This window comes from Lissotriton helveticus, chromosome 5_1 (genome assembly GCF_964261635.1).
Source record: "Lissotriton helveticus chromosome 5_1, aLisHel1.1, whole genome shotgun sequence".
Taxonomy (NCBI): Eukaryota; Metazoa; Chordata; class Amphibia; order Caudata; family Salamandridae; genus Lissotriton; species Lissotriton helveticus.
The window spans coordinates 315,070,771-315,142,859 of NC_136065.1; positions in this window are offsets into that span (position 1 = coordinate 315,070,771).

Here is a 72,089-nt window from a genome sequence, read left to right on the forward strand (position 1 = left end):
TATCATTTTTTGTTGTTGTAAATGTTAGCGCTGCTTTTTGGTTTCTTCCAGCTACCTGCACCCAGTGATGCAGTCAAGAAGCTGGATCAGACAATTGAGAATAAATCCGATGAAGAGGTTAGTGTATTAAGTCTGTTAATATACATTTGTGAAACGCTGAAGAATATCCATTTTTGGCACTGCGTTGGTAATACTTATCAAGCTAAGAGAGAACACTAGAGACACAATTTGACTGTTATACAGAAAAGATCAGGACCTGCTCCTGAGCTTAGGTTCTCCACTCTCTGGAACACCTTGGTTTTACTGATGTACATATTTCAGAACCTATTGAGGCTGTAGTCTTGGGCATTGACATAGCAGAAACTGTTCCAGGCTATTCTCTTCATGCTATTCACACATCTGTTCTCTGATTATTAGTGCTTCATTTGAGTAGGTGGGGTCTACTGACACTCATTTTTGGAGACCAGCACTTATTTTTCTTTATCAGACATTCATTAAGAAAAAGAAAGGAAAAAACTAACAGCAGAAACTCGGAGGAAGAGAATAATGGAAAAAACATCACTAAGAGAGAGAGCAGGAACCAGCAAGTGTAAGAAAGGTTCATGGAGTACCCGGTAGTGAATTAAAAGGCATGAAGTGGATTCAGAACTGTGCAGCCTTGATATTCTTCATGGCAACCTTTAATTTGCAAAAAAAACAGTTGATGGACAGAATGCAGAACAATGTCATACAGCCACCCCAGTACAAAGATCTGGGCCTAAATCCATCGTTTTGGTGCTCACCATGCCATTCCAGTTTGAACCCAGCCGTATGCAAATCAGTCAAGACCCTGTGCCCCATGGGGACAGTCCAGCCTGAACTGCTAAGCCAGGTCCTGCCTGGACTAGAAACAAGCTTCCTTTGACCAGTTTCGGGATTTCAGCCCTCATCAGCCAGGATAGCTTGATTCCAGTGGCAGCGAGAGCACGGGACTCACGTCTGAGCATACCCGTCCCACTCGGGGTGACAAATCCAAAAACAACAGTTGATGGACTGAATGCAGAACAATGTCATACATTCACCCCAGTACAGGGATCTGGGCCTAAATCCATCGTTTTTTTGCTCACCATGCCATTCCAATCTGAACCCAGCCATATACAAATCAGTCTTGACCCTGTGCCCCATGGGAAGAGTCCAGCCCGAACCTCCAAGCCAGGACCTGCCTGGACTGGAAACAAGATTCCTAGAACCGGTTTCAGGCTTTCAGCCCTCATCAGCCAGGATAGCTTGATTCGAGTGGCATGGACAGCACTGGACTCACGTCTGAGAATACACGTCCCATTTGGGGTGGCAAATGCCAAAACAACAGTTGATGGACAGAATGCAGAACAATGTCATGCATTCACCCCAGTACAGGGATCTGGGCCTAAATCCATTGTTTTTTGCTCACCATGCCACTCCAGTTTGAACCCAGCCAAATGCAAATCAGTCTTGACCATGCGCCCCATTGGAACAGACCAGCCGGAATTTCCACGCCAGGTCCTGCCTGGACTGGAAACAAGTATCCTAGTACCGGTTTCGGGCTTTCAGCCTTCATCAGCCAGGATAGCTTGATTCCAGTGGCATGGAGAGCACAGGACTCACATCTGAGCATACCCGTCCTACTCGGGGTGACAAATGCAAAAACAACAGTTGATGGACAGAATGCAGAACAATGTCATACATATACCCCAATACAGAGAGCTGGGCCTAAGTCCATAATTTTTTTGCTCACCATGCCATTCCAGTTTGAACCTAGCCATATGCAAATCAGTCTTGACCCTGTCCCTCTCTCACTTTGCCACTGGATTCCAGATAACCTGGCTGATGAGGGTATGAACCCGAAACTGGTTCCAGGATGCTTGTTTCCGGTCTAGGGAAGACATGGTTTGGCAGCTCGGGCTGGACTGTTCACATGAGGTTCAGGGTCATGATTGATTTGCAAATGGCCATGTCTGAACTAGGGTAGTGGAGTGAGCTAAAGAATGATGATGGATTAAACCCAGATCAGTTGACTGGGGGTGAGTGTTTGATTTGCTCAAGCGCTCTGTCCATCATTCCCTTTGGTATCGCTTTGTATGCCCTTTGTTGGCAGGGTATGCCCAGATGTGGGTACCTTGCTCACTTTGCCACTGGATTCAAGATAGCCTGGCTGATGAGGGTTATGTACCTGAAACCGGTCCCAGGATGCTTGTTTCCGGTCCAGGGAAGACATGGCTTGGCAGTACGGGCTGGACTGTTCCCATGAGGCACATGGTCAGACTGATTTGCATATGGCCATGTATGAACTGGGGTGTTGGGGTGAGCTAAAGAATGATGATGAATTAAACTCAGATCAGTGGACTGGGTGAGTGTTTGATTTGCTCAAGCTCTCCGTCCATCACCCCCTTTGGTATCCCCTTTAATTTACCGTCAGCCAGCTTCTGAGCAGTTTTAGGCACTGGCCCTTATACATTTTTTATTACTCATGCTCCTTTAGTCCAGTCCACTCTTCAGACTCTCACCTCTTTTATTACCACTTCCGCACTCTTTATATAATAGTATTGAATTTTTTTCTCCATATTCTCGTGAACTTTTCTGGAAATCTGTTCTTTTCAACTACTATTTATATATGTGACATTTTGTGGGGATTTTCATGCACCTGCTCATTTCCCATCAGCAAAATTCATTTTTTGGAGATGTAATCGCATACCTCCATTTGTCACATTATTTCTGATTTACACTTATGGCTCCATCACTGATAAAGTGGTCAGGGTTAGAAACAAACCCAGTGCTCACATCAGATGCAATTCTGTGATGTCTGTAAACGAAATGCAAAATGAAGAGCACACATCATTTTTTGTTGTTGTAAATGTTAGCTCTGCTTTTTGGTTTCTTCCAGTCACCTGCAACCAGTGTTGCAGTCAAGAAGCTGGAGCAGACAATTGAGAAAAAATCCGATGAAGAGGTTAGTGTATTAAGTCTGTTAATATACATTTGTGAAACTCTGAAGAATATCCTGTTTGGCACTGAGTTGGTAATGCTTGTCATGCTGAAAGAGACCACTAGCATCATACTTTGACTTTGATACAAAAAAGATCAGGACCTGCTCCCGAGCTTTGGTTCTCCACCCTCTGGAACATCTTGGTTTTGCTGATGCACACATTTCAGAACCTATTGAGGCTGAAGTCTTGGGCATTGGCATAGCAGAAACTGTTCCAGGCTATTCTCTTCACACATCTGTTCTCTGATTATTAGTGCTTCATTTGAGTTAGTGGGGGCCACTGACGCTCATTTTTGGGGACCAGCACTTATTTTTCTTCATCAGACATTTACTGAGTAAAAAGAAGGAAAAAACAAAAGCAGAAACTCAGAGGAAGTGAAAAACAGAAAAACCATCACTAAGGGAAAAAGCAGGAACCAGCAAGTGTAAGAAACTGACAGGGAGGGGCCCGGTAGTGAATTAAAAGGCAAGAAGTGGATTTAAGACTATGCAGCCTCGATATTCTTCATGTCAACCTTTAATTTACCGGCAGCCGGCTTCTGAGCAGCTTTAGGCACTGGCCCTTATCCATTCTTTATTACTCCTGCTCCTTTAGTCCAGTCCACTCCTCAGACACTCGTATCCTTTATCGCCACTTCAGCACTCTTTATATAAAAGTATTGAAAACATTTTCCATATTCTCGTGAACATTCCTGGAAATCTTTTCTTTTCAACTTCTAATTATATACCGTGACATTTTTTAAGATTTTCATGCACCTGCTCATTTCCCATCTGCCAAATACACTTTTTGGAGAGGTAATCATAAACCTCCATTTGGCACATTCTTTTTGATTTACACTTATGTCTCCATCACTGGTAAAGAGGTCAGGGTTAGAAAGAAACCCAGTGATCACATCAGATACAATTCTGTGATGTCTGTAAACGAAATGGAAAATGAAGATCACACATCATTTTTTGTTGTTGTAAATGTTAGCTCTGGTTTTTGGTTTCTTCCAGCTACCTGCACCCAGTGATGCAGTCAAGAAGCTGGATCAGACCATTGAGAATAAATACGATGAAGAGGTTAGTGTATTTAGTCTTTTAATATACATTTGTGAAACGCTGAAGAATATCCTTTTTGGCACTGAGTTGGTAATACTTATCAAACTAAGAGAGAACACTAGAGACACATTTTGACTGTTTTACAGAAAAGATCAGGACCTGCTCCTGAGCTTAGGTTCTCCACTCTCTGGAACACCTTGGTTTTACTGATGTATATATTTCAGAAACTATTGAGGCTGTAGTCTTGGGCATTGAAATAGCAGATACTGTTCCAGGCTATTCTCTTCATGCTATTCACACATCTGTTCTCTGATTATTAGTGCTTCATTTGAGTTGGTGGGGTCCACTGACACTCATTTTTGGAGACCAGCACTTATTTTTCTTTATCAGACATTCACTAAGAAAAAGAAAGGAAAAAACTAACAGCAGAAACTCAGAGGAAGAGAATAATGGAAAAAACATCACTAAGAGAGAGAGAAGGAACCAGCATGTGTAAGAAAGGTTCAGGGAGTACCCGGTAGTGAATTAAAAGGCATGAAGTGGATTCAGAACTGTGCAGCCTTGATATTCTTCATGGCAACCTTTAATTTGCAAAAACAACAGTTGATGGACAGAATGCAGAACAATGTCATACATTCACCCCAGTACAGAGATCTGGGCCTAAATCCATCATTTGTTTTGCTCACCATGCCATTCCGGTTAGAACCCAGCCATATGCAAATCAGTCGAGACCCTCTGCCCCATGGGGACAGTCTAGCCTGAACTGCCAAGCCAGGTCCTGCTTCGACTGCAACCAAGCTTCCTTTGACCAGTTTCAGGATTTCAGCCCTCATCAGCTAGGATAGCTTGATTCCAGTGGCAGCGAGAGCACGAGACTCACGTCTGAGCATACCCGTCCCACTCGTGGTGACAAATGCAAAAACAACAGTTGATAAACAGAATGCAGAACAATGTCATGCATTCACCCCAGTACAGCGATCTGGGCCTAAATCCATCATTTTTTTTGCTCACCATGCCATTACAGTTTGAACCCAGCCATATGCAAATCAGTCTTGACCCTGTGCCCCATGGGAAGAGTCCAGCCCGAACTTCCAAGCCCAGACCTGCCTGGACTGGAAACAACATTCCTAGAAGCGGTTTCAGGCTTTCAGCCCTCATCAGCCAGGATAGCTTGATTCCAGGGGCATGAAGAGCACCGGACTCATGTCTGAGCATACACGTCCCACTCGGGGTGACAAATGAAAAAGAACAGTTGATGGACAGAATGCAGAACAATTTCATACGTTCACCCCAGTACAGAGATCTGGGCCTAAATCCATCGTTTTTTGCTCACCATGCCACTCCAGTTTGAACCCAGCCAAATGCAAATCAGTATTGACCCTGTGCCCCATAGGAACAGACCAGCCGGAACTGCCACGCCAGGTCCTGCCTGGACAGGAAACAGTATCCTAGGACCATTTTCGGGCTTTCAGCCCTCTTCAGCCAAGATAGCTTGATTCCAGTGGCATGGAGAGCACGGGACTCACCTCTGAGCATACCCGTCCCACTCGGGGTGACAAATGCAAAAACAACAGTTGATGGACAGAATGCAGAACAATGTCATACATTCACCCCAATACAGAGAGCTGGGCCTAATTCCATCGTTTTTTTGCTCACCATGCCATTCCAGTTTGAACCCAGCCATATGCAAATCAGTCTTGACCCTGTCCCTTGCTCACTTTGCCACTGGATTCATGATAGTCTGGCTGATGAGGGTTATGAACCCGAAACTGGTCCCAGGATGCTTGTTTCCGGTCCAGGGAAGACATAGCTTGGCAGTTTGGGCTGGACTGTTCACATGAGGCTCAGGGTCATAATTGATTTGCATATGGCCATGTCTGAACTAGGGTGGTGGAGTGAGCTAACGAATGATGATGGATTAAACCCAGATCAGTTGACTGGGGGTGAGTGTTTGATTTGCTCAAGCGCTCCGTAAATCATTCCCTTTGGTATCAATTTGTTCGCCCTAAGTTGGCAGGGTATGCCCAGATGTGGATCCCTTGCTCACTTTGCCACTGGATTCAAAATAGCCTGGCTGATGAGGGTTATGAACCCAAAACCGGTCCCAGGATGCTTGTTTCCGGTCCAGGGAAGACATGGCTTGACAGTACGAGCTGGACTGTTCCCATGAGGCTCAGGGTCATAATTGATTTGCATATGGCCATGTCTGAACTAGGATGGTGGAGTGAGCTAAAGAATGATGATGGATTAAACCCAGATCAGTTGACTGGGGGTGAGTGTTTGATTTGCTCAAGCGCTCCGTCCATCATTCCCTTTGGTATCAATTTGTTCGCGCCAAGTTGGCAGGGTATGCCCAGATGTGGGTCCCTTGCTCACTTTGCCACTGGATTCAAGATAGCCTGGCTGATGAGGATTATGAACCCGAAACCGGTCCCAGGATGCTTGTTTCCGGTCCAAGGAAGACATGGCTTGACAGTACAAGCTGGACTGGTCCCATGAGGCTCAGGGTCATAATTGATTTGCGTATGGCAGTGTCTGAACTAGGATGATGTGGTGAGCTAAAGAATGATGATGGATTAAACCCAGATCAGTTGACTGGGGGTGAGTATTTGATTTGCTCAAGCGCTCTGTCCATTATCCCCTTTGGTATCGCTTTGTTTGCCCTAAGTTGGCAGGGTATGCCCAGATGTGGGTCCCTTGCTCAATTTGCTACTGGATTCAAGATAGCCTGGCTGATGAGGGTTATGAACCCAAAAACGGTCCCAGGATGCTTGTTTCCGGACCAGGGAAGACATGTCTTAGCAGTTCGGGCTGGACTGTTCCCATGAGGCACAGGGTCAGACTGATTTGCATATGGCCATGTCTGTACTGGGGTGGTGGAGTGAGCTAAAGAATGATGATAGATTAAACTCAGATCAGTGCACGGGGTGAGTGTTTGATTTGCTCAAGTTCTCCGTCCATCATCCCCTTTGGTATCTCCTTTAATTTACCGGCAGACAGCTTCTGAGCAGTTTTAGGCTCTGGCCCTTATACATTTTTTATTACTCATGCTCCTTTAGTCCAGTCCACTCTTCAGACTCTCACCTCTTTTATCACCACTTCCGCACTCTTTATATAATAGTATTGAAAACATTTTCCATATTCTCGAGAACTTTTCTGGAAATCTGTTCTTTTCAACTACTATTTATATATGTGACATTTTTTTGGGATTTTCATGCACCTGCTCATTTCCCATCAGCAAAATTCATTTTTTGGAGATGTAATCGCATACCTCCATTTGTCACATTATTTCTGATTTACACTTATGGCTCCATCACTGGTAAAGTGGTCAGGGTTAGAAACAAACCCAGTGCTCACATCAGATGCAATTCTGTGATGTCTGTAAACGAAATGCAAAATGAAGAGCACACATCATTTTTTGTTGTTGCTTTTTGGTTTCTTCCAGTCACCTGCAACCAGTGTTGCAGTCAAGAAGCTGGAGCAGACAATTGAGAAAAAATACGATGAAGAGGTTAGTGTATTAAGTCTGTTAATATACATTTGTGAAACTCTGAAGAATATCCTGTTTGGCACTGAGTTGGTAATGCTTGTCATGCTGAAAAAGATCACTAGCATCATACTTTGACTTTGATACAAAAAAGATCAGGACCTGCTCCCGAGCTTTGGTTCTCCACCCTCTGGAACATCTTGGTTTTGCTGATGCACACATTTCAGAACCTATTGAGGCTGAAGTATTGGGCATTGGCATAGCAGAAACTGTTCCAGGCTATTCTCTTCCCACATCTGTTCTCTGATTATTAGTGCTTCATTTGAGTTGGTGGGGGCCACTGACGCTCATTTTTGGGGACCAGCACTTATTTTTCTTCATCAGACATTTACTGAGTAAAAAGAAGGAAAAAACAAAAGCAGAAACTCAGAGGAAGTGAAAAACAGAAAAACCATCACTAAGGGAAAAAGCAGGAACCAGCAAGTGTAAGAAACTGACAGGGAGGGCCCGGTAGTGAATTAAAAGGCAAGAAGTGGATTTAAGACTATGCAGCCTTGATATTCTTCATGTCAACCTTTAATTTACCGGCAGCCGGCTTCTGAGCAGCTTTAGGCACTGGCCCTTATCCATTCTTTATTAGTCCTGCTCCTTTAGTCCAGTCCACTCCTCAGACACTCGTATCCTTTATCGCCACTTCAGCACTCTTTATATAAAAGTATTGAAAACATTTTCCATATTCTCGTGAACATTCCTGGAAATCTTTTCTTTTCAACTTCTAATTATATACCGTGACATTTTTTAAGATTTTCATGCACCTGCTCATTTCCCATCTGCCAAATTCACTTTTTGGAGAGGTAATCACAAACCTCCATTTGGCACATTCTTTTTGATTTACACTTATGTCTCCATCACTGGTAAAGAGGTCAGGGTTAGAAAGAAACCCAGTGATCACATCAGATACAATTCTGTGATGTCTGTAAACGAAATGGAAAATGATGAGCACACATCATTTTTTGTTGTTGTAAATGTTAGCTCTGGTTTTTGGTTTCTTCCAGCTACCTGCACCCAGTGATGCAGTCAAGAAGCTGGATCAGACCATTGAGAATAAATACGATGAAGAGGTTAGTGTATTTAGTCTTTTAATATACATTTGTGAAACGCTGAAGAATATCCTTTTTGGCACTGAGTTGGTAATACTTATCAAACTAAGAGAGAACACTAGAGACACAATTTGACTGTTTTACAGAAAAGATCAGGACCTGCTCCTGAGCTTAGGTTCTCCACTCTCTGGAACACCTTGGTTTTACTGATGTATATATTTCAGAAACTATTGAGGCTGTAGTCTTGGGCATTGAAATAGCAGATACTGTTCCAGGCTATTCTCTTCATGCTATTCACACATCTGTTCTCTGATTATTAGTGCTTCATTTGAGTTGGTGGGGTCCACTGACACTCATTTTTGGAGACCAGCACTTATTTTTCTTTATCAGACATTCACTAAGAAAAAGAAAGGAAAAAACTAACAGCAGAAACTCAGAGGAAGAGAATAATGGAAAAAACATCACTAAGAGAGAGAGAAGGAACCAGCATGTGTAAGAAAGGTTCAGGGAGTACCCGGTAGTGAATTAAAAGGCATGAAGTGGATTCAGAACTGTGCAGCCTTGATATTCTTCATGGCAACCTTTAATTTGCAAAAACAACAGTTGATGGACAGAATGCAGAACAATGTCATACATTCACCCCAGTACAGAGATCTGGGCCTAAATCCATCATTTGTTTTGCTCACCATGCCATTCCGGTTAGAACCCAGCCATATGCAAATCAGTCGAGACCCTCTGCCCCATGGGGACAGTCCAGCCTGAACTGCCAAGCCAGGTCCTGCTTCGACTGCAACCAAGCTTCCTTTGACCAGTTTCAGGATTTCAGCCCTCATCAGCTAGGATAGCTTGATTCCAGTGGCAGCGAGAGCACGAGACTCACGTCTGAGCATACCCGTCCCACTCGTGGTGACAAATGCAAAAACAACAGTTGATAAACAGAATGCAGAACAATGTCATGCATTCACCCCAGTACAGCGATCTGGGCCTAAATCCATCATTTTTTTTGCTCACCATGCCATTACAGTTTGAACCCAGCCATATGCAAATCAGTCTTGACCCTGTGCCCCATGGGAAGAGTCCAGCCCGAACTTCCAAGCCCAGACCTGCCTGGACTGGAAACAACATTCCTAGAAGCGGTTTCAGGCTTTCAGCCCTCATCAGCCAGGATAGCTTGATTCCAGGGGCATGAAGAGCACCGGACTCATGTCTGAGCATACACTTCCCACTCGGGGTGACAAATGAAAAAGAACAGTTGATGGACAGAATGCAGAACAATTTCATACGTTCACCCCAGTACAGAGATCTGGGCCTAAATCCATCGTTTTTTGCTCACCATGCCACTCCAGTTTGAACCCAGCCAAATGCAAATCAGTATTGACCCTGTGCCCCATAGGAACAGACCAGCCGGAACTGCCACGCCAGGTCCTGCCTGGACAGGAAACAGTATCCTAGGACCATTTTCGGGCTTTCAGCCCTCTTCAGCCAAGATAGCTTGATTCCAGTGGCATGGAGAGCACGGGACTCACCTCTGAGCATATCCGTCCCACTCGGGGTGACAAATGCAAAAACAACAGTTGATGGACAGAATGCAGAACAATGTCATACATTCACCCCAATACAGAGAGCTGGGCCTAATTCCATCGTTTTTTTGCTCACCATGCCATTCCAGTTTGAACCCAGCCATATGCAAATCAGTCTTGACCCTGTCCCTTGCTCACTTTGCCACTGGATTCATGATAGTCTGGCTGATGAGGGTTATGAACCCGAAACTGGTCCCAGGATGCTTGTTTCCGGTCCAGGGAAGACATAGCTTGGCAGTTTGGGCTGGACTGTTCACATGAGGCTCAGGGTCATAATTGATTTGCATATGGCCATGTCTGAACTAGGGTGGTGGAGTGAGCTAACGAATGATGATGGATTAAACCCAGATCAGTTGACTGGGGGTGAGTGTTTGATTTGCTCAAGCGCTCCGTAATTCATTCCCTTTGGTATCAATTTGTTCGCCCTAAGTTGGCAGGGTATGCCCAGATGTGGATCCCTTGCTCACTTTGCCACTGGATTCAAAATAGCCTGGCTGATGAGGGTTATGAACCCAAAACCGGTCCCAGGATGCTTGTTTCCGGTCCAGGGAAGACATGGCTTGACAGTACGAGCTGGACTGTTCCCATGAGGCTCAGGGTCATAATTGATTTGCATATGGCCATGTCTGAACTAGGATGGTGGAGTGAGCTAAAGAATGATGATGGATTAAACCCAGATCAGTTGACTGGGGGTGAGTGTTTGATTTGCTCAAGCGCTCCGTCCATCATTCCCTTTGGTATCAATTTGTTCGCGCCAAGTTGGCAGGGTATGCCCAGATGTGGGTCCCTTGCTCACTTTGCCACTGGATTCAAGATAGCCTGGCTGATGAGGATTATGAACCCGAAACCGGTCCCAGGATGCTTGTTTCCGGTCCAAGGAAGACATGGCTTGACAGTACAAGCTGGACTGGTCCCATGAGGCTCAGGGTCATAATTGATTTGCGTATGGCAGTGTCTGAACTAGGATGATGTAGTGAGCTAAAGAATGATGATGGATTAAACCCAGATCAGTTGACTGGGGGTGAGTATTTGATTTGCTCAAGCGCTCTGTCCATTATCCCCTTTGGTATCGCTTTGTTTGCCCTAAGTTGGCAGGGTATGCCCAGATGTGGGTCCCTTGCTCAATTTGCTACTGGATTCAAGATAGCCTGGCTGATGAGGGTTATGAACCCAAAAACGGTCCCAGGATGCTTGTTTCCGGACCAGGGAAGACATGTCTTAGCAGTTCGGGCTGGACTGTTCCCATGAGGCACAGGGTCAGACTGATTTGCATATGGCCATGTCTGTACTGGGGTGGTGGAGTGAGCTAAAGAATGATGATAGATTAAACTCAGATCAGTGCACGGGGGGAGTGTTTGATTTGCTCAAGTTCTCCGTCCATCATCCCCTTTGGTATCTCCTTTAATTTACCGGCAGACAGCTTCTGAGCAGTTTTAGGCACTGGCCCTTATACATTTTTTATTACTCATGCTCCTTTAGTCCAGTCCACTCTTCAGACTCTCACCTCTTTTATCACCACTTCCGCACTCTTTATATAATAGTATTGAAAACATTTTCCATATTCTCGAGAACTTTTCTGGAAATCTGTTCTTTTCAACTACTATTTATATATGTGACATTTTTTTGGGATTTTCATGCACCTGCTCATTTCCCATCAGCAAAATTCATTTTTTGGAGATGTAATCGCATACCTCCATTTGTCACATTATTTCTGATTTACACTTATGGCTCCATCACTGGTAAAGTGGTCAGGGTTAGAAACAAACCCAGTGCTCACATCAGATGCAATTCTGTGATGTCTGTAAATGAAATGCAAAATGAAGAGCACACATCATTTTTTGTTGTTGCTTTTTGGTTTCTTCCAGTCACCTGCAACCAGTGTTGCAGTCAAGAAGCTGGAGCAGACAATTGAGAAAAAATACGATGAAGAGGTTAGTGTATTAAGTCTGTTAATATACATTTGTGAAACTCTGAAGAATATCCTGTTTGGCACTGAGTTGGTAATGCTTGTCATGCTGAAAAAGACCACTAGCATCATACTTTGACTTTGATACAAAAAAGATCAGGACCTGCTCCCGAGCTTTGGTTCTCCACCCTCTGGAACATCTTGGTTTTGCTGATGCACACATTTCAGAACCTATTGAGGCTGAAGTATTGGGCATTGGCATAGCAGAAACTGTTCCAGGCTATTCTCTTCCCACATCTGTTCTCTGATTATTAGTGCTTCATTTGAGTTGGTGGGGGCCACTGACGCTCATTTTTGGGGACCAGCACTTATTTTTCTTCATCAGACATTTACTGAGTAAAAAGAAGGAAAAAACAAAAGCAGAAACTCAGAGGAAGTGAAAAACAGAAAAACCATCACTAAGGGAAAAAGCAGGAACCAGCAAGTGTAAGAAACTGACAGGGAGGGCCCGGTAGTGAATTAAAAGGCAAGAAGTGGATTTAAGACTATGCAGCCTTGATATTCTTCATGTCAACCTTTAATTTACCGGCAGCCGGCTTCTGAGCAGCTTTAGGCACTGGCCCTTATCCATTCTTTATTAGTCCTGCTCCTTTAGTCCAGTCCACTCCTCAGACACTCGTATCCTTTATCGCCACTTCAGCACTCTTTATATAAAAGTATTGAAAACATTTTCCATATTCTCGTGAACATTCCTGGAAATCTTTTCTTTTCAACTTCTAATTATATACCGTGACATTTTTTAAGATTTTCATGCACCTGCTCATTTCCCATCTGCCAAATTCACTTTTTGGAGAGGTAATCACAAACCTCCATTTGGCACATTCTTTTTGATTTACACTTATGTCTCCATCACTGGTAAAGAGGTCAGGGTTAGAAAGAAACCCAGTGATCACATCAGATACAATTCTGTGATGTCTGTAAACGAAATGGAAAATGATGAGCACACATCATTTTTTGTTGTTGTAAATGTTAGCTCTGGTTTTTGGTTTCTTCCAGCTACCTGCACCCAGTGATGCAATCAAGAAGCTGGATCAGACAATTGAGAATAAATACGATGAAGAGGTTAGTGTATTTAGTCTTTTAATATACATTTGTGAAACGCTGAAGAATATCCTTTTTGGCACTGAGTTGGTAATACTTATCAAACTAAGAGAGAACACTAGAGATACAATTTGACTGTTTTACAGAAAAGATCAGGACCTGCTCCTGAGCTTAGGTTCTCCACTCTCTGGAACACCTTGGTTTTACTGATGTACATATTTCAGAAACTATTGAGGCTGTAGTCTTGGGCATTGACATAGCAGATACTGTTCCAGGCTATTCTCTTCATGCTATTCACACATCTGTTCTATGATTATTAGTGCTTCATTTGAGTTGGTGGGGTCCACTGACACTCATTTTTGGAGACCAGCACTTATTTTTCTTTATCAGACATTCACTAAGAAAAAGAAAGGAAAAAACTAAAAGCAGAAACTCAGAGGAAGAGAATAATGGAAAAAACATCACTAAGAGAGAGAGCAGGAACCAGCAAGTGTAAGAAAGGTTCAGGGAGTACCCGGTAGTGAATTAAAAGGCATGAAGTGGATTCAGAACTGTGCAGCCTTGATATTCTTCATGGCAACCTTTAATTTGCAAAAACAACAGTTGATGGCCAGAATGCAGAACAATGTCATACATTCACCCCAGTACAGAGATCTGGGCCTAAATCCATCGTTTTGTTGCTCACCATGCCATTCCGGTTAGAACCCAGCCATATGCAAATCAGTCGAGACCCTGTGCCCCATGGGGACAGTCCAGCCTGAACTGCCAAGCCAGTTCCTGCTTCGACTGGAAACAAGCTTCCTTTGACCAGTTTCAGGATTTTAGCCCTCATCAGCCGGATAGCTTGATTCCAGTGGCAGCGAGAGCACGGGACTCACGTCTGAGCATATCCATCCCACTCGTGGTGACAAATGCAAAAACAACAGTTGATGCACAGAATGCAGAACAATGTCATGCATACACCCCAGTACTGATATCTGGGCCTAAATCCATCGTTTTTTGCTCACCATGCCACTCCAGTTTGAACCCAGCCAAATGCAAATCAGTCCTGACCCGGTGCCCCATAGGAACAGACCAGCCGGAACTTCCACGCCAGGTCCTGCCTGGACTGGAAACAAGTATCCTAGGACTGGTTTCGGGCTTTCAGCCCTCATCAGCCAGGATAGCTTGAATCCAGTGGCATGGAGAGTACAGGACTCACATCTGAGCATACCCGTACCACTCGGGGTGACAAATGCAAAAACAACAGTTGATGGACAGAATGCAGAACAATGTCATACATATACCCCAATACAGAGAGCTGGGCCTAAGTCCATCGTTTTTTTGCTCACCATGCCATTCCAGTTTGAACCCAGCCATATGCAAATCTGTCTTGACCCTGCCCCTTGCTCACTTTGCCACTGGATTCAAGATAGCCTGGCTGATGAGGGTTATGAACCCGAAACTGGTCCCAGGTTGCTTTTTTCCGGTCTAGGGAAGACATGGCTTGGCAGTTCGGGCTGGACTATTCACATGAGGCTCAGGGTCATGATTGATTTGCGTATGGCAGTGTCTGAACTAGGATGATGTAGTGAGCTAAAGAATGATGATGGATTAAACCCAGATCAGTTGACTGGGGGTGAGTATTTGATTTGCTCAAGCGCTCTGTCCATTATCCCCTTTGGTATCGCTTTGTTTGCCCTAAGTTGGCAGGGTATGCCCAGATGTGGGTCCCTTGCTCAATTTGCTACTGGATTCAAGATAGCCTGGCTGATGAGGGTTATGAACCCAAAAACGGTCCCAGGATGCTTGTTTCCGGACCAGGGAAGACATGTCTTAGCAGTTCGGGCTGGACTGTTCCCATGAGGCACAGGGTCAGACTGATTTGCATATGGCCATGTCTGTACTGGGGTGGTGGAGTGAGCTAAAGAATGATGATAGATTAAACTCAGATCAGTGCACGGGGGGAGTGTTTGATTTGCTCAAGTTCTCCGTCCATCATCCCCTTTGGTATCTCCTTTAATTTACCGGCAGACAGCTTCTGAGCAGTTTTAGGCACTGGCCCTTATACATTTTTTATTACTCATGCTCCTTTAGTCCAGTCCACTCTTCAGACTCTCACCTCTTTTATCACCACTTCCGCACTCTTTATATAATAGTATTGAAAACATTTTCCATATTCTCGAGAACTTTTCTGGAAATCTGTTCTTTTCAACTACTATTTATATATGTGACATTTTTTTGGGATTTTCATGCACCTGCTCATTTCCCATCAGCAAAATTCATTTTTTGGAGATGTAATCGCATACCTCCATTTGTCACATTATTTCTGATTTACACTTATGGCTCCATCACTGGTAAAGTGGTCAGGGTTAGAAACAAACCCAGTGCTCACATCAGATGCAATTCTGTGATGTCTGTAAACGAAATGCAAAATGAAGAGCACACATCATTTTTTGTTGTTGCTTTTTGGTTTCTTCCAGTCACCTGCAACCAGTGTTGCAGTCAAGAAGCTGGAGCAGACAATTGAGAAAAAATACGATGAAGAGGTTAGTGTATTAAGTCTGTTAATATACATTTGTGAAACTCTGAAGAATATCCTGTTTGGCACTGAGTTGGTAATGCTTGTCATGCTGAAAAAGACCACTAGCATCATACTTTGACTTTGATACAAAAAAGATCAGGACCTGCTCCCGAGCTTTGGTTCTCCACCCTCTGGAACATCTTGGTTTTGCTGATGCACACATTTCAGAACCTATTGAGGCTGAAGTATTGGGCATTGGCATAGCAGAAACTGTTCCAGGCTATTCTCTTCCCACATCTGTTCTCTGATTATTAGTGCTTCATTTGAGTTGGTGGGGGCCACTGACGCTCATTTTTGGGGACCAGCACTTATTTTTCTTCATCAGACATTTACTGAGTAAAAAGAAGGAAAAAACAAAAGCAGAAACTCAGAGGAAGTGAAAAACAGAAAAACCTTCACTAAGGGAAAAAGCAGGAACCAGCAAGTGTAAGAAACTGACAGGGAGGGCCCGGTAGTGAATTAAAAGGCAAGAAGTGGATTTAAGACTATGCAGCCTTGATATTCTTCATGTCAACCTTTAATTTACCGGCAGCCGGCTTCTGAGCAGCTTTAGGCACTGGCCCTTATCCATTCTTTATTAGTCCTGCTCCTTTAGTCCAGTCCACTCCTCAGACACTCGTATCCTTTATCGCCACTTCAGCACTCTTTATATAAAAGTATTGAAAACATTTTCCATATTCTCGTGAACATTCCTGGAAATCTTTTCTTTTCAACTTCTAATTATATACCGTGACATTTTTTAAGATTTTCATGCACCTGCTCATTTCCCATCTGCCAAATTCACTTTTTGGAGAGGTAATCACAAACCTCCATTTGGCACATTCTTTTTGATTTACACTTATGTCTCCATCACTGGTAAAGAGGTCAGGGTTAGAAAGAAACCCAGTGATCACATCAGATACAATTCTGTGATGTCTGTAAACGAAATGGAAAATGATGAGCACACATCATTTTTTGTTGTTGTAAATGTTAGCTCTGGTTTTTGGTTTCTTCCAGCTACCTGCACCCAGTGATGCAATCAAGAAGCTGGATCAGACAATTGAGAATAAATACGATGAAGAGGTTAGTGTATTTAGTCTTTTAATATACATTTGTGAAACGCTGAAGAATATCCTTTTTGGCACTGAGTTGGTAATACTTATCAAACTAAGAGAGAACACTAGAGATACAATTTGACTGTTTTACAGAAAAGATCAGGACCTGCTCCTGAGCTTAGGTTCTCCACTCTCTGGAACACCTTGGTTTTACTGATGTACATATTTCAGAAACTATTGAGGCTGTAGTCTTGGGCATTGACATAGCAGATACTGTTCCAGGCTATTCTCTTCATGCTATTCACACATCTGTTCTATGATTATTAGTGCTTCATTTGAGTTGGTGGGGTCCACTGACACTCATTTTTGGAGACCAGCACTTATTTTTCTTTATCAGACATTCACTAAGAAAAAGAAAGGAAAAAACTAACAGCAGAAACTCAGAGGAAGAGAATAATGGAAAAAACCTCACTAAGAGAGAGAGCAGGAACCAGCAAGTGTAAGAAAGGTTCAGGGAGTACCCGGTAGTGAATTAAAAGGCATGAAGTGGATTCAGAACTGTGCAGCCTTGATATTCTTCATGGCAACCTTTAATTTGCAAAAACAACAGTTGATGGCCAGAATGCAGAACAATGTCATACATTCACCCCAGTACAGAGATCTGGGCCTAAATCCATCGTTTTGTTGCTCACCATGCCATTCCGGTTAGAACCCAGCCATATGCAAATCAGTCGAGACCCTGTGCCCCATGGGGACAGTCCAGCCTGAACTGCCAAGCCAGTTCCTGCTTCGACTGGAAACAAGCTTCCTTTGACCAGTTTCAGGATTTTAGCCCTCATCAGCCGGATAGCTTGATTCCAGTGGCAGCGAGAGCACGGGACTCACGTCTGAGCATATCCATCCCACTCGTGGTGACAAATGCAAAAACAACAGTTGATGCACAGAATGCAGAACAATGTCATGCATACACCCCAGTACTGATATCTGGGCCTAAATCCATCGTTTTTTGCTCACCATGCCACTCCAGTTTGAACCCAGCCAAATGCAAATCAGTCCTGACCCGGTGCCCCATAGGAACAGACCAGCCGGAACTTCCACGCCAGGTCCTGCCTGGACTGGAAACAAGTATCCTAGGACTGGTTTCGGGCTTTCAGCCCTCATCAGCCAGGATAGCTTGAATCCAGTGGCATGGAGAGTACAGGACTCACATCTGAGCATACCCGTACCACTCGGGGTGACAAATGCAAAAACAACAGTTGATGGACAGAATGCAGAACAATGTCATACATATACCCCAATACAGAGAGCTGGGCCTAAGTCCATCGTTTTTTTGCTCACCATGCCATTCCAGTTTGAACCCAGCCATATGCAAATCTGTCTTGACCCTGCCCCTTGCTCACTTTGCCACTGGATTCAAGATAGCCTGGCTGATGAGGGTTATGAACCCGAAACTGGTCCCAGGTTGCTTTTTTCCGGTCTAGGGAAGACATGGCTTGGCAGTTCGGGCTGGACTGTTCACATGAGGCTCAGGGTCATGATTGATTTGCATATGGCCATGTCTTTACTGGGGTGGTGGAGTGAGCCAAAGAATGATGATAGATTAAACTCAGATCAGTGGACGGGGTGAGTGTTTGATTTGCTCAAGCGCTCCGTCCATCGTTCCCTTTGGTATCACCTTTAATTTACCGGCAGCCAGCTTCTGAGCAGTTTTAGACACTGGCCCTTATCCATTTTTTGTTACTCATGCTCCTTTAGTCCAGTCCACTCTTCAGACTCTCACCTCTTTTATCACCAATTCCGCACTCTTTATATAATAGTATTGAAAACCTTTTCCATATTCTCGTGAACTTTTCTAGATATCTGTTATTTCCAACTAATATTTTTATATGGTGACTTTTTTTAGGATTTTCATGCACCTGCTCATTTCCCATCAGCAAAATTCATCTTTTTGGAGATGTAATCGCATACCTCCATTTGTCACATTTTTTCTGATTTACACTTATGGCTCCATCACTGGTAAAGTGGTCAGGGTTAGAAACAAACCCAGTGCTCACATCAGATGCAATTCTGTGATGTCTGTAAACGAAATGCAAAATGAAGAGCACACATCATTTTTTGTTGTTGCTTTTTGGTTTCTTCCAGTCACCTGCAACCAGTGTTGCAGTCAAGAAGCTGGAGCAGACAATTGAGAAAAAATCTGATGAAGAGGTTAGTGTATTAAGTCTGTTAATATACATTTGTGAAACTCTGAAGAATATCCTGTTTGGCACTGAGTTGGTAATGCTTGTCATGCTGAGAGAGAACACTAGCATCATACTTTGACTTTGATACAAAAAAGATCAAGACCTGCTCCCGAGCTTTGGTTCTCCACCTTCTGGAACATCTTGGTTTTGCTGATGCACACATTTCAGAACCTATTGAGGCTGTAGTCTTGGGCATTGACATAGCAGAACCTGTTCCAGGCCATTATCTTCACACATCCGTTCTCTGATTTTTAGTGCTTCATTTGAGTTGGTGGGGGCCACTGACGCTCATTTTTGGGGACCAGCACTTATTTTTCTTCATCAGACATTTACTGAGTAAAAAGAAGGAAAAAACAAAAGCAGAAACTCAGAGGAAGTGAAAAACAGAAAAACCATAACTTAGAGAAAAAGCAGGAACCAGCAAGTGTAAGAAACTGACAGGGAGGGCCCGGTAGTGAATTAAAAGGCAAGAAGTGGATTTAAGACTGTGCAGCCTCGATATTCTTCATGTCAACCTTTAATTTACCGGCAGCCAGCTTCTGAGCAGCCTTAGGCACCGGCCCTTATCCATTCTTCATTACTCCTGCTCCTTTAGTCCAGTCCACTCCTCAGACACTCATATCCTTTATCGCCACTTCAGCACTCTTTATATAAAAAGTATTGAAAACATTTTCCATATTCTCGTGAACATTCCTGGAAATCTTTTCTTTTCAACTTCTAATTATATACCGTGACATTTTTTAAGATTTTCATGCACCTGCTCATTTCCTTTTTTTTAATTTTTTTATTTTTTTTATTTTGAGAGTTCGTGAACACATATTACACAACAAAATACGATTCATTCAAGATGGAGAATGCAGGATACAGGATCCAACATACATAAATAACGACCGCGGGTGCATCAGTAGCTGCCAATAAAATATAAAGAAAAAAGGAAAGAAGACAGAGTGAAGAGAGAGGCAAAACTCTAGTTACTTAGAAGGTAACCATTCTTGATTTTCGTATCCCCACACTCATAGTTCTAGATACGGAAGAGCTATAGAAAGTATTGGCCCAGAGGAGGTTTAGCATGCAGTACAAAAAGCTTAAGGCTAAACAGTTGACATCACACTTGTCTGACCCCTCATCCTTGCCGCCCTCCACGCAGCCACTGGTGCCCAGAGCCGAAGCCCCATCTCTCTTGTTTTTAAGCCCTTAAGTTCATATAAGGCTCCCTCAATGTTATGAATACCGAGGAGCCTACATAGCCACATTTGAAATGTTGGGGCCTCTATATCTTTCCAGGCGGCTGAAATTAATATTCGAAGTACGGCTACTGCTATAAAGACTAAAGCTTCCTCCTCGATCCTTAGATTTAATTTAATATCGCAGCCGATAATCAGTAATGTTGGGGATAGATTTATTTTAACATCTAGCAGCCCCTCTAGAAAGGCCACAATCTCGTTTTTGATTAGCTCCAGTTTCTCGCAGCCATAAAACATATGTACGATATCCGCTGGTCCTTTACCACATCTAGGACAATCACTATCCCCCCTCTTCCCCCAATCAAACAATTTAGAGGGCGTGTAATATAAATTGAATAAAGTTTTGAAGTGCTGGGCTCTAAGATTGGAGGAGCGCAGAAATCTTTTATCAAATGAAAGGGCTTTATCCAGGTCAGTCTCTGGGTCCCCCACTTTCATAGCCCAGACTGCCTCAGTCTTAACCATATCATCTGGGGACCCTTCCATAAATATTTTGTAGAGTCCCTTAATTCTACGCCCCCCTCCCTTCAGATAGTCCAGAAGTGCACTCCTTTTTTCCAAAATTATACGAGGTCTTACTGATCTAATTGTATTAACCACCTGAAGATATTTATATTCTTGCCCTTCCTGTAATGAGTATCGCATCCTTAAATCCTCCAATGTCCTACAAACATCCTTCACCATTATTTGCCCAAGTGTAACAATGCCTTGATGCTCCCAATGTCTCCAGAATCCATCCTTACACAAATTTGGAAATAGACCAGAATTCCAGAGAGGAGTATGGTGGTTATACCTGGGAACTCCCATTACTTTCTGCACTGATGCCCATACCCCCACTATGCCTTCGAGCAGTTTATATCGTGTTTTCTTGTAATACCTTTTTTCAGTTCTCCTCAGGAGTACCCCAAATGCTTCATTCCCCAATGCCAGCTGAAATATGGATGGGATATCATCTTGACCCATGCCCTGTCCCGCCCCCCCGATCAAAGAGTATTGCCATTTCTGTAAGGAGACAGGACCAGTGATAATTCTTGATATTTGGCATTCCTAACCCTCCCCTTTCCTGAGGCAGAGACATGAACTTATTTGATCTTCTGATCTTGCCGTATTGCCATAAGAATTTCATAAAAATGGCTTCGATTTCCTTTATTAGTTTGTCTTCTATTTTGAATGGGATGGATCTGAATTTATACAAAATCTTGGGGAACATGGTCATTTTAATGACATTGGCCCTACCTATTATCGATAAATGTAGTGTATCCATCCTTTTTAGATCCTGTTCCATTGATTTCAAAAGCGGTGTAAAATTATCTTTGATTATATTCCCTGGTTGTGAATCAAGTGTTATACCGAGGTACACCACCGAATTAACATACCTAGCATCCAGTTTAGTTATATTCTTGGAGCACAGAACTTGGGTCTTAGCCTCATTTAGTCGATATCCTGAATGTTTCCAAAACATACTTGTGATAGTCACTATTTCCCTCATAGCAGACTCCGGATCGATCGTAATGACGGCTAGGTCATCGGCATATGCGAGCAGTTTTGTTTGGAAGCCTTTTGTGACTACAGGTTTTATCACCGTATTGGTCATTATTTGAGTTATTAATGGGTCAATATACAACGCAAATAGGATAGGGGAGCAAGGGCATACCTGCCGAGTCCCCCTCGTTATGCTAATTTTTTCTGAGCTCCCCCCCATCAACTGAATCCTAGCTGTAGGAGTGGAATACATTGCCTGGATAGCCTGTCGAAACCTTGGACCGAACCCCCTCTCCTCCAGCACCTTCCAAATAAATGACCACCTTACCCGGTCAAAGGCCTTTTCTGCATCGAGGAGGATCATCACGGCCCCCTCCCCCCCGGCAGCACGGATATCAAACACGGTAATCGCTCTCCTGATGTGATCTGTCGTACCTCTCCCCGGGATGAACCCGTGCTGCCAGGGCGAAACTAGGGCCCCGACGATCCTCCCAAAGCGGGTGGCCAAGATCTTAGCATACAGCTTGTTGTTAGCGTTTACTAGGGAAATAAGCCTATAGGAGCCTGGATTTTCTTTAGGTTTACCTTTTTGTGAAACACCACGATGTTGGTGCTCATCCATGACTCCGGTATTTTGCCAGTATTCATGATCCCATTAAACAGATCTAGAAGGAGTGGGGATATTTCCTCCCGTAAGCACTTATATATTTCAAGTGGTAGCCCATCCGGGCCCACCGCCTTTCCTAGAGCCAAACTTTGTAGAGCCCCTATTACCTCATCCATTGTGATGACCTGCTCGAGAACATCCCTCTCTCCCTGGCCCACTCTTACACCCATACTTCCCCAGCTTGTAATTGGGGCATCTGTCACCACCTCCTCCTGGTATAGATCTTGATAGTACCTTCTAAAGACCTCCAGAATCTCGGATGGCTCCTCATATACTCTCCCCTGTTCTTCTATTTGCGTGATTACATTTTTTGACGTAACCTGTCTAATACGCAGCGCTAGTGCCCCCCCGGCCTGTTCCCCTGTTTCGTATAGTCTGGTTCTCTGTGTATGATATTCTGCCACTGATTTTTTGGCCAGTTGGTCCTGTATTCCCGCTTTAATAGTGTTGATCCTCTCAAGGCTTTCCAATCCTTGCCGCCCCTGACATATATCTCTTCGATGTTGCCCTTCTGCCTCAGTCAATTTATTCAGTAATTGCTCCCTTTCCAGAGTAATCCTTTTCCACAACCTGTTAGTATAGCTGATGGTCTCCCCCCTCAACCCTGCCTTATAGCTGTCCCAAACTACATTCCGAGAGGCACTGTATCTATTGGCATCGAAAACGGCCTGTGACCAGTTTTTAATGTGTTCTATATAGACACTGTCGGTTAGTAATTTTCTATCAAAAGTCCAGGGTCTAGGTCCTTTCGTAGGTCGATTGACATCCATTGTCATTACCAGAGGGTTGTGATCGGACATTATCATTGGGAGTTTGGAGATTTTAACCTTGTTCAATTCAGTAGCTGATACGAAAAAGTTGTCTAATTTAGAGTATTTGTTAAAGGGGTGTGAAAAATAGGTGAACCCAGTATCCCCTGCTTCTTTATTACCCCAGACATCTCTCAACCCATGTGACTGCAGCAGCGAGGATATAGCTCTGTATACCCGGGGCTTGCGTCCAGTGTATGGGGTACCATTAGCGAAGTCGGCAGATATATTGAAATCCCCGCAGACTACTATTGGGGCTGGCCAATCTATCAATTCCTTCTCTATAAGATCGAAGGTCTCAGGATCATCCGTATTGGCTCCATATATTGAACAGACAGTAAATCCCAGATTCATTTCACATACAGCCCACCTGCCAAGGGCGTCTGCCTTACAGCGCTTAACACCTCCCAGGCCCGACTTCCCAATGATAGCTACCCCCCTTGTAGTAGACGTTTGAGAAGAGCATGACAGAATCTCAAACCCTTTTAACTTAAGCCAATGCTTTTTCTTCCATGGCAGGTGAGTCTCTTGTACCCCAAGAATGTCTATGCCTGTTGTTTTAAGGTATTCCTCAAATCTACCCCTCTTCTTCCAGTCATTCAACCCACTGATATTTATAGAGCCAATCTTAAGCTTAGGCATACTCCTGGACCAAACAACGCCAACTTCTCAAACGACAGAAAAACATATTAGATACATAATTACAAAACCTCTTTTTTCGCAAGTTTACAAATGTATTTGTATTTGTGTGTGAATTAGTGACACGTACTCTCTTTTCTTTTGAATTTACTCCCCCCGTCCCAACCCTCCCCCCTCCCACTCCCCCTTTCAGCCCCTATCCCCCCCACCCCCCTAGCCCCTCGACCACTCGCCCTCCTCTGTGAGGTGCTCAGACTAGGTCTGTGCGTGTGATGGGTGCAGCGTCGCAGCAAGGACTCAATATATACTGCTTGATGGCCGTAATGGCCTTAATAGCCTAAACCTCAGAGCTCATGTTTACAATAACAAGAAAATAACAAATGGCAAACACTTAGCAATTCCATACATTGCCTTGACCTTAAAGACTCAAACCCATTACCACCGGCTTACACTATGTACAACTACTAGCATCGTGTCCTTTCATCATGTCTTTTCATGTGAATAACACCTAAGTACATCCTGATATCCTGATATCCGCGTACCCGGACCCACCGCAAAAAAAAATATTCAAATTAAAGTTATATGGAGTCCAAGAATTCCTGCGCCTTGATTTCTGACGAGAAATACAATGTCTTCCCATGGTGGATTATTTTGAGCTGGGCCGGGTTTATAAGGTAGACTTGTATTTTCTTGTCCTGGAAGGGCTTAATCAGTTGGCGTAATCTCCAACGCCTTTTAACCGTAACATGACAGAAATCAGGTCTGACAAAAAATGATAGCCCCTCGCTTGTCCTCTTAGCGTCAGGTGTAGCCTTTTCTGCTATGGCCTGGCGCAAAATGAAGTTCCCCAAAAATATCAAAATTGCCCTGGGTTTGTCTCCTTCCCTTGGGTTTCGATTTATCCTGAACGGGGTTCTATGCGCCCGCTGAATTTCTGACTCCCAGCGCCAGCTAGCCAATTCAGGGAATGCTTGTGCGAACAATTTAACAATAAAGGCTCTCACATCCCCTCCCTCCGAACCTTCCGGGATCCCCAAAACCCTTAGGTTATTTCTCCTGAGCCTATTTTCGAAGTCCTCCAGCTTCCACTGTATGTCCTGGGCTTGAGCCCCATACGATTCCACCTTACTGGTGGCAGCAGCAGATTCAGCCTCAGTGGAGACCACTCTCTCTTCAAGGTTCGACACTCTATCATCCACCGTCGCACAGGCCTTTGAAAGTTTCCTCACAACACCCTTTATCTTCCTCATGGCTGCTTGGGACTTACGATTGTCCTGCCTGGTTTCCTCCCGATGCGCAATTATTTCTTGGTGAATTGCCTCTAATATTGACCGTTGGGTGAACTCATGGTCCTGGTCTTGGTTAAGGGATCCTTGAAGCAAAGTAGTAGGTGAATGATCCCAAGCCAACCCCTTCTGATCATTCTTCTTGAAGGAAGTCCCTGGCTTCACAGCCGTTGCGGGAAGACCCTCCTCCGGGTCACTGTCTGACTCTGGGTTACTTCCATCTATGTCTGAGCTGTGCTCCACATCATCTTCGGACCAGTCTGTTTCTTCAGCCACAGAATGGAAGCACTCACTGGGGGTTCTCTCATTCTCGATATTGCTAGTAATCGCTGTCTCCTCGATAGAGATAATGCTGGTGGTTGATTTACTGATTAAAGCAGGATTGACCTTGGTTATATCACAATCTTTAAGATCACTGCCTCCCATACCCTCCAGGCATTCCGTTGATACTACATTTGCTGGGTCAGGGCTAGCAGCATCAATATCTATCTGAATGTCAGTCTCATCTGGGGGTATACTAGAGGCACCCCCGACCGGAGCCGTGGTTGAGTCTATGGCAGTGGGATCAGAGGGATCAGACCCACCGATACCTTTTTGGACTATAGGGCCACCTCCATTGCAACCAAGGTTGTTTTGAGCCTCCAACATGATCGCACCCCCAGGTGTGCCAACCTCTAACTCAGTCTCAGTTTCAGGAGCTTTCCCCCCTTTCTCCTTACCGCCACGGATAAACATCTCTGCTATACTGATATTTGCGGTATTAGCGGTGGTTTGGCGGGTCCTGACCGCTGGTAGCCTGGTTTCCTTCGCAGGGGGTTGGGATTGAGCTGGAGTCAAAGCCTTCATTTTTCCCGCTGGCTCCACAATATGACCGGAGTTGCCCTCAATTGTTGCAGGAGCGCTCACGATTTCGCCCCCATTCTTCTTATTAGCAGCCTTCCCACCGGCATTAGTTTTTGGGGCCATCCTGCACACTCGCTGTATGGCTCGCTGTATTGCCCAGGCCCTGGAACAAAACACTTTGCCCCGCTCGGTCCTCTCGGGTTGGCAGCGCCTCTCTCCACTGCACAGGACGACCGTGAGCACGCCGGGTCCGCTCCGCCCACTGACTCCGCGAACTCCGCGACCTGCTTCCGTGTTGCCTGACTCCGACTCCGACTCCAGGCGAACCGAGACTCCGGCCGTCACGATCCTCTGAAGCAAGGCGGATGGCAGCGTCAACCGGTAGGAAATCATTTATTCATCGCCATTGGTTCTTACAAAATTTGCTGAATATCCGCTCTGAGGCCGAAATAACTACGACTCCATGTCCCCCGCTACGGACCGCTGCCGCTCAGCCGCGCGTTGCGCCAACATTCCTGGAAATCTTTTCTTTTCAACTTCTAATTATATACTGTGACATTTTTTTAAGATTTTCATGCACCTGCTCATTTCCCATCCGCCAAAATTCACTTTTTGGAGAGGTAATCACATACCTCCATTTGGCACATTCTTTTTGATTTACACTTATGTCTTCATCACTGGTAAAGAGGTCAGGGTTAGAAAGAAACCCAGTGATCACATCAGATACAATTCTGTGATGTCTGTAAACGAAATGGAAAATGATGAGCACACATCATTTTTTGTTGTTGTAAATTTTAGCTCTGGTTTTTGGTTTCTTCCAGCTACCTGCACCCAGTGATGCAGTCAAGAAGCTGGATCAGACAATTGAGAATAAATCAGATGAAGAGGTTAGTGTATTTAGTCTGTTAATATACATTTGTGAAACGCTGAAGAATATCCTTTTTGGCACTGAGTTGGTAATACTTATCAAGCTAAGAGAGAACACTAGAGACACAATTTGACTGTTATACAGAAAAGATCAGGACCTGCTCCTGAGCTTAGGTTCTCCACTCTCTGGAACACCTTGGTTTTACTGATGTACATATTTCAGAACCTATTGAGGCTGTAGTCTTGGGCATTGACATAGCAGAAACTGTTCCAGGCTATTCTGTTCACGCTATTCACACATTTGTTCTCTGATTAATAGTGCTTCATTTGAGTTAGTGGGGGCCACTGACACTAATTTTTGGGGACCAGCACTTATTTTTCTTCATCAGAATTCACTGAGAAAAAGAAAGGATAAAACAAAAGGCAGAAACTCAGAGGAAGGGAAAAATGGAAAAACCATCACTAAGAGAGAAAGCATAAACCAGCAAGTGTAAGAAAGGGACAGGGAGTGCCCGTTGTGAATTAAAAGGGATGAAGTGGATTTAGGACTGTGCAGCCTTGATATTCTCCATGCCAACCTTTAATTTAACCCGCTGCCAGCTTCTGAGTAGTTTTAGGCACTGGCCCTTATCCATTCTTTATTACTCCTGCTCCTTTAGTCCAGTCCACTCATCAGACATGATGTACACCATCTATCCAAGATCACATTAATTAATTATTATGAATTAATAGTTGTCTTTAGTATTCATACTATGCACCCTCAGACTTATTTAGAGATTTGTAAAGATTTGTGACGGTACCACACATTATTAAGAGAATTCCCACACAAGATATTCAAGGTATTAACACAACGATAGCTTAAAATGATGGGTTCCATGCAGATGAAGTGTTTCCACAAGTTTTTTTACATTTATGTACGGAATCTCAATGTAAAAAGTGACAGACATTAGTGGATCTCAAAGGAACAGCTTAAGAGTGACATCTGCTGAACGATGTTACAATACATCTAAAAAAAGAAAACAGCTGATGTCATCAGCAAAGAGGTTAGAATGCCTACTGTTGCTGATTGTTATAGATGCCCAAGTGGGCAAAATATATTTCCTTCTTTACCCTGGATGGCTTCTTTAAGGGTGTCGACATGACCAGGGAAACTATTTAAGGATTCCTAATTGATCGAAAAATGATAATAAAAGTGCACCTTCAAATAGTGAGGAATTAGCACTAGATTTGAGCTGGTAATAAAAGTATTAGGTTCCTATTAAGTAATGGTGTATTATTGCGTCACAAATGCAGTTTAATAACCGTACAACATGTTCAACACTGAATATGGATGTGATCTTGCCGAAATGGAGGTACCACTACACTTTATTGGGGAGAAAGCTGTCATCAATTATGAAGGTTTATCTTTCATGGAAGTCTCTTTCTAACTTTCTCTTTTACTATTAGAGTCTTCCTCCCACAGCATTGGCCAGCGAAGAGGCCCAGAGGGAAACAGAAAGTAGTTTTGTTCTCTAATATATATGCTGCTTATATGAGAAAAGCCAGATTTCACAGTTCATTGAAGCATGGTCTTCTTAAAAGCAGAATATATTTATAAAATTGTTCATGTTGTTGCGTATCTCCACTCGAGAAGCAGTTTAATGTAATTTGTACCTATTTTCCTCTTAGAACAATCGAGGACGCTCACTGCTTAAGCTCTTTATTCCAAATCTCTTCCTCTTCACTCATCAATTTTATTATTGCTTCAGCACTTTATCCCCAATCTGTAAATGGAAGTATTGTAAAGGTTTTCCAGAGTTTCATGAACTCTTCTAGAAATCTGTTGTTTTTAATTACCATCTATATACTGAAACAATTTTAGAATGCTCATATACCTTTCGATTTCCCATCAGTCACATTATTTTCTTGAGGAGATAATTAGATACCTCAATTTTTTAACATTATTTGTTAACTAATACTTATGATTCCATCCCAAACCTAGTGATCACATTGCGAAAATTCAAGGATTTGTAAAAAGGTAATGCACAATCACAAGCACACATAATATTTTTTTCTTTAAAAATTTTTTTTTTTTTTGGTTTCTTCCAGTCACCAATACCTAATGTTCCTGACCAGAAGCTGGATCAGACAATTGATGAAAAATCAAGTGAAGAGGTTAGTATATTCAGTGCGTTGATATATATTTGTGAAACACTAATTGTCACTGCGTTACCCATGGTTATCTTGCTAAGAGAGAACTACAGACACACTTTGTTCATTATCTATGAAAGACCAGGCCTGGATCCATTGTTAGAATCTTAATCTTCTGCACCATCTTGGTTTTGTTGATGCACACATTTCAGAGCTTATTCAGGCTAAAGTCGTGTGCATTGACTGGGCACATAGTATGAACTATCTGGGACATTCCCTTCATACTAGTCACCTCTCTGCCCTTTGGTTTAGGCAGCCCTTATCTATTCTTTATAACTCCTGGTCTTTCAGTCCAGCCACCCCTCAGACACAAAGTATTATCTGTCAAAGTTCTTTTTCAATTTCCTTTATGTGATCTTATAAACACATGTACTTTTTTATATATATTTCGGATCTGTCATTGATCAAATATTGTTGGATACATATTTGTTGTTCCATAAATCCACTTTCAAGCTATTTTGCCATAGTGAAACCTGAGCCTAGCATATTTACGAGTACTCATTATAGGGAATGAATTAATAATGGTTTTAACTATTCATACCATGAATTTTCACATTTGTTTGGGGATTCATATAAAATGAGTGACAGTACCACAAATTCCAGTTTATAACATAGTCATAGCTCAGAATGGGGAGTTCCATGCAGAAAGAGAATTCCCACAAGTTTTGCTGACATTTCAAAGTCCAAACTTTCCATGTAAAAATGTACAAAACATGACTGATTTAAGTTTGAGTATCCTAAATGGGCCACCCGGTGAATTACGTCATAATATATTGAAAAAACCTTATCATCCAACATTCTACAATGTCAACTGATGATGACTGTTTGAGATGAAGAAGGGTGCAAATAGAACTTTTTTCTTTGCTCTTGATGGCTTTGGTAAGGGTGTCTACATGAGCGGCAGAACTATACTATGATTTCTGCTTGACCTAAACAAGGTAATAAAAATGAATTTTCAGAAACAATGTGGAATTAGCATTAACTGTAGTTGGTGATAAAATGATTATCTCCATATTACGTGATGCTGTATTATTGGTTCACAAATGCAGTATAATACCCTAACAGCATGCCCAACACTGCTTTTATATGGGTCTGACCTTGTGGACATAAGGACACCACTGCACTTGATTTGGTCATAGAGACTAAAATTGCACCTGAGAAAACTTTCAATAATTACCATAGTTTGTCTTTCATGGAGAACTCTTTCTGACTATCTCTTTTACCATTAGAGTTGGCCTGCAACTGTAGTGGATAGGGAAAAGGCCATGAGGGGCATAGTAAGCAGTTACTTCTCTAATATTTATACTGTTTTTATAATAAAATCTAACAATGTTCCCAGTTCAGTGTAGATTAAGTGGCTCAGAGAGGATTTCTTAAAAACTGAGTACAATTGCATGACTGTTCACCTTGTTACATATTGCCACTCTACAATCAATCAATCAATCAGAATACTTGTAAAGCGCGCTACTTACCCGTGAGAGTCTCAAGGCGCTGAGGGGAGGGGGTGCCGCTTCTGCTCGAAGAGCCAGGTCTTGAGGAGTCTTCTGAAGGCGAGTAGGTCTTGGGTCTTCCGTAGGTGGGTAGGGAGGGTGTTCTAGGTCTTGCCGGCGAGGTAGGTGAAGGATCTGCAGTCGGAGGTTGTTCGTTGGATGCGAGGGACATCGGGGAGGGCGAGGCTGGTGGAGCGGAGCTGGCGGGTCGGGGTGTAGAAGTTGAGTCTGCTGTTCAGGTAGGCTGGTCCAGCATTGTGGAGTGCTTTGTGTGCGTGGGTGAGGAGCTTGAAGGTGTTCCTCATGTCGATGGGGAGCTAGCGTAGGTATCGCAGGTGGGGGTGATGTGGCGGTGGCGGGGGACGTTTACGATCAGTCGGGCGGAGGCGTTTTGGATGCGTTGTAGTCGTCATAGGTGTTTGGCTGGGATTCCGCGTAGAGTGCATTGCTGTAGTCCAGTTTGCTGCTGATGAGGGCCTGTGTCACCGTTCTTCTTGTTTCGGTCGGGATCCACTTGTAGATCCAGCTGAGCATGCTGAGGGTATTGTAGCAGGAGGAGGAGACGGAGTTGACCTGTTTAGACATGGAGAGGGAGGAGTCGAGGATGAATCCTAGGTTGCGTGCATGGTCGGTGGGTGTCGGTGCTGCTCCCAGTGTGGTCAGCCACCAGGAGTCGTCCCAGGCTGAGGGGGTGGGTCCGAGGATGAGTACCTCCGTCTTGTCCGAGTTTAGCTTCAGGCGGCTGTTCTGCATCCAGTCAGCGACAGCCTTCATTCCCTTGTGGAGGTTGGTTTTGGCGGTGTGCGGGTCCTTGGTGAGGGAGAGGATGAGCTGGGTGTCGTCGGCTTAGGAGATGATGTTGAGGTCGTGTTGGTGGGCCACTTGTGCAAGGGGGGCCATGTAGAAGTTGAACAGCGTCCGGCTGAGGGATGAGCCCTGGGGACGCTGCAGATGATGTCGGTGGCCTTGGATCAGAATAGCGGGAGTCGGACGCTCTGGGTTCTGCCGGAGAGGAAGGACGTGGTCCAGTCAAGGGCCTTCTCTTGAATTCCGGCTTCTAGGAGGCGTGTCTTTAAAGTGCGTTGGCAGACCATGTCGAAGGCGGCTGACAGGTCCAGGAGGATGAGGGCTGATGTTTTGCCGTTGTCTAGTTGGTGCCTGATGTCGTCTGTGGTGGCGATGAGGGCTGTCTCGGTGCTGTGGTTTCATCTGAACCCGGACTGGGACGGGTCCAAGATGTTGTTGTCTTCCAGGTGGCGGGCCAGTTGCATGTTGACGATTTTCTCGATGACCTTCGCCGGGAACGGGAGCAGTGATATGGGCCGGAAGTTCCTGAGGTCCTTGGGGTCCGCCATGGGCTTCTTGAGGAGGGCGCTGATTTCGGCATGTTTCCAACTTTCCGGGAATGTCGCTGTTTCAAAGGAGATGTTGATGATCCGTAGTTGGGATACGATGGCAGCATATGCGGTGTGGGCACGGGTCTGACGGAGATCCTGAGTGGATGGAGTTCATGACCTTGTGTGTCTCGTCGTTGACGTTGGACCAGGAAGTCAGGCGGTTCCCGATGATGGTTTTCACAGGGGAGGTGGTGTCTGGCGTAGTCGGGGTAGTCATGGTGTTGAAGCTGTCATGGATGTCAGCGATCTTGCGGTGGAAGAAGATGGCCAGCAAGTTGCACAGTTCTTGTGAGGGCGGTATGTCATTGGCGTTGGCGCTGGGGTTGGAGAGTTCCTTTACGATGCTGAAGAGCTCTTTGCTGTCCTGTGCGTTGTTATCCAGGCGGTCTTTGAAGGAGGATGTCTTGGCTAATCTGATGAGGTGGTGATGTCTGCGGGTGGCGTCCTTGTGGGCTGCGTGGTTGTCCGGAGTGCGATCGTGGAGCCATATCTTCTCCAGTTTCCGGCAGGCGCGTTTGGAGGTCTGCAGCTCGTAGGAGAACCAGGTGGCTCTCTTGCTGGTGTGGTTGTTGGAGGGTTTTTTGATTGGGGCGAGGGTGCTGGCGCAGTCGTATATCCACTGTCTGAGGTTGCGGGCTGCCGCATCTGGGTTGGTGGGGTCGGTGGGTGTGTTCTGGGCGAGGGTGGTGATCAGCTGGTCTTCGGTGACTTTGCTCCAGTAGCGGCGAGGCAGCTGTTGAGTGCGGTGGTGCGTGGTTGGTTTGTTGAAGGTGAAATAGATGTAGCGGTGGTCGGTCCAGTGGAGTTCGGTGGTGTGGTCGAAGGCGACGTGGGTGCCTGTGGAGAAGATGGGGTCTAGTGTGTGGCCAGCAGCGTGGGTGGGTGCGGTGACGAGTTGTCTGAGGTCGAGGTTGTCGATCAGGGTGGCGGAGTTGGCGTTGTTGTTGTTCTCGAGGTGGAAATTCAGGTCCCCGATGACGATGTAGTCCGTGGAGGCGAGGGCCTGGGTGCTGGCGAGGTCGGCGATGGAGTCGCTGAATTGTGCTCGGGGTCCGGGTGGTCTGTAGATGAGTGTTCCTCTGAGGGTGGTGGTGGGGTCGGTGTGGATCCGGAAGTGCAGGTGTTCGGCGGTGTTAAGGGTGTCGTCTGCGTGGGTGGCAACCTTGAGGGTGGACTTGTGGACGATGGCTATTCCTCCTCCGATTCCATTGGCACGATCCCTGCAGGTGATCTTGTAGCCGTCCGGGGTGGCTATGGCGATGTCGGGCGCCGAGGAGTCGTTCCACCAGGTCTCGGTCAGGAAGGCCACGTCTGGGGCGGAGGTGTCGAGCAGATCCCAACGCTCGACGGCATGTTTGCGTGCGGAGCGGGTGCTGAGGAGTATGCAGCGTATGTGTTTGGGTCCGGTCCTTGGAGGTTTGGTAGTTTTGTCGCAGGTGAAGCTGCAGGTGTGGCAGGTGAAAGGTCCCTGAGTCCGTTTGGGTGTGGTTTGGAAGCAGGTGTGGTTTCGGCCGGCATTGAGTGCGTGGAGGGTGCTGGTGTCGTAGCGGAGTCTGGTGTTGTGGCGTTCACGGGGTCCAGGGGTTCTGGCGCTGGGTGCGGTCCAGGCGCAGACGGGCGCAGATGGGCTGGCCTTTGGCACGCCCGCTGCACGCGGGCGCTGCGCAGCCATTGCGCGGCCACTGTAGGTCTCCATAAGAGGTGGGTAGGGAGCGAGGAGCAGCTGGGAGGCGGGAGCAGGGTGGGCAATGGGTGTCAGGGGGGCGGGGCCACAGGGACGCAGCAGCGGGAACGAGGGAGTGAGAGACGGTGGCGGCAGGAGCAACGAGGCAGCTGGCGGCTGTGTGGTGGCGTGGGGAGCGACCTGCCAGGGTCAAAGGTCATTCACTGTCAATCATGCATATTTTCTTCCCCCTAACTCACCTTGACTCTTAACTCCTTTACCTCTACATACCATACTTCTCCCCCTTCATGTAACACCTGATTCACCACCTTTGCGCTTTATCCCCTGTTGGTATATAATAGTTTTGTAAACTTTTTCCAGATTTTCATGAGCTTTCCATGACATCTGCTATTTTCAAAAACTACTGTATACCAAGACAAGTCTTTGAGTTCTCATACAGTTATCCATTTCCCATCAGTGGAATTCAATCTTTGCAATGGTATTGACATACCTCCATTTCTTAAAATTATTGTTTGGCCTTCACTCATGTCTCTGTCACCAATGAAAAAGAGGTTAAGGGCCTCAGACAACCAGTATCCACCACAGATCAAATTTGATGGATTTGGGAAAGTAAAGTGGATATAAGGAGCACACCTAATTGAGTCGGGTTGTAAATGTTAGAGATATTTCGTTTTTGTTTCCTCCAGCCACCTCCTTCTGATATTGCCATCCAGAGGCCAGATCAAGAAACCGAGGAAGTATCAAATAAACAGGTTAGCGTATTCAGCCTGTTGAAATGCATTTGTGCAAATCTTAAAGACATCATGTTCGGCACTGAGGCACTAAAGCTTATCACACAAAGGGAGAGGTAGAGACACATTTTGACCATCATCTACCACAAACAAGGAACTGGTTCCCCTGGTTCCTTTGTTAAATTCTTCATTGTATAGACCTTTAGGCTTTGCTGATGCACACACTTCAGAGCACATAGAGCCCTTTGCCTTGTGTATTGGCTTTGGTACACAATAAAAACTGTCCCAGACTATTCCCTTTGTCTTATTTATCTATTTACATCTCAATGTTGTGGTGTGGCCAGGCTTTATCCACTGTTTCACTACTGCTCCCACAGTGCAGTCCAACCCTGAGATATAAGGTTCTATCTGTCAAATGTAATTTTTCATCTTTTTCTACATGTGGCCTTTCAAATACATTGTCATCCTCTGAGCTGCTGTTCTATGATTTGTGGATATGAATTTGCTGTTCCATAAACCCAGTTTCAGGGTATTTTGTGACAAAAAAACCGGGGACTTCCATATTCACGGGCCCTCATTATGTGGAATGAGTTAATATTGGTGTTCAGTGCTCATACTTATACCTTCACACCCATTTGGAGAGTCACAAAAATAAGTAACAGTACCCGAATTAGCAATGGGATTCCCACACATTGTATTTAAGGTATTAACACAATTTGTAGCTTAGACTGTGGTGCACAAAACAGAAATAGTGTTTCGCCAGGTTTTTTATGACATTTGCATGAGTAGTGTTTCAAAGTAAAAATGTACAAGACATGAGTGTATTCTACTGGAACATTTTAAGGTGACTAAATGAATGATCAAAGTGTGTAATGATTACTGTTTGGACAAAAAATGATAATACAAATCCATTAAAAAAAATTTGGAATTAGCTCAAGCATTTGTTGCTTATAAAAGAATTAGATTTTACATGTCGCAATGCTATATTACTTTGTCATAAATGCAGTGTTAGCCCCTTTTATCACACTTAACACTACTTTTACGTGGATCTGGCCTCATCTAAATAAAGGTGCCACTGCAGTCATGTGTTTTATAGAGACTATGATTGCACTTGTGAAAACTGTACATTCATTTTCATAGTTTGTCATTCATAACAAATATTTCTGACTTTTTCTTTTGCCTTTAGAGTCTGCCTCCTAGTGCAGTGGATGGTGAAGAGGGCACAAAGGAAACAGTAAGTAGTTTTGTTCTTGAATATATACTGCTCTTATGATAACAGTCTAAAACATTTCCCAGTTCTTTGAAACTAAATTGCATCAGCTTAGACTTCCTAAAAGTAGAATTAATATATAGAATTGTTCATATTGTTAAGTATCTCCAGTTAAAACGTGATTCAATGCAATTCATGCTAATTTTCTTCCTCTTCGCATCCTAAAAGAAGCTGACTGCTTTAGCTCTTAATTCCAAATCTCTCAATCTCTACCTCTGCACTTGTCTATTTTATCACCGCATCCTTTTCTAGAAATCTGTTATTTTCAACAACAATTTATATACTGTAGTATACAAAAAAATGATGGATAGAACGCTTGAACTAATTTCAGCTATTGTTAATTACTCGGGGCAGAATCTCAGCCAATCGTTATTTTGCATATCACTGTGTTTAATCTGAATTAGCATGGTGGACACAAGAATGATGGGTTGGGTTGGAATGCTACACCAAGCAACTGCCAGTGCTTAGAATAATTGCAATCATTCCTTCCATCATATTTTATGTTATGTATATACTGTTACAAATTTTAGACTACTCATACACCTGTCCATTTCCCATCACCCAAATGTATTTCTTGTGGAGGTATTCCCATAGCTCTATTTCTTAAAATTATTTTCTGACTTGCACTTATGACTCCATCCCCAATGTAAGGAGGTAAGGGGCATTGGAAACCCAAGGGCATATTATCAAGGGCCAGCGATAATTATCGCTGGCCGCACTTAGCGTTAAAATGTTTAACGCCGGCTATCGCAGATAACTATCGCCATGCTAGCACTGTACTAACAATGCTTAGGGCAATGGCGATAATTATACTAGCAATAGCGATGTTTTCCATGGAACATCACTGGTTTTCCAGCGATGTTCTATGGAAAACTGCGATATTCTTGATGATAGGGCCTGTGGTCTAAGCCACACAATCCACCCCCCATGTTAGGTATGACTTAGTCATGAATTTAACAGACGTTAAATTCCTGCGATAAGGCATACTTAACGCAATTTTAAATATCGCAACCCTTCCTTGATATTAATGCGAAACTGCCTTTGTGATATTTTCACTATTTAGTTTCACAATCAATCAATCAATCAATCAATCAATCATTTGTAAAGCGCACTACATACCCGCGAGGGTCTCAAGGTGCTGGGGGGGGGGGTGCTACTGATCAAACAGCCAGGTCTTGAGTATCCTCTTGAAGGTCAGCAGGTCTTGAGTCTGTCGTTGGCTCAGTGGGAGGGTGTTCCATGTCTTGGCGGCGAGGTGGGAGAAGGATCTCCCACCGGTGGTTGTTCTTCGGATGCGCGGGACGGTGGTGAGTGAGAGGTCGGCGGAGCGGAGCTGGCGGTTGAGGATGTAGAAGGAGAGCCGTCTGTTGAGGTAGGCTGGGCCGGTCTTGTGGAGTGCCTTGTGTGCATGGGTGAGGAGCTTGAAGGATATCCTCTTGTTAACGGGGAGCCAGTGCAGGTTTCCCAGGTGGGGGATGATGTGGCCGTGGCGTGGTACGTCGAGGATCAGTCGTGGCGAGGCGTTATGGATGCGTTGTAGTCGTTTGATGAGCTTGGTCGGGGCTCCCGCGTAGAGGGCGTTTCCGTAGTCGAGTCTGCTGCTGACGAGGGCCTGGGTGACTGTCTTTCGTGTATCTATCGGGATCCCTCTGTAGATCTTGCGCAGCATGCGGAGGGTGTTGAAGCAGGAGGAGGAGACGGTGTTGACTTGCTTGGTCATTGAGAGCGTTGAGTCGAGGATGATTCCCAGGTTGCGAGCGTGGTCGGTGGGTGTCGGGCCTACCCCCAGTGCCGTCAGGCCACCAGGAGTCAACCAAGGCTGAAGGGTTGGAGCCCAGGATGAGAACCTCTCTCTTGTCTGAGTTCAGCTTCAGACAGCTGGTCTTCATCCAGTCGGCGACGGCCTTCATTCCTTCGTGGAGGTTGGCTTTGGCGGTGATGGGGTCCTTGGTGAGGGAGAGGATCAGCTGAGTATCGTCGACATAGGAGATTATGTTGAGGTTGTGCTGTCGGGCTACGTGTGCGAGCGGGGCCATGAAAATGTTGAACAGCGTCGGGCTGTGAGAGGATCCCTGGGGTACAACGCAGATGATCTCGGAGGCTTTGGAACGGAATAGATGGAGGGGCGATGCTCTGGGTTCTGCCGGAAGGAAGGAGGTGGTCCAATTCAGATCCTTGTCTCGGATCCCTGCGGCGTGGAGGCGTGCGCATAGTGTGCGTTGGCAGACGGTGTTGAAGGCAGCAGAGAGGTCTAGGAGGATGAGTGCTGCGGTCTCGCCCTTGTCCAGCAGGGTCCTGAGGTGGTGGCGATGAGGGCAGTCTTGGTGCTGTGGTTGCTGCGGAACCCTGACTGGGAAGGGTCCAGGATTCTGTTTTCTTTGAGGTATCGGGTTGTCTGTTGACGGTTTTCTCTATGACCTTGGCCGGGAAGGGGAGCAGAGAGATGGGCCGGAGGTTCTTGAAGTCCCTTGGGTCTGCCTTAGGTTTTTGAGTAGGGCGTTGATCCTGGCGTGTTTCCAGATCTCTGGGAAGGTCGCGGTCTCGAGGGAGAGATTGATGACGTTGTGCAGGTGGGGGGTGATGGAGCTGCTTGCTCTGTTGATGACGTGGTGCGGGAATGGGTCTGATGGAGAGCCGGAGTGGATTGTGCGCATGGTCTTGATGGTGTCATCGATGCTCAGGCAGGCCCAGGTAGCAGGGGGACGTGGTGGATGGTGGTGCAGAGGGTCTGTTGTGTTGCAGTCTGTTGGGGCTGTCTGGGTGTTGATGCTGTCGTGGATGTCTGTTATCTTGCGGTGGAAGAAGGTGGCGAGGGAGTCGGACAGGGCTTGCGATGGCGGGATACCATTGGTGTTGGAGCTGGAGTTGGAGAGTTCCTTCACGATGTTGAAGAGCTCCTTGCTATTGTGTGCATTGTTGTCGAGGCGGTCTTTGAAGGAGGTCCTCTTGGCCGCCCTCATGAGGTGATGGTGGTTGCGGATGGCGTCCTTGTGTGCTGCGTGGCTGTCTGGAGTTTGTTCACTGTGCCATTTCTTCTCTAGTTTCTGGCAGGCTTGCTTGGAGGCTAGGAGTTCTGGGGTGAACCAGCTGGTCCTCTTGCTTGTGTCTCTGTGGGGGGGTTTCTTCAGTGGGGCAAGGATGTTGGCTCAGTCCTCGATCCAGTGTCTGAGGCTGTGGGCAGCGTCATCGGTGTTGGAGGGTACGGTGGGTGGGCTGACAGCGAGGTTTGTGTGTAGTTGGTCTTCGGTGATTTTGCTCCAGCAGTGGCAGGGGATCTGTTGGATGCAGTGGTGTGTGGTGGGTTTCTTGAAGGCGAAGTGGATGCAGTGGAGGTCGATCCAAAGGAGTTTGGTGGTGTGGCTGACGGAGACGTACAGGCTTGAGGAGAAGACGGGGTCGAGCGTGTGGCCGGCGGAGTGGGTGGGCGTTGTGACGAAATGCTTCAATTCGAGGTTGGAGAGGTTATCGATCAGGGTTGTGGAGTTATTGTCGTAGTGTTCTCAAGGTGAAAGTTCAGGTCTCTAAGGAGTATGTAGTCGGTGGAGGTCAGGGCATGCGTGCTGATCAAGTCGGCGATGGAGTCGCTGAACTGGAGGTGGGGTCCAGGGGGTCAGTAGACGAGGGTGCCTCTGAGGGTGGAGTTAGGTTAGGGTCTGTGTGGATCTGGAAATACATGTGTTCAGAGGTGCTGAGTGTGTCGTCTGTGCTAGTCGAGACTCTGATGCTGTTCTTGTGGACAATGGTGATTCCTCCTCCGACTCCGTTGGTGCGGTCTCTGTGGGTGATCTTGTAGCCGTCTGGGATGGCTATGGCGATGTCGGGTGCAGAGTAGTCGTTAAACCAGGTCTCTGTCAGGGAGGCGATGTCCGGGGTTGTTGTGTCGAGCAGGTCCCAGAGCTCGACGACATGCTTGCGTGCGGAGCGGGTGTTCAGTAGTATGCATTGGAGGTGGTTGGGGGTCTTTCTTGGCGGGCGGTTCGTAGGCTCTGAGGCTGGTGTAGCTGCAGTTCCGGCAGGTGAAGGGGCCGTGTGTGCGTTGTGGGGCGGCCTTGAAGCAGGTGTGGCTCCGTCCGGAGTTTAGAGCGTGCAGAGTGCTGACGTCGTAGTGGCGGCGGTCGTTGTGGCAGGTGCGGGGGCCAGGGGTTCTGGTGCTGGGCGCAGTCCAGTTGCGGACAGGCGCAGGTGGGCTTGCCTTAGGCGTGCCTTCGGTGCACCAGCGGTCGCCCGCTGCGCGCGGCCTCTGGCATATATGTGGAGGGAGGAGCAGCTGGGAGGCAGGAGGCCCGGGCATCGAATGGGCAGTGGGCAGTCAGGGGGGGCGGGGTCGCAGGGGACACAGCGGCAAGGGCGGTGAGGGACAACAAAGGTAACAGAACGAAAAAGGGGCACAGAAACGAGGGAAAAACGAGTGGCACAGAGAACAGAAGGGCACAAAAAAACGAATGGAACAGAGAGCAGAAGGGCACAAAAACAAGGAAAAAACGAGTGGCACAGAGGGCAGAAGGGCACAAAAAAACGCGTGGGACAGAGGGCAGAAGGGCACAAAAAACGAGTGGAACAGAAGGCAGAAGTGCACAAAAAACGAGGGAAAAACAAGTGGCACAGAGGGCAGAAGGGCACAAACAATGAATGGAGCAGAAGGCAAAAGGGGCACAAAAACAAGGGAAAAACGAGTAGCACAGAGGGCAGAAGGACACAAAAAAAACGAGTGGTACAGAGGGCAGAAGGGCACAAAAAACAAGTGGAACAGAAGGCAAAAGAGGCACAAAATCAAGGGAGAAACGAGTGGCACAGAAGGGAAAAAGGGCACAGAAATACCAGAAAAACAAGTGGCACAGAGGTAAAATACAGAATACAGAAATACAGGGGCAGCTAAGAACAGAAGGCAGAATGGGCAGAGAGGCATGGGGCAGTGAGGGGAACAGAAGAGAAAACTGGGCGGGGACACGGGACAGTGAGGGGTACAGAAGGAAAGACCGGGCACAGAGAGCACGGGGACAGCGAGGGGAACAGAGGGAAGAAAAAGGGGCACGGACCATGTACAGGCATTAGGGGAAGACAGACAACAGCAGTCACAGACACAACAATGAAAATACAGGCAATACAATAAAAGCAATAAAGCGGTGGATGAACAAACCTACCTACGGCCTACAACTGGCCACCAGGGATGAGGCACAGGTAGTAGCCTGCGGGTGGAGGAGGGCCTCGAAATTCCTCAGCAGCGGCAGCTGGGGCAGGGACACACAGGCGGTGCTGTGCGGAGGGGGGCGCAAACTACCTGCTAGGGTCAAGGGTCGCCTACTTTGCATCTCATTAGCAATGCAAAGTTAGGCGTGCTGGTCTAGCATGAACTTGTTGATTAAGCAATAAAGTTATCGCGGCTTGACGCCTGAAAACGGATCCTAAAGCGGCGATAAGTTTATCGCCCTGCCTTGATAATATGTCCGCCAGTGACCACATCAGATAAACTTCAATGATTTGTGAAATCCAAATGCAAAATTACGCCACACACAATTTAATTTTGTTTCTAAACGTCAGTTCTTTTTTTTTCTTCCAGTTACCTACATCAAATGTTGCTGACCAGAATCTGGATCAGACAATTAAGGAAAAATCACTTGAAGAGGTTAGTATAATCAGTCTGTTGATATATGTTTGTGAAAAGCTGAAGAATATTCTGTTTGGCACCGATTTGCTCATGCTTAACATGCTAAGAGGGAACTAGAGATACCCTTTGTCCACTATCAATGAGAGACGAGGGCCTGGTTCCAAGGTTAGATTCTCCACACTCACGACCATCTTTGTTTTCTTGAGGCACACATTTCAGTGTTATTTAAGACTAAAGTCTTGTGCACAGACTTGGGTAATTAGTATGATCTGTTCCCGGCTATTCCCTTCACATGTTCACCCCTCTGTTCTCTGATTTAGGCAGCCCTTATTAAGTCTTTATGACTCTTGCTCCTTTAGTCAAGTCCACTCCTCAGACATGAAGTACCATCTCTCCAAGGTCCTTTTTCTTCTTTTCCATGAAGCAGCCTTTTGAACACATTCACTTCTTCCTATATATAAATCATCCATGCCATTGATCTGTGATTTTTGAATATGTATTTGCTGTTGCATAAATCCAGTTTAAAATATTTTGCCATAGTATGTTTACGATTGCACATTATGGGTAATGAGTTCATCGAGGTGTTCAGTAGCCTCCCCAAATTCACTTAGAGATTCATGAAAAATTACCTACACAACCACAAATTAGTAACAGAAACCCCACCCAAGGTATCCAAGGTATTAAGGTATTCATAGCTTTGAATGGGGAGTTCCATGGAGAGATTGTGTTTCTGCAAGTTTTTTGACATTTTAAAGTGTTTAATTTCGGGCTCACCCTGAAAGTCACATCCACTAAAGAGCACTCGCTCTTCTTATTCCTGTGTACAGTGTGGTACCACAGAACTCATTTTGGTGAGGATATTTCCTCCTAGCAGAACTCAGTCATTGTCCTGCGAAACTGGAGCCTAGTCGGGTGTGTTCCACTGGGGAGGTCGTCCGCTGACCTGCCTCAATCACCTACCTGACCCTAGGTGACGGGGACTGAATACCACCCTCAGCAGAGTGCTGGAAGGTGGTGTGTAGGCATGCCTAGACAGCTGGAAACCAGAGCTCTGCGCTGTGGAGTGTGGCTGGGGCAGGCCCACAACAACCATTTGGGGCACCAGAGCTCCTGCGGGTTTCAAGCCTACTTCCTGGGACCTGATTAGGCCTAGCAGCAGTGAGATCTTGGGCGTCTGTCATGGGGGGTGGAGTGGCCCAGCAAGGTGAGAGGCTGCCCATCCTGGTTTGGGTGCTGCTGTGGCTCCTGCAGTCTTGTGGCCGCAGCTGGGGTGCACAGGGGCTGCTGGGGCATGCTGACTCGCTGCAAGGTGTGTGGACCACTGTGTGATTAGGGACAGACACCTACCTCAACACAGGGGACTTGGATCGAGTCAACTGTCCCATGGCACTGCGGGCTGTACCCGTGCTTATAGGTGAGTCATCCCTGCGCCACTATACTAACACTAGCACTGTGGAATGTTTTGTGGCCTAGAGTTTATACCCTAATATCACTCTAGATTGTTTGGATTATCCATCATCATGTTCAACTGTGATTTAATGCAGTATACCCCTTGAGATGTGGGTTTGCTCCCCCCATTATCCTCCTGGCAAATCTTGGACCGCAGGACTTGCTCCTGCACTCTGACTTCTGGCACATGCGCATATCCATTTTCTTACCAGCCAGCAGCATACTAATTGGATACAACTGATCATCAGCAGTCCATGAGCAGCTTTTGAAGAGAAAAATAAACAGCAGCAAAAAGGATGTCGCCACTCTCCCTAAGGGTTAGGGGGCACCAACATAGGCTCCCAAGATATCTTACATTGCTCCTAAATATGCAAAATAGCCTGCAGGCAACAGATACAAAAATGTATACACTTATGTCGGGAGCTGTCTTCATGCAGCACCACATGAACCGAGTTAGTGAGCATATAAATGGCGCAGAACTTGACATATCTGAATTGAGGGATGGCCCTGCTGCATACTCCAAAATGCACCAATACCCTGAAAAACTTCTTGATGGGAGTACTGATCATTAAACCCAACACGCACCAAACATAAAGATCTCGAGCCTTGTTCGCTCCACAATGAGTTGCACGTTCTGGGGGTCCTGGATTCCATGACTGTTGGACTAATGGAACTGTTCGTAGGAAAGATGCTCCTCATTCTAGTTTGGCACAGGCAACCTATTATCTATGTCCTATCATAGCATATGTGCTAAATTCTAGGGTCCGGCATGCTCTTTTTCAGCTGTCAATTGCTGTTCAAAAGTCACAGCAGGCCTTCCTTACATCCTTATATGTCAGCGACATAATACTGTAAAAGGTATATCCTGTGGTTAACCAAAACCCTGAACTAAGAGAGATAATTAAATCTGGACAATTCTTTGGGCTTCAAATTAACTGGGTTAAGTCCATGTTGGTCCACGGACGTGCACTGTATCCCAGGAAGTTATAAACGTCCCCATATTTTGGTGTCACAATCCAACACTTTATCTCGGAATACATATCTTCCGAGACGCTGCACTAGTTATACATGCTAATTATGGCCCAACAGTCCACAAAATCAAACAGCAGACACAATACAAGGCTCCTCTCATTCTTTCACTGGCATAGCAGACGTTTCCTCCCCAGACTGCTCTACCTATTTGTAATTGCTCCACTGCCCCTTACAAACACCTTTTTCAGCACAATCTGCTCCATTTGTATTACTTTTGCATGGGCCAACAAACAGGCTAGAATACGTTGAGCCATGCTGATACAACCTTACTCCAGGGGTGGAATGGCCACCCACAATTTAGAATATTATTACCTCGTCTCCCAATCCAAATATTTCTTTCACTGGATTCACCCAGCATTTCATCTTCCCTCACATACTCACGAGAAAGATATAGCAGGCGCCACTCCTTTGATCTAATGTATGAGGGCCATACAGTACCACTACACTATTGTATAGTAGTTTTTCACTGATTCCCATTTGGGAGGTGAGTAAGCCTACCGAGTCATGATAACATAAATACTTTTTGATAACAAATGCTAAACATCCTATATTACATGTCTTGAGATTCGTTAATTCATTAGGTAAGCATTCTAAATTTTACAATGAAGTAGATTAATCATCTATTTGTATATAAAATCATCTTGAAGATCTTCACAGCCAACACGCGTGTTGGCGCTTTTGATGGGCAGACCTGAGGTCTGTTCAAGGCTTTCTTGTTTCAATGATTCGTGCTGTCTTCCGTAAGAAAAGGTTCCATTTCTGAACAGCTTCTCACTGTCAACAAGGGGGTTGGATGGGTGGAATGGGGGTATATAGGTACCCCACTCACCCTCAGTCAGATCAAGTCTCCGATTGGTCCAACATTATCTATGCTCCAATTGGTTCCCAGAGATGGCCAGCCGTGGCCGCTGCAGGCAAGAGCGGTGGGGCGATGGGGCCAGGTGAGGGGGATTTTGTGAGATGACCATGAGGGAAAATTAAATAAATAAATGTTTTTCCCCCGTGGTCGTCTCTCAAAATCCTCCCCCTCACCTAGTCCCACCTCTCTTACCTGCAGCGGCCGCGGCTGGAGACGACCCTTTTAATGCACACACAGTTGACCATTTCAGTCAAATACATTTTTTTACTATTTACATCCTTCCATTTCTCCACATTCTCTTTTGGCTACTTGACTTGAGACTGCACTAACAAGGGCGAGGAGGGAAAGGACATTGGGAACCAGTAATCACATCGGATAAAATTCAATGGATTTTAGAAAACAAGTTGTAAAATGAGGAACACGCATAGTTTTACCTCCTTCTAAATGTTATCTTTGATGAAGCCTACCAAAAACTGGTTCAGACAGCTAAGGAAACGTCACCCGATGAGGTCAGTATATTCACTCTGTCGATATATACCTGTGACTAACCAGACTTTCTTGGATTTGCTGATGCACACTTTTCAAAGCACATACAGGCTTATTTCTTGAGCAATGATTCAGCTTCTTAGCAAAAAGTGTTCCAGGCTTTCCACTTCAGTTATCTATTCATCCTTCAAACAGTTCTGATTTTTCAGCATATTTCGTTTTGGTAAGACTCTTGCCCCTCGAGTACCATTCACAAAGTTGATTTGGAGGTACATCTGCCAGGTGTCATTTTAATGTTTTCCATCATGTGGAATTTCAAAGTTATACACGTTTATTTTGTTGCATATATGACCTAGCAACCGTTGAACCATGATTTCTTTAAATATATTTTCTTTTCTATGAACTCAATTTCTGGCTTATACTAATATGAAGTTGGCACCAACCGTTTGCCGGTGCTGACAGAATTAGTTTCCCTGGTTATAGTATTGCATTACAACTTCACAAATGCAATATTTTCCTTTATGAGAAAATATTATACATAATCGTGAGTTCTTAGCCTCCACGACCCGCACAACTGTGTCGTCTTTCTTCTAAAGATAATATCTAATATATCCAAGAACAATAATGAACGAGTTGTAAGGTCTTTACCACATACTTTCCAGGTTTTTAGGTCTCACCCACAGATATAGTTTCCCCATGTAAAATCTAAACATCTCCGACTCGCCCAACTTTCTCCTCAACCTCATTTGAATAAGGTCCGATCTATCCTAGAATAGTGCTGAACTTGCTGTGAGGGGGTTTGTGCATACAAGCCATGTGTTTCCTCTGTAACTGATGTGGCATTTGTACGACATAAATTAGATTCTTTCCGACTTTCTCTTTTATCATCAGCGCCCCCATCCTAGTGCTGTGGAAAGCGATGACACCATCCAGGCAGTAGCGGCTGGTGACATTTGAAAGTGGTGATGCGCAAACTGATTTGCATACTGCACCGTAGCGAGCGAGCGCAGCGAGCGAGCCCGAACCCCATAAGGGGGGTTTGGAGGGGTTAGCCCCCCAAGAAATTTTTGAAAAAAGTGAAGAAAAATCGTGCATTTTCAAGCAAATTTGAGAAAGCAGGAAGGTTAATAAAGCAATTGTGTGAGTGCAGTTATTACATTAATAGATGGCATAACATAGGTAGCTGCTTATTCAGTATAACCACAGAGCTTCATACATTCCGTCCTATTACGCTCAGATGCTGAATTCAGACTTTAAGACTTTCATGAAAATCTCAGCTCTAAGAGTAGAAGAAGTTGCACAGCAGTTGGGAAACAGCCTACACAAAGCATTGGGAACCACGCCTTACCTTTACCACGTTTCCATTAGAACGCATGTGACTTTATCACGCATGTCTTTCCACACAGATTATAGAGTTTAGGTGAAATGTACTTAATATGCCATTTGATCATTAAAATCTGTTTAGTCCCCAAATAGGAACCAACACTAGAAATTTTTTTTTTTTAAAACATAACAATGCATTTCTGAGTACCTCAATCAGTATTTTTTTATTCAACAAACAACTAGCCGCATTCACTTTTTGTAAATGAAATCTGCACGTCTCTCTTTCAGTGTAGACTCAAACACACCCACAAATCAATCCACACACACACTCACACCCCCCAAACCCCCCCCACACGCAAACACCCATCCCTGGGACATAAAGCACTGCACACAGTGTTGAATAGGAAGGCCTGTAGAACTTGCCCCTCTGACAGTCTCAAACATATAAGGCTGTCTGAGTGGTTTGTGCAAATTACAGGGCGAAGGAAGCACGAGTGGGCTGGTGCTGCAGTCAGAGACAGACAGACAGAGTGAGAGGAGTTGGATTTAAGGGGGGAGGTACGGTACCCAGAAAGGGAGAGAGAGCCGGATAGCAGCATAACACCACAACACAGAGTTCGTGGTTCTTGGCTAGGTGTGACCCTGAGTGATGCCCCATTGCCTGCAAAACATCCCCTTTCTGGTAGGCCTAAACCTTAGTGATCTTGGACAGAAAACTATCCTGTATGTAGGGCTTTAGTTATATTTGTAACCGTAGAATGTTTGTAAACTGCAAACCACATCTAAAAAAGCATAACCCGGTGCCCCTGGGGAGGCATAACTCCAAAGGTGATTTGGATGAAAATTGAGATTTATTTTGTCTGGTTGGGCTAAATAATGGGATCTTAAAGCAGTATAACCAATGCACCCTAAAAGGCGATTTTCAGTCTTTCACAATTACTAAACCAAGGGTCTGCCCACCAGTTCGGAATGAGTGGCCATAGATTATTCGAAAGAGAAAATTGTGGCCCATATAGATGTCTCCTACAGCCCTCGAATGCCTGGGAGTACCAGCAAACAAAAACAATGCAGGATGAGCTACTCATACTTGCCATTGCCAAGCTTGAAACCCCTTGTATTACTGGACCATGCAGTTCACCTCAAAGTGTGAAAAATGTTCCCTCAGGCTCTGGGGCTTGGAGAGTAGACTCCATGAATATTACAGGATATAGAGACATGGACTCCATTTCTCTCTATCCTGTAATATTCTGGAGAAAAACATCTCGAGTTTAGTTGAGTTACCGCGATTGAGCGATCTTGTATAATCTGGGCCCTAGTCACCACCACGTGTCCTCAACTATGCCCTGGCTCCACGGCAGCACTTGCGCTTGTTAGCACCTTGTGGACAGCATTGGAGACTCCCTCGCACACTATTCACGACGAGCAGGCCTAGTGACCACGAGGTCCCGACCCGACTCCCGTGACTCATAATAATTTATAAAACAAGACAAAAAGTAAACGCAGTGAGCGAGTGATTCTCACACATCAGCAGCAGAGCAGAACCCTCTCTACGGCCGGCGCCAGGGTGGCATGGCTACGGGTTCGCCCCCCCACGCGTTTCTTATGAGGACCCCTTAATGGACCGTGTGGTTCACCTCAAAGTGTGTGAAATGTTCCCTCAGGCTCTGGGGCTTACCGTCTGGAAACTCCCTTGCAGGCTCGCACACTATCACGACCAGCAGGCAGGCCTGACCACGACTCGAGGTCCCGTGCATGGGTGACTGTGACAACCAGGCTGGTGACAACAACCCTGCAGTGCACACGTGTCTGACTCGCGACGGTGAGGCTGAAGTCGGTCTGGTGACTGCTGCCTGCCACCAGCAGCGCGCGCGTACCGAAATGGCCAATCACTGCATAACTTCACATGAAGTCACACAGTGATTGGCCATATGCAGTGCGGCTGCCACCAACCACGTGTGACATCCAATGATGGATTGCCTGCCCTTCTGCGCGGTGGGACCAGCCAATCCTGGTGCTGCATGCAGCGCCTGGATTGGCTAGGGGGGCACACTAACTACTCGCCCTGGCGCATTTGAAACCCCGGGGGCTGCTGCGGCCCAGCTAAAGCAGCACCCCCTTGGTCCCTCTATTACTCAGGTTACCAGCGTGCATGCTCGGGCTAGGTGCAAGCCAACAATCCTCATGCTCAGTGATGCTGGCCTGCTGTCACTCAAGCTGTGCAGCAGACCAGCCAGCCCCATCCCCTGCCCCTGCGCACTCTCTCTGATTCAATCGGGTGTGTCCCGGATTGAAGCGCTGCGCTTCGGCGCTTATTATATATTTCATTTGTGCTGCTGCAATTCACAAAAATATTTTAGCGGTGCATCCAGGCTTAGTGGGGCTACGCCCCTACGCCCCAATGGACACAACCCGGCTGCATCCAGGACGAAGTAAGTCGTTATGTTTTTGGATGATAAAATACAAGAAGCCCTTCCCTACTCAGTGTGGGCTTGGCACACTGTCGAGAATTTACTCAAAGCAGAACACAATTCTATAACTGTTCATTTTGTACCCTATCTCCATTCAAGAAACTGATCAATGTCATTTGTGCTTATTGTCTTCCACCTGCAACCCTTGAAGACTCACTCCTTGAGCCTTATGTTCTCCTCTCTCCCCCTTTCCACTCATGCATCTCCACTTAAACACTTCATCCACAGTCTGTATAAACAAGTATTGTAAACTTTTTCCAGATTTTACTGGACTTTGTGAACACCGCTATTTTTAACAAATAATTACATAACTAGACAATTCTTTGAATGCTCGTACAGCTGTCCATTTACTATCAGCTAGAGCAATTTCTTGTGGAAGAGTTAACATCACTCCGTTTTTCGAAATGTTCTTGTCGGTATACACCCGTTACAACGGATCTTTTACTCCGCACTACCATTACAACGCGACTTTTACTCCGCATACCATTACAACGCATTGCGCTGGGGGGCGCTCTAGGATAGGGAATAAGTATAATTTACTATCCAACACCTTCCCTAGGGTCCACGGGGACTGGAGTTAGAATAGTAAATTATACTTACCACTATCCAGCGCCCCAAGGCGCTATGCGTTGTAACGGTATGCGGAGTAAAAGTCACGTTGTAATGGTCTGCGGAGTAATAGTATGCGTTATAACGTCATACATCCGTTCTTGTCTGCCACCCATGGCTCCTCTCCCAATCCAATTAAAGCATTATGGATTTGTAAAAATTAATTTTAAAATGTTAGTTGTGTTTTGGTTTCTTTCTACCAACATGCACCGGTATCCTATAGCTGAATGGCTTAAAAAAACAAGAGAGTGTCATTGTTATTTAAGCATGCAACAATACTGGCGTTCAGCTGAATGGCCTACTTGCTGCATTACCCTGCTGTCAGGACAAAAGCCGAGGACACTTAGTGGCCTTTGATGTAGAGACTGAAACATGTCGGAAGAATATGAGGGTGTGGGGAAGACAATTTACCCAGGTGCACACCATTATTGCACATTTTCAACCATACCAAGGACATCAACAAAAGAGGGGAAACTGGATGTTCCTATTGTTTACCTTCCACTCCTGCTCTTTTGAACAGTGCCAGCTTGCCGTGGGAGTGCTGCGAGGTGGTGGACCGGGTGGGGGAAGGGTTGGGTGGGGGGTAATGCAGTTCTACATATGATGGACAGAAGTAAGGTAAGTAATTAAATAAATAAAACAATTTAACTTGCGCACGCTGCATCGCTAACTCGGCCCCTCCCCCGCCCGCCTCACCACCCTGCAGCACTCCCAGGGCGAGCCGCCGCTGCTTTTAAAGTGTTTCAGGCTACGCAATACCTTTGTATGTTGATGTTTCATTATAGACTGTGTCCTTTACTCCTTTTTAGAAAATGTTGTCTTGCTCCACATCCTCCCACCAAGACATAATTTTATAAAATTCGGGGATCTGGTGTTTTTTTTTTTTTTTTTTAGCCATCTACTTCTGATGTTGCCGGCCAGAAACTGGATAAGAGAAGCGACGAAACATCACTCAAAGAGGTTAGTATATTCATTTCCTTGGTATTCAGTTGTGAAAAACCTGAGGGTGTCCTGTTCGGCACAGAATCAATGATGCTTACACACAATGAAAGAATTAGAGGCACACGTTTCCATCATCTTCAACAGAGTAGGACCTGGTTCTCTGGATTGACTCTCCACCCTCTTCACCTTCATGGTTTTGCTGATGAACACATTTGAAAACACATATACATTCATAGTGTATGCAATGATTCTGCTCCTTAGCAAGAACCAATGGCGGCTTGTGATTTTTACAACTAATGGGGTCGGAATACGTGTGCATTATCACTTTCACCCATCCACTCACAAGAGCACTCACATGCTCACACTCACCCACACCCATCCATTGACAAGCACACATACTCACACCCACCATTCTCAAGCACGTATCCGCACTAACTTTGGCACAACCTTTCCACACAGGCACAAATAATCATACATTCATACATACAACCAAATATTCGAAAAGCACTTACTGGGCTGTGGAGGTGGCGGCTGGACCATCGGGTGGTGAGAGGGGGAAACACAGAGGCACTGGAAGAAGCCCCTTCCTAGTACTGTTGAAAGTGAAGAGCCTGTCTGGAATGTAGTAAGTAATCGTAGACTTTCTCCAGATTTTCCAGAATCTGCTATTTTCAATGAGTAAATATATGCCCAGATAATTCTTTGAATGCTTGTAAAGCGACCAATTTCCCATCAGACAAATCAATTTCTTGAGGGAGCATTTATTCCTTTTCTCAAACTTCTCTTTAAGCTGCCAGCCAGAGCGCCTCCCACATTTGCAATCAACTACTGGATACATTTGGAAGTACAAGAGATATAGCTTTATGGATTTGCAAAAACAAAGTGTAAAATTAGAAGCAGATATAGGTTTTTCTTGTTGTAAATGTTAGTTCTTTTTTGGTTTCTTCCAGCCACCTTTTTCTGGTGTTGTCAACCAGAAGCTGGATTTGACAACTAAAGAAATATCACTTAAAAAAGTTAATATATTTAGTCTGTTGATATACATGTGTGAAAAATAAAGGGTAGCATGTTTAGCACTGAGTATGTGATGCTTATATACAATGAGAGATCTAGAGGCATGCTTTGTCCATCATCTACCACAGAGTAATGTAATGTAATGTAATGTAGTATACCTTTTTATACTCTCGAGCCTCTGTACCTCCTTGGCTTTGCTGATCCACAAATTACAAAGCAGATAAAACTTTCTTGCTTGTGCAAAAAATTCTACTTTTTAGTGAAAACAGTGGCAGGCTTTTCTCTTCATGTTATTTATTCAACCCTTAGTTCCATTATTTGTTCAACATTTATTTATGCTTTATAAGCCCTGTCTTTCAGTCCAGTCCATGTTTCTTCTCTATATTCTCATCCTTCACCCCCCAATTTGCCTTCTGCATTATCACTCCAATACAGACTCTCTAGTTTTTATATGCAGGTATTGTAAACTTTCTTCAGGTTTTCAAGAACCATCTTCGACATGTACCAATTTCTATGTCTTATACCGCGGCTAGACTTTACGCTCAGAAAGTGGCCACACCAGCTGAAGCAGTTGTTTGTGAGTTTATTTATACAGCTCTATTTATTTCACAAATTATTGTTTGCTACAAATAGCATCTGTGACACATCGGTCAAAGTCCATGCAAACCCAATAATCTCTGAAGGGAGAATTCTTTTGAGTTTCCTCCATCTAACTTCTGAAAGTGTTACTGCCCAGACGCAGGATTAGATACCCGAGGATGTACCACTTGAGAAAGTCATTATATTCAGCAGTTTATATACATTTGCTGAAAGCTTTAGGGTTTCCGGTTCTGCACCGCATCACATCTCAATCCGGCATAGGATGGGGAGCAAGTTTGTCTCAAGTATTCTGAGCACCTCGGAAATGCCTTTCGACCTCCATTATCCATGTGGGTCCAAATCAGGTTTGAAGCCTACGTAATTGCTGCCTTGTAAATCTGTTTATTCATTCCTGAATCACTGTTTCCACATCGATTCCTACACATTGTATTTATTTTACACATTTCGCCATATTTTTTCTGGTGAAATGTACATGTGGGAAAAATTCGAAGTGCGGTGTTCTTGCGTTACTTTTCACAATTAAGGCGGCACTACCAGCTGAATCAACATTACTTCTGCACTTGGAATAGGATTGCTGGTGTCCTGCTCTAGCAGACTCAAATTTGAAACTCATTAGTTGTCCACTCCAAGCAGTGCCGGCTTTAGGGCGATGCGGCCAGTGCGGCCGCACTGGAGCTGAACTGGAGAGGGGGCACTGACCTCAAGGGAGCGCTGTGTTTAGCAATATGTTTATCATTTAAAGGCACATACTGTAGAGTAGCTTGTGCTCCCAGGTTTCAGGCAGCAATAAAAATGGCAAGATAATTGTTGCGATTAATATCCCTGCAAGAGAAAGAGAGTTGAGAGTTTTGTCTAGTAGCAGTTTAGACTCACCATAAAGTAGCGCACAGGGTTAAAATGCCTGCTGCACAGAACAGATCTGTATTTTATGTGGATTGCTGAGTGGATTAGAAAGGCCAGCTTTCACTAGCGCTTATAACAAATACAATGTTTGTGAATCTTGAGGAGGGGGTCATTGGTGCGACAATCCTTTTTGGTGCCCCTCTTCCCAGACGCCACCGGAGCTAAACCCGGCCCTTGTTCTGCGGTGTGCACAGCCCTTAGCACTACTTTTCACCCGTTCATCTAGTCCATTCAATAGTCTTATGTCGACATTTCTCCAGCCTCATCCTTTCCCATGCTCCATGCATCCTTGTTTCATTCCTTACCATTGTGCCTCTGTATTCCTGTATCTTTGCCTGGAGTTCAATGTTTTTCCATGGTTACGTGTAGGTCTAGTACATCCACGATGTGGACATGAGTAATATTTTGTGCTCTATGGTCATGCTGGACATGTTAGTACTCATTCACAAAACCATTTTCGTTCATAAAAGCACTTTCGCAATCGAAATTGGCTGGATCAGTGCTTACAATAGACTCACAAAAGGTGACCGTGCAGACTCAGATCCATTTAATCCTACATAATATCATCCTACTTTCTCATTACATTCACAAACTCATGTCTGACCCTTCCACCATCTAAATAGAGGTGGAGATTTACACCCGACAAAGGCTGGACACAGTCTCTTTCCATGATGTGAAGAAGAAGAGACCTCACCCAAACCTCGAGGGCTATAGGGATAGTTGATTCTCCAAATAGAAACATGTTTTCTGTGTAAAAAAAAAAAAAGAAATAAACATGCAATTGCACAGCGGTGCTGCACAGTGTGTACAATTCCAATCTGTGGGGAGTACCCAACCACAAAAAGTTTCAAGACTTTCTCAAGGGCCCATCTGGAAAACTGAGAATGGCTCAGCTTTCCAAACATACCACTGGTAAGGACTCAGAAGAGACAACAATTCTTAATTCTGTGCATATGCTTAGGAGTAAATGCACAAGGGTTGCTTAGTGAATCTGGCCTCCTGTGTATCGCTGTGGATTTATAAATCTAAGAGTGTATATGTATAGGTTGTAAAGTAACATATTTCCACTGCTTAAAGACTTCTTTTCTGTTTTACTTTTAGACTCCTTCCACCAGTACACAAAAAAGTGAAGCTGTCAGACCGAAAATAGTAAGTCTTAGACGCAAAACACATTTTTGAAAGCTGGTAGAATGCTTTTCTGCCCTCCGAGGCCATGCACACTTTTCACAAAAACAAATTTACTACTTTAAAAAGATTGCATGTTTAATCAAATTAATGCCTCCAGCCAGGCACCAATAACGGACATGGCAATATTTAGAAACACAAGAGGAAAACATAGAGAAAGAAAAATCTGGATAATGTATTTTCCCCACTGACTTGCATTGAATTGGAGGTATTTTTAGGGGGAGTCCGCTAAAATAAGGCCAGGATAAATAAAATTCAGAGTCTCCTGGCTGAATCCCATGTGTTGGCATGCATGCACCAGCCAATTCAGGATTCTCAAGTAACTCCTCTCTGCAGCTCAGCTTACTAAATTAGAGGCTTTAGTTTGGTTTAATTAATGTATGTATACCAAAATTTAAAAGCATACATTCAAGATGAAAATGTATGCACTCTGAGAACGTTTAAGGTGATGGTTGGTGAAAAATGCTAGTGTGTGTGTGTAGTTATGTTAGAGGGAGTCATGCTCAACGTTTGGTATTGAGCAGGACCAATTTCTGATAGCATTGCATGTCCATTATAATACATGTCCTCCTTACAGCATATTCAACTTTTTAAAGCTTTTATTTGACTGCTAAATCATGCGGTGTTGGGGAGATTTAATATTGATATTATGACATTGATGCCAAGAGCATTGCCACTATGGCTGTTATGTATTACCCATATACAGATATTCCATATTAGCAAAGCCTTTTTTACATTTTGCCTGCACAGTGCTTGCATTGTGCTTGCAAAATCTCTTGTAATGAAAAAAAAACTTAAAAGAGGCATAGAACCCGTCCTTTAATTACCTTTATTTACTATTGGCTGGCTTCTACGTCTCTTGCGGTTCCTGTCTTCTTATTGGTCAGCCGAACCTCCTGCCATTCAACTTCCTCCTAGGCTTCAGAGTTCTAGTCCAAGTTGTGGAGCTTGTGCCAAGTACTGCTTCCTGTGTCCTTTCACTGTTCGCAGGTACTCTTTTTTAAATTTAACACATGCACTCTTACAGAGTGCGTGTCTGGAATCCTCTCGATCTGTCTGCAGTCATGTGACAGTTTAGCCCCCAATTCCATACCTAGCAGCACCCCTGCTTGTCCCGTCCTCCCTGACCTCTAATACAGCAGCAGCTGCTAAAACTCCTGCACCGCCTTTTCTCCGTCATCTTGCAGATTCTTTTCCCCTTGGACAGCTCGGCTGCAGCTTTATTCTTGCTGCTCACAGTGCAGGCCATCCTGCGCCTCGGTCCCCACAGCTTCCCACCAGACAGAGACCCGAGCCTAGGACCACAGCAAAGAGGCACGCTGACTCCCGCACAGGAAAATTCTGCTGAGCTGAGAGCCACTGTGCCCAGAGCAGCCCGAGAACAGCCAGAGTCTCGGACGCTCTCAACGTCGCCTACTGACAACCCTGCCTGCACGCACAGAGCTCGAGACTCGACTCTGCCCACTATCTCCTCGCTCCCCGGCGACTATCTGCCATCCTAGTGCTCCACTCAGAAACCAACTCTGCCCACCATCTCTCCACTCCCCAGAGGCAAGGTACCATCTCAGTGTTCTGCTCAGGACTTGGCTCTACTAGCTATCACTCACGTTGACATCTTATTCCTCCTCATGAACTTTTCTTTGTCCTCCCTTACACATTTCTTCGTTTCACTACTTTCACTCACTAGTCTCGCTATTTCCTCTCCCCTTGAAGACTTCCTATTCCAGGATCATAGGATGTTAAGCTGACGCCGATACTCTAACCTGGTTCCCTAAGTCTGCAACTCTTTCAGTTATGCTACATCAAGATAGTCACATGCAGGGAGATTAAGGGCCATATGTATGAAGCAAATTCGCATTCGCAAAGGCCGAAATTCATAGAATATCGGCCTTTGCGAATGCGAATTAGCAAAATGATATGTAAGAAGTAAAATCTAGTGAAAAAATAAGGAATCGCAAAATTTGCAATTCCTTATTTTGCAATTGCATTTCAGGAATCGCAATGTATGAAGCCAAAAAAATTTGCAAAATGCCTTTAAGGAATCGCAAATTACCACCAACTTCTAGTTGGTGGTAAGTTGCGATTTCCTTGAAAAATGCACAAGTCAGCATTTTTCAAAGTGCCATGTGACGCACATACATGCCCTTAGGGCATGTATGTGCGCCACATGTGCACCCATGTATATTCCAGGGGTGCAACAGGGTGTCCCCCTGCACCCTTGAAATTATTCTCAATTTGCGATTTTCAAATTGCGAATCGCATAATTGAGAATACCTTCCCATTCATTCGTATGGGCCTCCTGGTCGATAGAAATGAATGGGAACGTATTCCTTAATTGCGATTCGCAATTTGCTAATCACAATTAAGGAATACTAAGAATTCGCTAAAAAAAAGCGAATTTGTACATACATACCAATTTGCGATTCTGAAATAGCGATTTCTTAAAAATCGCTATTTCACAATAGCGATTTCTTAAAAATCGCTATTTCAGAATCGCAAATCAGTACCTTCATACATATGGCCCCAGATGATTTGCCCACAATCACGGGATGTTGAGTTGACACCTGGATCCCAGCTCCAAAGACAGGAGCTCTTGTTCTTACGCCACATCCACTCCCTACATTGACAAATCCAATAGCTTTCGCAGGCGAAAAAAATCTATTTGCTTTGCCAGTGCTTGCTATGTTACTGTTGACAACTATTCCTGATGAACTGAAGTGATCACTGTTTGTATATTGCATATGGTGGCCACTAATGGGCCTGATGTGGTCCTTATTACAACTCTAATAATATTAGTAGTTCGGGATGATTTTCATCCAACATAAGTAGCTCTAATCACAGAAAAGGTTGGAGACCCCTGAACCAGTTGTTTCTGTTACATAAGACACATTTTTCTCATACTTAAGTGTCAACCCCTGCCCTGGCTCCATGAAACCTACATTCAAACTGACTCTATTAGCAAAACAACAAAAACACAACACCTAAAAACATTTTATGCTTAGAATCTATATTGTTCACACATATGTGGGGAATCCTGCCGTAGGTCCCACCTAAAAAAACAAATCTTACATATGTTCTGACTCCCTTTTAAAAAGTTGCATACAAATTGTGTTGTATTGTATTACAACATTTACATAGCACGTACTAACCCTATGTGGGGCACTGAGGGCTTTGACAAATTAGCTTTATGTAGAGATTTACAAAGGGAGAATGAAAAATGTCTTAGCTAGCGTAATGGAAAGTTTCATTTCTATTAAGGACTCGGAGCCGAAGATTATACTATTCTTTCTCCACTTTATTGAATAGCAGCCATTCAAAGTGATCATTAAAAAAACTACCATTCCCATGAAACATAGGGAATGCCACAAAGTTTTAACAATAGAGATTCCATGCACAGAGTGTCCAGGTGAGTCCACCAATCACAGGGCTCCCAACACTTCATAGTCCTCTGTTTGTCTCCACTCCCCCTCTTTCGTCGCTCAAGGTCAGCCAGCTTGGACGCTTCATTATTATTATTATTATTGGATTTTATAAAGCGCGTAGTCACCCGTAAGTATCCCAGCGCTAAGATCCGATCTGACCAGAGGGAGGCTCAGGAGGGTGGGGGGGGAAGGGAGATCAGGGGAACAAGTGTGTCTTGAGCCGTTTCCTAAAACGGAGGTAGTCAGGTTCCATCCTAAGGTCCCGGGGGTGGGAGTTCCATAGACGGCCCGTATTGACGGAGAAACGCCGTCCGCCCGTACGCACCTTCTTCACTCTAGGGATAGTGACTAGGTTTTCATGGTCCGAACGAAGGGCTCTCAAGGCTTTATAGGGCCTGATGAATTTTTTTAGAATAGGGGGTCCTTTGTCCTGTAAGATTTTATGTGACAGGCAAAGAGCCTTGAAAGCCACTCTCTCTCTCACTGGGAGCCAGTGGAGCTGCCTCAAGGCTGGTTTAGCGGAGGATCTCGCCGGGGTGTTAGTGAGAATCCTTGCTGCAGTGTTCTGGATTCTCTGCAGTTTGTTGAAAGTTGCCTCGGGAGCGCCAAGATAAATGGCGTTACTAAAATCCAGCCTTGATATAATAAGGCCTTGGATTATTAATTTCTGGGAAATGGGAGGAAGCAGGGGCAGAATCTTTCTGATAGCTTTAAGGAGCCCAAAGCAGGTCCCGGCGATTTTTGTGGCTTGTGTCGCAAAGGTCAGATCTTTTTCAATCCATATTCCCAGACTTTTAACCTCAGACTTGGGAGTAGGGGGTACGCCTAAAACCGGGGGCCAGATGTTCTGCGGGAGAGAGAGCCCTTTCTGGCCAAGGAGGAGAATGTCCGTCTTTGAAACGTTAAGTTTCAAAGATGACCTATTCATCCAGCCTTGAATTTCTACCAGACAGTTGTAAAGGTCTGATGGTTCCTGGTTCGGGTGAGATAGGGACACCACTAGTTGTGTATCATCAGCATGGCTGATGATTCTCACCCCGAACGGTGTAACAACCTCCTCCAAAGGGGACATGTAGATATTGAATAATGTCGGGCTTAATGATGAGCCCTGGGGCACACCACATTGGAGGAGGGTTTCGGGGGAGCGGGCGTCATTCTCCCAGACCTGAAAGGAACGGTGGTCGAGGAATGATTTGAACCAGTTCAGAGCCATGCCCTCAACACCGATGTTCTTAAGTCGCTCGATCAGCACCTGATGGTTGACAGTATCAAAGGCCGCGCTGAGGTCCAGGAGGATCACTGCCACTGATCCTCCTGCATCTAACAGGGCTCTGGCCTCCTCCACTGCTGCGAGCAGGGCGATGTCGGTGCCCTGCCCTGGGCGGAATCCAGTTTCATGGCTCCTGTTTGTTCGAATCTCCTGCCAGAAGCAAACAACACAATTAGGCAACAGCCATGGCTAAGGATTAGCCCTGTTGGGGGAAAGTCACAGAAAACTACAAATGAGAGCATTAACGGTCAAGGTAAACCTGAGTAAACTAAATAATGTAAGTTACAAGAAGTTGTACCCTGGGTGGAATAATCCTCGTCTCCGAGTCCTTTATAGAATTGAAACTTTCTGTTACGCTAGCTAGGAAATTTTTCATTCTATGTCAGGACCGGAGGCGAGGATTATGCTCATTTAAAGCTTGCTCACCACCAAGTGAACCATGTCAATCACCGATTTGAAGTAAAACCGCTTGAAGGTAGAGTCTGAAGACCAATACGCTGCATTCAGAATGTCTTCCAGACGAGCTCCGAGTGTAAATGCTTTAGAGACCATCGCCCCTCTGGTGGAACGGGCACCGAAGGACCGGAGATCAATGCTGGCTTCCGTCATCACCCAACGCACCCATCAGGCTACAGTGGGGGAGGAGAAAGCTTTATACAGCTTTTTAATGGTGATGAGCAGTTGACGCTCACCGGGGGGGGCGAAAGTCCTCCAACATCTCCTCATATAGTTTGAGACAGGACACCACGCACAGCTTCGGGGAGTCCGGGAAGGCAGGATAGGAAATGGACTTAGTTACCGTCTTTGTCCGCCTATGGATTGTAAAGGTAACCCCTGAAGGGGAGAAAATTCTACCTGACAAGTCCAGAGCCCGGACCTCCGAAAACCGCCTACACAAGACTAGGTAAAGGAGCATGGCTAGTTTTGCCGAAAGCTCCTTCCGTGAAAGGAATCTATTCGGTTGCCAGGAAAGGAACAGGTTCAGGACCTAATTGACGTCCCAAAGGACGGAATATCTGGCTGCGGAGGTAAGGATAGGCGGATACATCGGAGTAGGCAACAGACCAAAGGATTTTTCCCCGCCGGGGAGCCATCCACCAAGATGTGACCTGCTGAAATAGCAGAATGGAAGATATTAATCGTTCTGTAAGCCAGGCCTTCCTCCTCCAGGCTAGCCAAAAAATTCAGAACAGAGGTGACATCTGCTGACATGGGATTGATACCCCATTGCACATACCAACTGCACCACCTTCTCCAGGTAGAGCGGTAATGTTTAACGGTACTGTCAGCCCAGGCCTTTGACATGAACTTCTCAGCTGCTCCCGAAAGGCCTGGGCCGCCCATCTTCACCGGTAATCTGCCACGCCATCAGGGCTTGGGAGCCTTGCATGATGAGCGGATGGGGATCCTTGTCTGGGTTGAGAAGAAGTGCTGGAAAGCAGGGGAGAGGGATTGGAGAATCCCAAGAAAGTTCCAGTAGAACATGGCAACCAAACTTGCGAACTCCAAATTGGGATTTCATCACCACACTCGCCCCCTGGCGTCGAACTTGGGCCGATACCGTTGTTATCATTGCGAACGAGGGAAAAGCGGAACCCACTTCCTCTCGCCAGTCCTGTAGGAACACGTCCGTTTTCTCCACCAAGGGATTCGGTCTCCAGCTGAAGAACCGGGGAAGCTGGTGGTTTAGCTGGGGAGCAAAGAGGTCCACTGGAAAGGGACCCCATACTCGCTGGAGATCCGCGAACACTTGGATTTGGATTTGGATACGGATTTGTAGAGCGCGTAGCTACCCTGAGGCGTCCCAGCGCTGTTCCGGGTGTAGCTTCCAGAGACTCTAGTTGTGGAAATGGCGTTAGTCGAAATCCGCCACCTGATTGTCCTGTCCGGGAAGGTATTCTGCTGTGACAGAGATCTGGTGGCCTAGGCAATACTGCCAACAATTTGCTGCCAGATCCGAGAGGGCCTTCGACCTTGTGCTGCCGAGGTGAATGATATAGCGGACCGCTGAAATATTGTCCATTTTGAGGAGGGCGCTTTGGCATCGGCATTGGTTAGTGTTCAAATGACTAGAACGAAAGACTGGCTTATGGCCTTTGATTTGGGCCCAGCAGGAAGTGAAAATAAGAACGCCTCTTCCCCACCTAGTGATTGTTACTCCAAATGGAAAGCAGACAACATGCAGGCACTTCTGAATGGGTCCGGGTGTCGGCAAGTTACACCGGGAGGAAGTTGGCATATTTCACTGGTCCCAGCCCGGAATACTGATCTGTATCAATAATAGCTGCCAGATAAGGGGTTGGGCTGGATATTCCCCTTATTTCTTGCACTGCTTTAACGTGGCCTACAAATTATTTCTTTAATCTTCTATTCCTCCCACGCAGTTCAACTCATTTTCTACTCCGTCACACTCCCTCTATTTTACCTCAACCTACCACCCCTCACACACACCTTTCTTATGCTACTAAACCTTTATTACTAGCAGCCCAGAATAAGGTGAGCTATTTACCGAACCCAGAAAATATCTGTCCTCTCGGGTGCTGTATGTAATTGATGCATTTCAAAAAACAGGGGTCCCTAGTAGTTCAGGGATTTTAGCAAAAATGATAGACATACGCTCAGTAGTATGTATGACCTTTGTCCAGCCGGACAGGATTTTTAATTAAAGTAATTTACAAGGATAAAGAGGATTTTTTTACACAGTGGGTTCAGCCAGCAACCCACAGGGGACAAGACAAAACAAGGGGATAGGATTAGAGCGAACAAGGCGGTCTGTATACTAGTAGTTCAGTGAACAGACGAAGATACATTTGGAAGCATCATTGTATACAATTTAAACTTTTCATTATACATATGACGCTAATATGTCGACGTTTCGATGCCTATTTTGAAATAATTGGCATCATCTTCAGGACAGAGAATTAATATGCTTGTCTTGAAAATCTTTAGGCAATTTATGGCCTACACATATATTATACATACAGTTATATTAGGAAAAAAGGGAAGAAAAATGAGAACAAGGGTAAGTACTAGTAGCATGTGACACATCTGACCATCCAAATCAAAAGTGCGTTTTCCATATGTTATTCTCTAAACAACAGATGCCAATTAAAATCATATGAAAACATATGCGATTTACGGCGCAGTGAGGGAAATGATGGGGACGGCGCATGAATTACGAAAGAAACATATATTTCAAAAGTGAACGAAATGCATTCCAATTGCTGTGCCTAAGTATTTACAAGGGGAGCATGTGAAGACAAAGGTGAGGCAATCAAGGGCTATCCTGGCGTTTCATGCCGATAGTGCCGGGCGAGTCTGTAGTGCGCGTATAACTACAGTGGAATGAAAAGGCGACGTGCAGGTTGTTCCAGATTAACTTCCGATATATTTGTTAAAGCCATTGTTGTCTTATGAAACAGTGTGCGGTTAGCGGAGGCACCCGGTCGAGCCTATTTAACATTTCGTTGTGAGGTCTCTAGTGAAACAAACATGCTGCGCGTTGGTGAAGGAAAAATATGACATGCTTTTGATGCGATTTACCAGATTTGGGTTCAAGAATTGTCTATTTCCGGGGGGCGGTGCCCAGTTTCAAGGGACATTTGGAGGGGTACTCAATTATCTGAGCGTAATGCTAGAATATTTTCCTGGCAAAACAAAGGGGTAAAGAAGGGTAAATACGGAGGTTTAAAGTAAAACACAAATTGCTTAATAAGTCAGCATGATATAATTACCAAGCCAGGGCAAGAAAGCCTCTTCATAGGAGACCGGACCGATCGTGTCTCACTAGGGAAAATAGTTGAAATTAATATATATTACAATTACGATTAATGAAGGGTTTTAAAGTGGCGAGAGAGCCAGGCTTCAGTGAGTACTTACTTCCTGGTTGGGTTGCTCGATGGCAATTCTGGATTCAGATGGGCGGGGATCGCTTGAGTGCTCGTGGGTGAAGGGAGGATAAAGTGGTGTTTGGAAATCGACAAAGGGCTCGGCGTGATCAGCACGGCGGCCATATTGGAGTGGGTTAGGACAATGTGGGGGACATTTTGGTGTGGGTAAGTGGTGAGTAAAAGTGACACTCAAATATTACTGAATATTTACAAGATTACGTATTTACAAAGATGCACATAATAAAAACATGAAACATTGTAGAGGCTTGAAGGAAGTAAGAATTACGATACAATTGTTCAAGAATTCATTTGATCAAAGGAGGGGTGCCCAATCTTCAAGGCGATTAAGTCCTGTATGGATACTGTTGGTACGCAGTATCCAATGAAGCTCCTCCTTGTTCAATAATTGTGATACATCTGCTCCCCGAGGTGGTGGTTTTACCACGGTAATAATTGTCCATGTCAAATCATTTTCAGTATGGCCTTTGTCCTTAAAATGTTCCACGAGGGGAGCATTTGGGGTGTTGCATCGGATTCTGCTTCGGTGTTGTCCGATGCGTAGCTTTACCTTTTGGCTAGTTTGGCCGACATATATCAACATACATGGGCAAAATATGGCATACACTACATTGGAAGAATTACAATTAGTGAAGTGCTTTCTGTCAAAAGTGATTGTGCCAAAGGTAAATGTTTTTCCCTCGATGGTGAAGTCACATACTACACAGCTACCGCATTTAACATGGCCTGTTAGTGCCGGTAACCCCCATGCATCGTTGATCGTAGTTTTTAGGTTAGGTTGCAGTAGGGATGCCCTTACCAAATCATCTTTTAAATTTTTTGCTCTCTTAAAGGCAAAAATTGGGTGTTCCAGATTCAATGTACCTGCATTTAATACAGGCCAGTGTTTAAGGACACTTTTCCTTATGGCATTGGAAGCTGGGGTGAAGGTGGTTACACACACAAGTCTGTCCTGATTTTTCTTTTGTTTGGGTTCTAGCAAGGTTTCTCTGGGGCAGTACCAAGCCCTTTTGAGAGAACGCCGAACTAGTTTCCGCGGGTATCCCCTATTTCTGATCTTGTTGCTGAGGGTTATGGCTTCAGAGAAATAGTCTTGTTTAAAATAGCAGTTTCTCCGGATACGGAGGAATTGCGAGAATGGGAGCGAGTCTCTGAGGGCACGAGGGTGGTGACTGCTATAATTCAGCAAGGTGTTTCGTTCAGTGGGTTTTCTGTGGAGGCTGGTAGTGAGGCAGCCCTCTGTGTGTTTGATTTCTAGGTCCAGGAAGGGAATCGAATCTTTGCTCGTGGCCAGTGTGTATTTCAAGCCGTTACTGTTGTTGTTTAACCAATGTAATAGGTGTGTTATTGATTCGAATGAGTCGCTCCATATCATAAAGATATCATCGATGTATCGTTTCCACAGGGCAATGCCACTGTGGAAAGGATTTGATTCGGTCAATATACAGGATGTCTCTAGATTATCCATGTACAGAATATGTAAGTATGTAATTGATGCAGTACATACTTATTCACAGATTTCCTCTGGAAAATGTGGAATTACATTTTGAATTGGTGCTTTCTACTTCAGATTTCATATACCTCTGGGTTCACCGTTTATTTTGTTACCAAGGTGAGTTTTAAAGAGATTTGGTGACTTTATACAGTGATGGGAATTCAATGGCCCACTTTTTTCAGGACCTGACCCAGTAATTTTGCATTCAAACTTAGATCTGGCCGGACACTTCTTCTCTACTAAGCCTACCCCTCCGAAGGTAGGCATTTCCACGGAAGGGATAGCGTCTTTGAAATACTTTAGTTGGTGTGGCCTGAAAATGTTTACCTGAGGGCATTCTAAAAAATTCAGACAGTGCAAAGCAAATGTCTTTTGAAATGTGGTACTCACCAAAATTGTAGAAATAGAACTGTACGATGGCAATTGTGGGGTCGACTAACTGGTGTTTACAACTAGAGAGCTTTCTGAATTGAATTAACTAAATATTCTTTTTAAACAAGTTAAGTTGACTTTGGTATATAAATACACTGAAGAAATGTACACAACGCTGCAATGAAGTGGAAATAATTCAGCCATTAACTGATTTCGAATTGTTCTGAAGAAGGCTGCAATAATTTGTGGGATAGCTGATACATCATATAAACTTACAAACAACAATTTGATCTTGTTTTTACGTTTTAGGACTCCCTGTAGGTTTGTATTCAAATTAAGTTATGCCGAGGTACATACATTATATGTGTGTAGGCAGATATACATGCAAAATATTTTTTAAAGGATTATAGTGTTGTTGAGTGGCTAAGAAACACAACACAATTTTCTTTCTAATTTTTAATGCATTTATCATTTTAGTTAATGTCCTTAGACAATAGCTGTTTAGTATTTCTGCCTTTTTTTTAAATAATGTAGTAAGACAATATTTGGTACTTCTCAATATGTGTCAATTTATCAACTATTTACATTTGAATAAAGTATTAAGAAGAACATATTTTTGTGCGTATAAATAAAAGAAATATATAGATTTAATCACATTTTCAATCAGTCCCATTTTGGATATTTTGTAAATAAGGAATGGTTATTATCTTTATCCTGTGGGTGGGCTAAGTACCTGTGTTCCACCAAGCTTAAATGTTTCAAAGTCAGGGTTCATAAACAAAACAAGAGGGTTCACTGTGGTTTCTAGAATTTGTTGATACAAGGTCCCTTAACATAGGCTCTTCTGGTAGCTGTGCCCCAGACACACCAGAGCCAGGCTAAAATATTTGGATGCCAGCTCCAGTAACCAACCCAGTTTCAGGTTGGCCTAAGCTTCAGTAAACAAGACAGTTTTAGATTGGCCTAATGTTGCTTAATTAACAAATGCTACGATTAGAAAGGAAAGTGTGAAAAAGGAACATAGATTGGTAGGCATTTTCTAGGCTTTATTGTGCACTTTGATCAAGCAGCCTCACCATGGGAAACCTTTAGAAGCTCTAGCATGATTTAAATATTATTACAACAAACAACAGTTATATATTTGTTTGTATTCTGTAGCCGTTGCAAGTCGTAAGAAAAAGGATCCGAAAATTGAAGTCGACTGAGACTAGAGAACAGCCACAGGCCAGACACACCTTTAGTGAACTACAAACAGCACACCGTCTTGGTGGCATCCCCATTCTCAAAACTATGGTACAGTTCTTTCATAGATGTTAAGAGACGTGTCCTTGAATAAGCATTGCAAGAAATGTAAAGTATGTCAATGATTTAATGCACCAACATTTTATTACAGAATTATCATTGTTTAAAAAGAAGTCTGGAAAAGGAGTATTTGTTCCATTATACAATTAAAAAAGTGATCCAAATGATAGGATATTAAATAGTTGTATCTATGTGTTATCTGAAGATGTAAGCCTCACCCAAAATCCGTAGGTAGCCCTGCATTCAGACAGTACTGCACTAGTGCTTAGAATGTGAGAGGTATAAATGGGACAAGAGAGTTTGGAACAAAGAAACTCAGGCGATAGGACAGGGAGAGACAAATGAGCACGAAGTCAAGGAACAAGAAAGGAAACAGAAAGAGAAAGACAGAATTCAACGAAAACAAACTTCCTAGAGCCAGGAAGCTGAAGGTTCTTGGACTAACAATTCATGCTAATATGATGCGTACATCCATCAGGAGCACAGTAGAATAACACTCCTTAAGCCATCACACCCCAAAGGATTACATTCCCAGCTATGCTGTAGCGACTAGTGTGATTACAGGATGTGACTAGAGGATGAGGAAGTGACTACTTTACTGTGCAGTTATGCAACTGATGATAGTGACAAAAAGAAGTGTGAATGTATGAAGGATCCCATCAATGGAAGATCTAGGGCATACCGCAGCTCCAGACACCAAAAACAAGTACAGCGAATATGCTGAGTGAGAAGTGGGAGACCTTTATGCATGGCATTTATTAATATTTCAGTGGGCAAGTGAAATAGATCAAGAGGACAGTCTTTGAGGGGTTGTTTAATCTGCTACTATGAGTACCTTTGGATCTTTTCCCAGTAGAGCTGTGTCAGCGTTTAGCATTCTTGTAGATCCCATAATGGTTCTCTTAGCCACAAACTGCCTGGCATTACTAGAGAGTCCGCTGGCCTCTCATGGGGCCCTAGTAATGGAAGTTGAATAGATTAAGAATAGTTGCAGGGCACACTTAGATCTCAATCTGCACTTATTCAACTAAATCTCACCCCCAGTCGATGCCTCACTCTGTATTGGCAAACAGTCAGTAGCTGATATATTGAAAATCCAAAAAGAAATAATGCTGCACTAAATATGCTTCCTTGATTTGTGTTATGCCACATCACCAGTCCAAAGGAACCTCTATTTCCGAACCTGACCTTGGGCCTTGTGTACAAAGTTGGGGTCAAAGCGCCCACCTCTCTAGTCAGGTTTTAGCATTTCATTCTTAATCTTGGCCACAGTACTTCCAGCTCGTGCCTCTGTGCTCTATTAAAAATGTGTGGCTCAGGTCCCAAATCCCTGTTTTGGCCGTAGGGTCCCAAATAAAATCCCGACCTAATGTCTTTTTTCCCAATGTTGGCTTCAACATCTCTCTCCTAACCTCTGCACAAGTGTCCCTTTTCCAACAATAATCACCGCAGTAGACCTTCAATTCCAACCTTTACACTTTTACTCTAATTGTTTCATTTAGGTGAAGGTGATCTGCTATTCCAAGATGGCCTGATTTAACGGAGTATCTTCAGCTGGCCTCAAACTAGAAAAATGTTATCCAAAGCCTTGGGCACCCCTGGTACCCATGCATTATCAGGTCCATAGGAAGTAAACGAAGTCCAGACAGTAAGGGCTCATTACGATGGCGGGCAGACCTGAGTCCGCCCACCATTGTTGCGGTGTTTGGGACCGACCGTCAAACATGCAGCAGTCCCACCACTGCAATTAGGATGCACCCGCCACATTGGCGGGCGCATTCAGGGCCTTTAACATTGCGGACAGCGCTGCTGGCTGCATTACCATATGCATTGTTAAATGGCATGCACTGCATTTCCCTGCACTACGTGGCAAGCACCATGCGGTGCCTGCCACGCATTGCAGGGAAATATAGGGGGGTACCATGGGTACCCCCCCAGTGCAGCAACACTGCCTCCCACAACAAGGGGGGGCCCGCTACGGGCCCCCAAATCCCTTTCCACCTGTCTTTTTGCTGTGGGATGTTCACTGCAAAAAGACAGGCGGAAAGGTATATTGTAATCTCTACGGCGGTGCCTGCAAGGCACCACCGGAATGCTGCCCTATCTTTTGGTTCTGCAAGGCAGGCAGAAATGGACCGCCTTGAAGAACCCCACGCTGCCCTGAGGTTTCCCCAAGGCATCATAATCTGGCAGGGGAAAACTGCTGTCAGATGGCAGAAGGACCTCCACTGCCAGCCCTGCAGTGGTGGTCATTCCATCATCCTAATCGGCCCCTTAGGCTCAATGTCCCACAGAAGTCAAACAATACTGTCTTTATTACATTCTCATCCCTGAGAGTTTCAGAGCGTATCTCTTATGAGGCCATTTACTGAATGTGAAGAGGCCACAATTTTAATTCATCATGATGTGTGTTTGCAAACATATAATGCAATTTTAAGATGTTCTATAACTATATGTTCTGCTTGTCTATGCAAGAACAAACAATGGCCAAAAGTGTTGTAATAAACTTGTCAACAACAAAGATGCACTTTGTAATGATTGCTTCCCACCAAAATGTTGGGCATAACTTTGAACTGCCATTGTTTCTGGATCCAAGATAGAACCAGCAGGTCAGCTCAGCGTTCACCTTTCACCTGAAGATCTGTACAACTGTGCAGTGCGTTTCTGCATCAAGCGAGGAATATACTTCAGGTTGAGGCAACAACTTACTACTGCTACGTCTGAGTGCAGAAATGGCATATTCAGCTCAGAGTCCCAGTCTTTCCATGTGCTGCCTTGTAGATGTTTTCTCTGACAAAGGGCTGCCAAGACTGTTGCCTAGCCCAAACACTGCAGCGAGGCAGAGAGAGTGTCACTGGTACAGATTGTTTTGTGATGTGTATACTGCCTGCCGTCTATCGCCCCTCCCTGTTTTGCCAAAGCCTTATGGCATCCCTTTAATGTATGTGCACACCGGCAGTAGATTTTCTAATGGCCTTTGAGTTCAATGGCTGAGGACTGCTGAAATGACTGCTTGGGGCAGCAATCTCTATGTTGGGCCCATGAGCCCTCTACCCAACACCTGATGCCCTCTATTACGCCTTGTTTCTTCTGAACTGTTAATGGCCTAGAACTACCTTTCTGAATGTAGCTGTCATCACTACCGCCATGATGTGAGAAGGAGAAGATTGTTAGACACAGGGAGATTGTGATTTGCCTAGAGTCACAGGTAGTTGATCGTCCCTACCGAAACTCAAACCCAGTTACCTAGCTTCGAGGTCGACCCATCTAGCCGTTAGGCCACATCCTCTCCCTTGCACTGCATGTAGACTGGTTCCAGAGAATGCACCTAGTCAATTGTAGCACAAACAGTAATACACAGTATCACAGTTCTGTTGAGTTCATTTAGGTCTTAAAACCTGAATACCACTCATCAAAGTTTCTACATCTGTATCATAATCTCAAGAAATGTGTAAGTAGGCCCGACCATGCACAGCCGTGTAATCAATGATGTAATTTCTGATGTAGCAGTATTGTCACCCGGATGTCATAGATCACGTCATGATCCTTAAACTTTGGATAAGTGCCTGTTCTGGTAGACTATACGGCAATTACTCCTTTGCACCTGAATGACGTAATCAATTGGATTGGAACACATTCAGAATCTTGTGAACTTCTCTCACATGGATTCTGAAAACCCAAACATTGACTGGAGTACCAGCCTCTCAGCTTCAGTGACCTCATACTACACCCAAACCCTTCTAGATAAAAGAAAACACAGAGCAGAATAGACATGCTTTATAACACTGAACAGCTTAGCGGTGTGTTAGCATGCTTGCTTAAGGCACTCAAAACACACAAGCACTAATGTTAAATTAATGCATAAAACAAAACATTAAATTAGACGTTAACGCTACGATAGCTTTATCATACTAATTAAAATAACGAAATGACCGACTTAGCCTTGCTACTCTGTTAATCCTGTGCTGTAATGTAGCTATTTCCAACCAGTAATCAAGTGACACAATAGATATTTATATGCCTAGCAGTTTATTGCCGAATTGAAGCCATTAAGCATGTCTGTTAAAAAAGTACAGTCTTGCAAATACGTGTATTTTACTTGCTTTTATTCTGCAGTCATTGAATAAGGAAGCAGACAGTGCATGTGCTTCAGGTGCAACGAGCAGCCGGCATGGATCTATATGGAAGCAATTACGATCCGGCCTTACCATTAAACGCTCAAAGAAGGACGACTGGAATGAAGCAAATCCCACCAGCTTGACCAACGTGAAGGTAGAGTCCATCATAAATACAGACAGACCCATCAGCTTTTAACTACTGCATTTCAAAGGCAAAGCTATTCAGGTTACATTCGAAATTTAGGAGGAGAGTTCCATAAGGACTTGGTACCTCCAGAAAAGATTGGGTTTGATTCCTAAATTTAGAAAAGTACAGAATATGAACTGGAGAACTGAGAATCGTAGAAGTTCTTTACCTTCTAGAGATATACACCTCTAATAGGTACCGTAGGAGGTTGTTGCATAGCAATGGCCTTACAAACTGTCATTTGTTTGAGTGGTGGGTTGAGCTTTTAGGCCCTTTCACCAAGATGGATTCTCCATCCCCCTGGTGCAAGTGAATGAGGCCTCTGCCTGCCTGTGCACTCTCAACACCTCCTATACTGACTTAAAAGCTAGTGCCTAGGCACATCAGTGGGGAATGGAGAGACAGGTGGAGTCAGCTGGGCCTGGTCAATATCAGCACGACCCTTGTGCAGGTGCACAGCTGCAAGAGCCAGTCACCACCAGCTTCTTGCTGACAGAACTAAACACGAACCAATGATTAACTTCTTAAAGGTACAGTGTGACAGTGAATCCAGTACTGTATCCAGTACCAGATACAGAGGCAGCTTTGTTACAATCCAGAAGAGTGCATACCTTGTACATCCATTAAAGACAATTTATTGTGAAGTGCACAACACTGATTGTCTGATCATGATGTTCTTCCCACACCACCTCCCTGAGTAAGCCTTGGACTGCTCTGCCTTGATATCCTGAGGGCTAAATGCAAACCCACTTCCCAGGGCACTTGTAATGAGAGTATTCATAATGAGTTCAGAAACTCTACATGCACATTTTGTGGTGGTTTCTCTCTGAGACTGCTAAGGTTCACACAAGAGGCACTCAAGAAAGAGACAGTGAATCTACCACCCTAAACTGGGTGGTAGTCTCCCATTATTTCCAGTGGTTTGGAGTTATTACATTGCTGTTCTCACTGGTAAGGCCGGTGGCAGTTCATCATAGGAAGCGCTGCCTTCAGCCACTACCTAAGCAGAGCAGCAGAATGATTAGGGCAGCACAGACATCCACTATCCTCTAAATCAGACACATTGGGAGATGTTTGTTGGCTCAATGACACATTTAAATATTTGGCAAACCACACGTTGACACCATAACCTGCAAAGGTTGAATACTTTTAATATGAGGCGCCATACTCCGATGAAAGCAGTGCCAACTATCCAGCACTTCAAATGATACCAACCCAAACATCACTGTCTCACTTCTATCCAATCTGTAGCCACTCAAAGAACAAGAGAACCAGAACTACACATGTAATGAAATGAGCAGAAACAGAGATTCCTCTAAAGACAAGAAACAATCGGGTGATGTGGAAACACAAACTTCCTCTCCCAGCGGCCTGTTTCCTAAAAACATCAAGGTAAGGGTGGAGCAAATGTACAAAATAACTTTATTTTCAGAGCTTTATTTATTCAGCATGACTTGAAAGCAACAAATTACATTGTGATGAGAGCCTGAAGCAAATATAGGACATCGTTCATTCAAATACATCTAACCAGTGTTCATTTTCTCTCTATCTGATGCCCTTCCATCTCACTCGCTGTCTTCGAGTCATGACCCTTTTACCAAAGCAACCCTAAACAAAAAGAAAGAAAACCAGCCCAACGTTGTTGTAAACAAGACCCCTCCCACTACCCCCGCCCCTCTTTCCCTGATGGTGATGAATAATCTATCTGAGTGGCAATGAGTAGTCGGTCTTGCATCTAAGTTAGTCTTGCAGGGCCAAGAGGGATTAGACGTATATCTGAAAGTGTTCGGGCAAGGGTGAGATACCATCCTAAAGCTGGAAAAGGTGAAGTGCTCTAATCGAAGAAGGGCATACCACTGATGGGAGGCCACTCGAGAGAAAGGAA